At 41.4% G+C, this 55,053-nt stretch overlaps 1 protein-coding gene across 2 annotated transcripts; it reads right to left on the reverse strand.

The window, feature by feature from the left end:
* Window positions 1-2,756: 2,756 nt before the first annotated feature.
* nfatc1 (nuclear factor of activated T cells 1) lies at window positions 2,757-46,940 on the reverse strand. Of its 2 annotated transcripts, XM_051391487.1 has the most exons (11): window positions 46,505-46,940; window positions 44,036-45,083; window positions 43,594-43,753; window positions 38,264-38,466; window positions 35,657-35,829; window positions 33,421-33,561; window positions 22,134-22,189; window positions 19,126-19,258; window positions 16,181-16,792; window positions 9,519-9,635; window positions 2,757-4,534 (listed from the first exon to the last, which is right to left on the reverse strand). In XM_051391487.1, the coding sequence occupies exons 1-10, from the start codon at window positions 46,521-46,523 to the stop codon at window positions 9,520-9,522; spliced, it is 2,661 nt and encodes an 886-aa protein (XP_051247447.1). In that variant the 5' UTR covers window positions 46,524-46,940; the 3' UTR covers window positions 2,757-4,534; window position 9,519. The 2 variants fall into 2 exon arrangements, with proteins under 2 accessions (XP_051247447.1, XP_051247448.1); XM_051391488.1 differs by lacking the exon at window positions 9,519-9,635 and having other exon boundaries at window positions 46,505-46,938.
* Window positions 46,941-55,053: the final 8,113 nt, after the last annotated feature.

Here is a 55,053-nt window from a genome sequence, read left to right on the forward strand (position 1 = left end):
GTATGTCTTCAGCAGAGGATAAGACGTTGGGTGAATCACAGCAATGTATCTCTCCATGCAGATAAAAGACAGACTCATCGGGCCTCCGATTTGTGCATACACTAACAAAAACTTGAGTATTTTTATCTGGATGATTGGATACAAAAACAGGACACTTAAATGTAAAATGGATATCAAGTACTGCAAGTTGTGGAAGAGGGCCAAATTAAAATTCAGGATATCTATTGTCTTCTTTGACATGAAGGCGGCCAACAGCAGTTTCATGATCACTGGTTGTCCCAGGAGCTGAGGAAGGATATCAATCAGTGCGCGACCCACTAAATAGCCCGGTCCGAGCTCACAGGCCTCATGTTTGCTGGAGTTGACGGTGACATTGCTGAATAAAACCTCCATCTTACTGGACTGGTGTGCACAGCCGAAATCAAATCATCTGAGATAAGCTGCTGCTGGAGATTAGAAATATCAGATAAATACAAAGAGACAAACTGTAAAATTCATAAACATTGACTTCAGTCATGTCTAAAAGTGTTTGACCTTGTAATTCTGTCAGAAAACTGATTTGATCGTATGCAACTTGAGCTCATTCTCTTCTAATAAGTAATAAAAATGCACCAATGCACTAATAATTCAAACTTTTTCCAGTACAAATAAAGTTATTTAGAAAAACCCTATACACTAGGATCTTGGAACTCAAAAAACAGACCAGAAAAAATATTCTCTAAAATGCATTAATTGGTTTAAAAGAAACCTGATAACAGACATTTCTTCCAGTGAAATAATGTTTTTTTTTATTTTAAATTAAGTTCAATTAACCAACCAATGAGTTCTCTGAGCTGTCAATTAAACTTACAGTCATATATAATGTAACATCCAACCCTCGTGAAGTCAGCACTTACCAGGTGTATTCAGTTGCTGCTCGGCTGTCACCAAAGAATGACCGGCAGAATAATCGACTCACTGAGTAAAGATAAGTCCTGATTTTCCTAATGGACATGAGACAGGTGAGAGGTGGAACAAGCAAAAACAACAAACTGTGACTCCAACACATCCTGATTTCCCTATATTATAGATTACACTATAGGGTATAAAAAAATCATTCATTCATGTGTACAAACCAGCATAAATCATGCAGACCACAGGGTGTCAGTGTAACAGCTCACACTGCAGAGGAGAAGCCTTGAAAAGTAATATTACATAATAAAAATAAAGGCTTGTGAAACAGTAGATGTTAAAACTGACTGATTTATTCTCACTGGAGTGATCGATGTGTGACAGTGTTGTGAAATTAACGTTTTCTTTTAGCTTTAATTACACTAATATAGATCTGCAGAGAGAGAGAGAGAGAGAGAGAGAGTGACCTCTGTGGATGCAGGGAAGAGTAAGATGCTGTGTTTGTGATGGTTGGGGGGTTTAATGGATGTGAGATTGATTTCTGCTTTAAAGCTACGGTGGAAACAAGCTTGCATGCACAAAGCAAGTGTGAAATTCTTTGTCAGTGGAGTTTTTCTCTCCTGGTGGTATCAAATAGTAAAGTGCTGGGTCTCTTTTTGCTGTTTGGTTGCTTAGTGTATGTTACAAGCTACATTTTTAATCATAGAGATTCTCTACATGATATTACCTGCAAGGGTGGAGATCCAAAGCTCTATTTGACATCTGTATTACAGTGTGAAAAAGAACAATAATATTAAGTTGACTTAAATTAAGGATCCTTTCCAGACATGTATTAAGACAGAGATGTATAAAAATGATCTGCTTGGTACAATAATGTGTGTCTGATGTGTTTTTTCCACATTCATATCTGTAAAAAATACATTTACTCCTTCTACCTTATCTTAAATTACAGAAACTATGAACATTTTGTTCTGTTTTGATCTCTTGAAGTTTTCCTACTGGAGACAAGATGTCCCATACCTCACTGTAGAGTCCATTCTTAGGCCATGCTTACACAATCGCTTTGCTGAAATCCAAAGTTCAGCATTCATACAAACACGCTGTGAAAACGATCCTCATGCACACAGATCTGAAAAATGATTGAAGTTGTAGTATGCATGACAGACCAGTAGGTGGCGCTGTAACTTTGTTTTTTTTACTTTGTTATGCAATTAATGCGTCTCTGCTGATCACAGTAATGGTGCAGTAACTCTACACTTTGCTGGAGGAGCGTTTATAAACACAAACACAGCTCGATATTGTTATTTTTGTTCTTCTATTTGACTGAAAACGTAATAGTCATGAGCGACGCTGGGCTGTGTCTTAATTATGGCAGTTTACACAGCAACAGTAACGGTGGTGTTTGCAAAACATTGCACTGTGGGACCTGGTTTCAAACGCTTGCCCTTTTCAGGCCCCCAAAACGGCGTTGCCACAAGTTTACCATTTCATGCAAAAATCATTGTTGTGTAAAAAGGGCCTTAGTGTATGTGCTCTAGTAGCTTCAAGTTTCTACATCACACTTGTATAAGTTGCAAACTGGACCAGGTTTGACTTCCAAACTATTTGTGATGTCACAATTTACGCTCGTAGGCCCCGCCCCCTTAAAATCCGGATTCTCAATGAGCACAGAGAAACTTTCCACTTTCAGCAGGTGAATGTGAAAACATCGTTCTAGTGTCAAACCCTGCACATACATCATCCTGCACAGTGAAGATCAAACAATCAACTGTAGGAAGAAAAGTTTTATGATCTGATCTGAGTATATCAGAGAATGTATTGACTGATTTCATGTCCTGTCTACAGTAAGACACAGATCATTCAGATTAAAGAGATGAAGGCTTATTTATTGACAAATACACAAAAAAAAAAGATCACAAAGCAGAAATATGAGTTGTAGACTAACAATAACCTCCTCGGTAAACATTTCAGTATGGCTTCTTTCATGCCCTTACAAGGATTAAGACTCATAAATACATATAAAACTGGGAACAAGGGTTTAAGCCCATTCAGTTTTGCTATAAGAGCGCAAACAAATTAGTAGATTAACCACAGTATGTAGGTAAAAGCATGTAGAAGAAGCTGTATGATAAACATGAATAAACAGAGCACATGCGAAGAGAATAAATATGAAAATACAAAAACAAACATTAAAGAATTTATATATTTGTATTGCTGTTCACCGTTGTTAAGTATTCTTTGGATTAGAGACCTTCTCCGTTACAACTGTGCATGTTTACATTCTTTCAGAGACTAAACGCTACCTGCATGTTGCATAGCTTCCAGGTAAAAATAAAAGTCAAGCTTCGTCAAAACTGAGATGATTTCTTCTTTGATAAAAGTGAAAACCTGTGTTACTGTAGCCAACATTTTACTCCAAAGTTCACGTTATTTTCAAGTCAGTTATTTTTTATTTAAAAAATCGACACAAAACGACTCCTTGTTCTGTGACTCTGTGCTGTAAGAGTGCATTAAGACATTTCTAACTCTATGAGGTTTGGGTAACTTATCATCTGGACAGTTTAGCCATTGTTGCGTGACTTCAAGTGAGAGTAACTTGTCTTAATGGAACAACCACAAGTAATACCACAGGTTAAGTGGTTAAGTGCTTATTGTTGGCTGTGAATACAGAAAATGTATTCAATTTTAATTCTTCTTGATTTATTTTTGTCCAAGCAAAATGCCCATACAGACATACTAACCAAATGTGATTTAAAGTGAGACTATGCAACTTTTAAAAGAAGAAATAACACATTCTTCCTTTTACAAATTAAAAGTTTACTTTAAAAGGAAATAAAACTCCCCCCTGATCAATTCAATGTTTTGTTGTTAAAGCCTCATTTGTTCTGGTATGACCAGTAGCTTTTGGTGGCTAATGTCAGCTAACGTTTTTTAATAGATATTACTGTGTAACAGACATTTCTTTGTCAGTTTGCTGACCTTATGATCATTTTCTATTTGTGCTAAACTGTCTTTAATTATTATTTGTAACCACAGTAGCCACTATTCAGCAAATGTTACATTATCTCGCTTTTAAAGATTACTGAACCAAACCCAGGCCACATATTTCTGTTTCCAGTCAAAAAAGGCACTTCTCTTCTAAACTGTCTCTGTAAAGCCCGATATGCAAACTGAAGCACTACAGATACTGTATATACAAATTACATAACTCATAGGCACCGAATCATTTACAAACTGCAGCAAAAAAGACATATAAAACAACCTTTGGTCCTCTAAAAGCATACTTTGTTGTGGGGGGTTCGGGATGGCAGGTTTGTTGCTACATACTCAATTTACATGTCTTAAAAAAAGTCAGTCATGTGATGTACTCCTTGGATAATTTCTGTGTAAAGGCTTTTTATATGAAAAACAAGGCACACGTTGGACCCTGGTCATCTGGACAATAAATTTACATTTGTTCTCCTTGCATTTCCTTCTGCTGCTTCCTGCATGCTGTAGTCCAAGCATGAAAAGCATAGTGTCAGATTTGTGTTTGGTGTCTCCCTTTGTTTTGGTTTTCTGTGTCAGTTTTGGTGGTTGACGGGAAACTACGCGTGGCTGTGGACGGAGATGCTTGACAGGTCGTTCCTGATGATCTCGTTGACTGCAAAGGAAAAAGAGAGAAAAGGATGATCAGTATGTGAGACGCTACTTTACGAGGTCACATGGAGTAACGTCATCATGCAGACTGTGTGTGCATGTGCAGTGTAATGTTGAATGTAATATCTTTAAAGATGTAATTAGCATCACATTTTGTGCTGATGTTACATTACACACATTAGAGATTAGGGATGTGGGGATGGGAAAAAGGTGATGTCAGATATTTTCTTGCAGAGTCAGAATTTAAAAATGTTTGAATCAAAAACTGATGACTGAGTTGTTAACTTGTGGTTTCCAGGACAATCAAACCCACACACACAGTCCTGATGGAGTTTATCAGCTGAGTATTAAAGATATTACATGCAATATTTACACATTTAAAATGTCTATAAACACTATACTTTATTGAGCTGTGTACTTAAATTATCCCAAATGTTTCCAACAATGTTCAAACTCGGAGAAATCTGTCATTTTATTCAGGTAACGGTGAGTTCCACAGGTCGTCTGTCAATGGCATCACATCCCCTTTGTGCATGCGGACATTTTTATCATAGACTGTTTAGATCTGGGTTGTTTTTAACTGGATGAAGGATTTTAGTCATCAGACGTCTGGATCTTAAGTTATCAGAGGAACAAGCTGACCTAACGTTAGCAGCAGCTCAGCTCGAAGCCCCATCCAACTTTAAACCCCAAAAAATAATAAAAAAAGGCAGTTATTTTTCCAAACTTGCTTAGTTGGCTTATATTCATGAATATATGATGTACAGTTTTCAGGGCCTTTAAAAAGAGCTTAAACCTGCATAAACTGATGTTTCTGGCAGTGCAACAAACTGTAAACACAACACTGACATATCATTAAAGAGAGGCATTAAAGTCCCTCCCCTTCTGGTGTCTCCACAATGAGAACGTATGTTGGACGGTACGGTATCAGTTACGAGAGAAATAATCTTTTGATCTCATTCAAACTGTGCCATGAATTACACATATGTGTTTATAACGAGGGATGCCACAGGTAGTCTTCCTGTTTGCAGCCCTGCAAAAGGAGACTGTAAGGGCTAGCATGAGTCATTCGTGTGACTTTTGGGTTTTAACTTGACAAACATCATATGTGTAGTTCATGGCTCAATTCAGACGGGATCAAAAGATTATTTATCGTTAACTAGCACACATATTTTTTTCAGAAATAAGATCCCAAGTTTCTATCTATGTCGGGAACCATTTAGTCAGAGATTTGGCTGTAAATAGCTGCCACATGCTGCTGGAAACTACGCTGATAAAAGCGGTGAGACTGAACCAAAACAGGAAGATGGAAGACGCTCCACAGAACTGAGGGGATCTGCAGAGATAAAGGATTCTTTGTGGTTTCATCACTACAAGTGACACCTTTCACATTACACATAGTGACATTGTTAATATAAAAATAAAAATATTTATTAGTGCAGCTTTAAGGTACCTTTTTTAGCTACAATAAATACAATTCTCTGAGCTCTATAGGACCTGTTATTTCCTCTGAGCCAACCTAATAGAATCACTCTATATCTGAGATCCCCAGACCTTTTTTTTTTTTTTTTTTTTTATCAAGAGAGATGATGCAACCTCCTGCTGTCTCTAAAGGATCCAGGTGCACTTGTTTATCTGTTTTTATCAGCTGTGTTCTTTGGCTGACGGAGGGGGTGATGATCCAAGAGCAACTGAGCAGGCAGGCTGAAGCTAAACCAGGGAAATATATAGATATCAACGTACTGATAACACAGAAAATGACAAATCACTCTTTTTTTTTTATCCTAAAGGCGACTGAGACGGTTCATTTTTCATCAGCTTTCACCGTTCTTATCTGTGAACTCGTTTATAACTTTTGAAGAGATAGTCTCCACAGTTCCTCCCTCTCTAATCAGATTTTCACTTTTATAATCAGGGTCCAGGTTCAGCATCCGACCCCTTACTCAGCTCTCACAAGGATGAGAAATGTGCGGCGGGAAGGGGAACACCCCTGGAGCCAGCCCCCGAGAACCCGAGCCAGCAGACCGAGGGAGGAATTCCCTTTGACTGACTGGAAAAGCAGCCTGGAAACCTGAGATTCCCCTCCACACAATGGAATTACTTCTTTTTTTTTTAATAAATGTTTATTTTCATCGCAGGCAGCAGAGCAGCCCTTCCCTCGGTGACCCAGCACTGGCACAGCCACTTCCTACCAGAAATACCACTCACTTCCTATCACAGAGAAGATAATGGGGTGTACGTGCCTCGCAACAATTCCACGCACACACACAGAAAAACCCCAGCTGTCTGGAAGTGTGCAGGTGGCTGCCATGGTAAAAAAAAAACACAAACATATAAATGTGTGACTATCACATAAGGTAATAAAAAAAATATTCCAACTAATGTGTGTGTCCAAAACTTGGTTTCTGAACAACGAATCAGCCAAATTGACTTGAAGCTGTTTACAATTACAGAGCACAGAGCGATACGTTACACTCGTCTAGACATGAGGTTAATGTGTTTGGCTCACTGATCGACTGCTATGAATAAAGGAACAGGAAGAATCTCTTGAGAGGTTTGATAACTACAGTCACAGCAGCGAACTCACATGAGTGTGTCACAAAAACACACTGAACCTATTATGCGACTATGAGGACAGGGTGAGATTCGCAGCAATATGTCTTTGTCAAGGATTTGGCAGCGTGGAAGATTCTTGTCAAGACAGCAGTGACATTTATATTCAGGTGCTCTGAATCACTTCCTCTGGATTTAACGGAGGGCCAAAAAAGGATATACTCATCCTCCGTGTTTAAAGGATTACTCTTAAAGGGGCGCTCCGCCAGTTTTACACATAAAAAAGTCAGTTTACTCATCAGGAGGAGTAAAACTCAGCATGTGAAAAGCAACCCAGTCTTACTCCCACGTTGTCAAACACTGCCGCTCTGTCAGGGGCCCTCCGCTCCCCCAGGAAGCCGCTGTTTGTGTCCCATGTGAAACTCAAAAAGTAAACAATTTCTCTGAAGTAACAGTTACGTTTTATTCATGTACTTAAGTAATGTTTCCTAATCCTAACCAAGTAGTTTTATTGGCCTACACTGCAAAAAAGGACTCTCAAGAAAGTAAAAATGATGAGAAATTAGTCTTATTTTTTGTCTAAAAAGAAAAATAATCTTGTTAATTCATCTATAACAGCTAATACTGAGCTAGATTTAACCAGTTACCAGTTACAACAGTGGTTTGCATAATATCCCAGCAGAGGATTATTTTCCTTAATTTAAGAGTAAGACCACTCGCACAATATCTCAGTTTAAGAGAACAGTGTTGTAAAAGTAGCAGATGTTTAGTTTTTCATTGTTTTAATTTAAGACAGTCACGTTTTTTATTATGTTGTTTAAAGTAATTGTGTCTAATTAATTGTGTCTCTTATTAATCTTGGATTAACGTACAAATACTTAAATTCAGCTCAATAAAGTCAGCAAAATATTTATTATAATAAAGTCTGTCTTAAATAACTAAATTTTCATTGCTCGAATAAAAACTTCGGCCCATTACAATCTTTCAGTGGCCGGACTTTTATGCTAGATTTAGGAATTTTAGCCAAGCAAAACTGTCTTAACCCAATGGCAGATATTTTTGCTCAATACAAGAGAATTTGATTATATTAAGGAATATTTGGCTTGTTTCTCAGCTGTTGCTGTGTAAACCGAACCAAACAACAAGAAATTCATAATGTTAACACATAACAAGCTTTATTTTGAAAATGCAACCAGACGTTGCACATTTATTATTCCTAACTTGCCCAGAAGTTGCCGATATCGCACAGTAATTGTTGCTAACGTGACTGTGGGACCCTGCAGGTCCAGAAAATGGCGGACGAGGGGCAGCTACAGCATCACATTTTGAAGTGGGTCACTGACCCAGCTGCAGTATTTGACGAGCTGGGAGCGAGAATGTGTTGGTGAAAACAGTTGTATAATGTGGTCCTGGAGGGAGCTTTCTATAAGCCTGTGTTATAAACTAGGATAAGGGGTTTGAAAGACTGACAGAGAACGTCAAACAAAAATTATGCTATTGGTTGCATTGTGGGAATTGTAGGATTTTGGAGCTCGACACATACGAGGGAGTAATAAGTCAAAACATCTCGGGCTCTGCTGCTTCGATTTAGGCCATTCTTTCTCAAATCTCTTGTGAGGCCCCCAAAAACTTTACGAATGTGCAATACTAATCTGGAGTTTAAAGGACCAACCCGGTGGTTTTGCATGTCTTATCCCACTTACCACATCTTATGTATCATATACCAAGTTTCTCTGTTACTTTTCCAGGTTTCAGGCAGTTTATAGTATTTCCAATAAAGCATCAAAATCAACTTGGAGTTAGCTGCACTATGTGTGATAATGCCGCTGTGAGCAAAGACTGTATTAAAGCATAACGGTTTTGTTTTTCGGCAACTGACTCTCAAGTGAGACTGACATTTCGTGCAACAATAATGGAACTTTAATTAATGGATAAAGGGGACAAGTTGATAATTATGATGAATTAACAATCTCAAATAAGTTTCAGGTCCCTGCAAGTTGATACTGCTTGTGTACTGAGACAGAAGGTAGAAAAATCTGGAAACTTTCTATTTGTGTTTTACAGGTAATGGGCTAAAACAGGCAAAGGTTTTGACCTTTATTTTAGCTGCGTAATACATCACAGACAAATGTGTAAACTCATCTGTTTGATATTCATGTGGAGTGCATTAAGAGAATGAATTCTTCTCCTTAAATGAGGCTTGACTTGAGTGAATTAAACCTAAACTCCCGGAGACTTTAGCGTCACTTTCATCAGGATCAGTAGCACCTCTGTTATGGTAACAGTAGGATTACAATGGTCTATTTTTCTGTGTATACGGTAATGCAAGATGCTTTCTACCAGAGCTCATCATCAGCCACCAACCATGTGAATGTGAGAATATGACCAATATTACCAAAAGACATAGTTGAACCAGAAGAAATAAACACTCAAACCTCATCTCCACCCTGCTACAGCGTGTCGTTCCGCTGCCATGTGTGCTCTTCCCCGGCCCAGACTGAACTGACTGACCTCCTCTCCTCTATTTGATCTGGCTTTGACCTTCTGCGCATCTGGAGGTGGAAGGATATAATCTTTGAGTTCAGACCTCAAGGGGAAGTTATTACACCGACTTCTCAACGCGCGCATCGAGCCTGGACGTCGGCTGTAAATTTAGGACATCAAGATATTGTCAGAGCTCCACATCATGTCATCAGCTGTCTGCTAACTATCAAAATCACGGGTGAATTATGGCCTTCAGATATTTTTCCTTACGCATCATCGTGAGCCATATGTGGTGGGATAGCTTTCACATAATAATGCAAAGGTAAAAAGACAGAATTCAGTCAGATTCAGTAGTTTATTATGATATAAAACAAAGAAGGCCAGCCAGTAAAACTTTATCTTTTGTCCCACTGAGGCCACAACATTCACTGTTTGTGCGTCTGTTGCCATGGCCCACTTTTCATTGGGCTGTCACATTTGATGTGGAGGATCTAATTGAAAAAAAAAAGTCAATCCATTGATCTCTAAGTGTGTTTACAACAAAGTACTAAAATAGGCCCAGCACCAGTGTGACATCTGTGTCATGTGTTCTCTGGTCACATCGATCTGACGAGACAGTCGAGTGACAGAGACGCTTCACACCAGGAGTGGGGTAATAAACTGTTTGTCATTCAGAAATAAATAACTGGATTCAACTGCTACTAAAATTTAAGAAAAGTAAATAACTTCTTTAGGTGTCACTGTAGGGATCGCTACTTTTGTAAAAATATATGATGAGATTAAAATAATAAATCGATAATAGTAAGGAAACAATCTTAACAAGCTCTATTTAATAACTGATCTGGAGGTTTCCATCATATCACGTGATCTTAATCAGCTGATGGAGTTTACCCACGTTGTCAAAAAAACGCTTCTGATGTCTCATCCATGTTGGCTTAAAAGCTGAGGTTCAAAGTCCGTTATTGATATGATCAAAAGCTCCAGAGCAGCTACTAAAGGGGTTGTGAGGCCTTCTTGATTTTAAGGGATGAAAGAAAGAAACAAATACGATACGCCTATATCTCAGTATTTTATTAATTTGTGTGAGGAAATCTAAATGAAAATGTTATTTTTGAAGTTTAGAGAATTCTTTAAGCTATAAACATAAACTACGAGAAAGAAAGTTCACGGTGAAGACCTGAACCCACTCTCTGCTGAACAGCCTCAAAGGATCTAATAGAAAATTACAAGAAACACAATGATTTGTCGAAAAGAGGGTTTAAGTACGTATGATTGTTTAAAATAAAAGAAATACATAATACAGTTAATTATAAAGGAAATCTTATCTCTAATACAATATTCACAGGAATATGCTTTGCACACGTTCCGTGCAGTAGTTGTGTTCAGTATTTGGGTTAATTGATTGTTATGCTTTGCATATAATATGAAATATCTATAAAATATGTCACTTAGTTCTTTAACCACTAGGTTGGGAACCACTGAATGAACTTGCAGTATACTGTATTATTTGTGGTTTATTAAATCATGCATGTAATATAATGACATAAAACCCACAAACGTCTTCGAATAACGTCACTGCATTGCTGTTAATTCAACACAAGGCACTGCGATGTTGAATTAATTGGTCTCAAACTTTACAGTTGCTCAAGAACGAGGAAGGTGGGGTTTGATGTGAAGTAATCCAGGAACTGGTTTCCTGTCCCATGGAGGTCCACAGCAGCTGGAGCTGACTGATACAGCCCGGCTCTCGAACCAGGAAACCCCCGACAAACGAGGAACTCCCAAACAATTAGCAGGACAGCGCTGTTTGCCTCATCAAGGGTCTGAAACGCGTCAACATGATCCGGGCCTGCAATAACACAATACTACAGAGGAACCGATCAGCCGGCGAGATATTCAACACTCCCTCTGAACACTGGGAATAAATCAGCTGAGGGACCAGTGGGACAATGAGAGAAAAAAGGCTGGGGGGCAGAGAACACCACAAACACCCCCCCCCACCACCACCACCACCACCACCCGCCACCCCGTTTACTGCCACGTCAAGTCCAGGCCACAAGCCACGAGATGTTCTTGGCCCACATAAAGAGGCTCCTACTGGGTTACTGCAAGTCAGTCCCACAGAGCGGTTCTCTAGTTCACCGCAGATTCTGCCAATAATTCTTTTTTAACCCAGGTATTATTTAAAAATAAAATGTCTGGACAATAGCATGTTGTAGGCCTCAAGAAAATAGAATAATAGAAAGGGAGAAAGACGTCAGCAAAATATTACCACAATGTTCTTTAAACACTGAGTAACCAGAAGAAAAAGGCTCAGCACAACAAAACAATCTGTTTTTGTTGTCGACGTACAATAAATACACAAACCGACACTTGTATAAACATGATTTATCTGTGGTTTTATATTTGTTTAGTTGTTTTAATCAGAATTTTTAAGGAAGAACGAAGAAACTAAGGTGGCTTTGAAGGCCGTCTGGGCTACTGTAGAAACATGATGGTTCAACATGGATCAGTGTAACAGTGATTGTCTGCATTGTTTTAGTAAAATCTAACAAATAAGATCTATAAAATGAAACTCTATGGACATTATAGAGGCTGTGGTGTTTGTTGTTGTTGTATCAGATTGTATTAATCTGTGTTTCTGATCCTCCATATATTCAAATCAGGTGGAAAAGTTTTAATTCAGTCCACCACCATGCAGTCAACACACAAATACCTAAAGCAGGAGAGTAAAACGAAAGTAGTCTCTACAAAAACTACACTTTTAAAGTGAGGTCATTTTTAATTGCAGGGCTGTTACACTGCATTACATCATACTGGTGCTTTTTTTTCCTCTTTCTTTTCTGGCCACTGATTGTATTAAGAAATGCATCAATAACTGTAACTGACAACAAGTAATACATAACAGATGTTGGATGCTGAAGAATATGTGATAAACCGATGATGAGGTACCACGCTAAGTACAAACTAATAAAAAGAACAGCTGATAATTCATTGTGGCAATGTGTAAAGTCAGGGTGAAAATCCTTTACGCTCTGATCTTACAAACTAACGATGAACATTACTTCTTTTTGGAAGCTGTGGCTGCAAATAGTTTGAAGAAGCGAAGTAGGTTTTATTGCATATAATCAGACAGATAGAGTCAAATTTTAGTCACAAGTTCACTCTCAAATACTTTTCCTATGATCATCTAAAGTCTCTGGTCATCAATTGTGCTGTTCTGACATCTAACAAGGCCACAACACGCCATAAAAAAACATTTCGTAATGCCTTTTGGCTCAGATCTGACTTAGAAATGCACGTTTTGCTCATGTTACCTCACCGCTGACAAAAGTCCTCGGCACACTACTGTGCAGTATAACGTATGGCTTTGGCCGCCTCTTCCAGACTCTCTCTGAGCCAAAGGGAAGCATGCAAACCTCTCCAGTCAGCAAGTTTTATGGCGGCGTGGCCGGCCTCCATCTCCCTCAGCCTCAGCAGCGAGTGGAGCTCAGACCGTGCACCCTGCTGCAGTCTATAGATGCGGCTAGGGGGGGCAGACAACGCGATTCAGACTTTCCATGAGCGGACATGTTTGTGACGGTGTGAAAAAATGTGTCACAGAGAGGGATCCTGATGAATATGAGAGGGCTGAACAAACAGAGAAAAGATATCAGGTCTGATTCAAGATAAGAGGGCAACAGCAAAGTCCGGTTGGGAGATCCAAAACACCTGACTGTGTGACTTTAATTTATAACTGCAGTTACTTGACAGGATAAGTGGTTAAGTATTCACTTAAATCATTTAGGTCAAATTGTTCTGAAATTAAATTTAATCGTGCTACATTAAATAAATAAATGCCAATGAGTAACCTTGACTGCTGGCAACAACGTACAGATCATTATATACTCAATTACAGCCCAAAAACACTGAATACTGCTAATGACAGTCAGTGTCTCAGCTCCTCTAAAATTCTCAGATATCGCAGGTTTGAGTTAAAATTACAGTAACATCACACCTGAGCGAGGCCATAAAGCAAAAAGTCGTATCAAACTCTGCCAGAGGTTTTAATGAAGTGAGAAGCCACATTAAGTTTGGAATGCTTAGTAAAATTTCCTTCAATTTGCCAGTGAAAACAAGTGTAATTGGAGGCCCAGCTCCTCCATATCCATTATGGTTATGGTGGCGTACTTACAGACTTAGATTTAACTTTAACTACACCTGGTTTCAAACAAAGAAATCCTCGAGAGACACGAGCAGTTGCGGCACCAGCAAGAGCATAATTACAAAATCAAATCTTTCTTTTTTGCTCTAGCCTGCCAAATATCCCCGCAGACAGTGCTAACAAGTGTTAATGTATTTACCCAGACTGTTCAGAGGAAGTAGTACGGGAACAGTCTGAGTCCTACAGTCTGCGGCCCGACAACAGCGTCTCACTCGCCATCGCCAGGAAGCTCGGCCAGACGATTCAGCAGGGGCTCTGGTGTCAGATCAAAGCCCCGCTTCTCTGTCCGCTGATAGCTGCTGGTTAGTGTTTCTTCATCTATTTCACTTCTTTTCCTCCACAGGACTCGTGCACACAGCCAGGGACTGTTTGGTCTTGCCTCGAGGAAGATCATTTATCCAATTTATTTCAAATCACTGCAGCGCAGAGGGCACGGCCCCCGAACCTCAGCGGTGAGCGCAGAGGGCCAGAGCAGTGAGATCATAAAGTTTGTGCTCCTAAAACCCTGCTCTCTCTGAGATAAATAAAGGGGGTCACAAAAAAACTGTATTTATTATGTCAGCGAGCTTTAGGCAGGCTTGTAACATTTAGGGTTTAAAGTCGTATATATCAAATACTAGACCACCGGGTTTCTTTGATCTAATTACCTCAGAAGTTAGAAGAAAGCTGAGTGCAATGGAAAGTAGAATTTGAAAAGAGATATTGAAAAATGCTTTTGACAGCCTCTGTTCACATAAAGTCTAAAGACGTGCAACAGCAGTGGTAAACCTTTTTGGCACAGTCATCACTCCCACACCAAAATACTATAACTGACATAAACAGTGATATCATAGTTTCACAAGAAAGACACGTCACCATGTTACCCAACAGAAACACCTACTGAATAGATCTCCCTGCTGAATTCAGTTACAATAAATTAGTGTGATTAGATTTTCCATCCCTCAAAAAAACTTTTCTTCAGCCTTTATAGGTCAAATGGGTTGCAATGTTTGTTTGTCCTGCATTGAGAAATTACTTGACATAACATTTTTGAAAATATACTTTCTTACGGAGAGTTTATAGATACAAAGAAAGCATGTGTCGTTTTTATGCTTAAATTTTGTGTGGAACGAGATAATAACATGTTAATTAGTGAGCTTTCAGTGAGCCAGGTGGTTTGCTACACAGAACTATGTGGGAAGTTGTTGCTGGAAACTGCTTTTGACGAGGGCAGGAACCTTAAAAACATACTTGGCAGGTGATTGGATGAAACGTCTGCCTATCATCATCTATAACGGGCAAATTTCAACCAATCAAATCAACGAACCATATAACATAATCAAACTCTTCAGGAGAATAGTGAAAACACCTTTTCTAATCTAGGAAAAAGACCTTCAGTGCCGTTCTATGCTCTTCTTTTAATGAAGAAACACTCTATAACTGCCTATAACTGATGGTAGCAGCATCTACACTAATCTCTACGGGAGACACTGCTGTCTTCTCGGCAGCCCCACACCACAGCACCTGCCAGTAGCTCCTCCAAAGGATGCTGACTGGTCCAGTACCACTGTAGTATGGCTACAAACCAAACCCACAGAAAGAGCGCTGGACTCTGGAGCCGGTTCGACATAGTGGCCAAACCACTGTAAAACGGTGGATAATAGTTTTTTAGCATCAACGCCCTCGCGCAATGACTCGTTTAACTATCTGAATTTAATCCATTCAGTCCAACAACATTTGGAAAGTCTACAAGAGCCGCATTATTACATAGAGTAAATAGATAAAGTTAGCGTCTCGACCGGCGAAAGTCTCTTGTCCGTTTGCTCTATGAGCCGCACAATGTGGAAGCATGTGGATGGGTAATTTGCAATTTCAAACAGTTTTGGCTTCATGCGCCACTGAGCAGCTTCCAGAGGAATGAACGCAGCCCGACGCCCGATCCAGTTCGTCTTAATACATCCATGCCTTTAACGCATAAAATGAAGTCTGGCGAGATGGATTCTTCAAGTCCAGATGCCGCTCAAAGGTTACTTTAAAGGTGCTAGTAGGAGGATTTTGTTACCTTCAGACAGGGCCAGGCTCACTGTTTCCCCATTTCCAGCCTTTATGCTAAGCTAAGCTAACTATCAGTATCAGTATTCTCATCTAATTCTTGACAAGAAAACTAAATTTTCCCCAAAATGACAAAAGGTTGAGGAGATTTGCTCCAAAACAAAAGCTCCAGACTGACTTTTGAAGGCCAAAAGTTTCAGCTCCTGGAAAAGTGATCGGTGAGTCATATGATACTGATCAAATATCAGCAGCTGCAGATATAAAACCTTTTTGTTTAGTTAATTAGGAGTTTGGATGGGGTGTTCACATTATCATTGTTTCCATACTCTGGATTAGAGAGTTATAAAAGCATCATTTTGTATAATAACAAAAACTCACCATCATCAAGGTACATCTGGTCCAGCTCCTGTGGTTCTTGTTTGATGCTGACAGCGAGCGTCGGGGGGCTGCCGTCCTCCTGAAGGGAGGCCCGCCCCCTCTCTGGCACTTTGGGGTGCTGCTGAGCTCCTGGGCTGGTGCTGCCTGGTGTCATGCAGTGGGTGGGAGAGAAAGGGGCGTCAGTCGGGGTGGAGGGCTGCGAGGTCGGAGAGGAGGAGCAGCTGCTGGGAGGGTAGAGGTTGGGCGGCTGGTAGCGCCCGGGTGTCTCCTGGATGATGGAGACGTGCGAGATCGGGGACTGTTGGCCCGGGTGTTGGACTGCTGGGGCGGCAGGGAGGCACTTTGGGAAGGGCGACGGCGACAGGTCGTGCAGTTTGGGGCTGGTGCTCGGAGAGGACGAGGAGGGCAGCGAGGAGGGCTTGGTTGCCAATCTTGGCTGGCTGACAGAGTAAGCCCCGCCCACCACACACGGCCTGAGGTCGGGGGTCATCATCGGGGTCATGACTTGAGGGGGGAAGTATTGCTTTGGGTGCAAGGACAGGCCGGGACCGGGCTGGCTGCACACCAGAGGGGCGTCGTAGTCGTCATGTGGCTCCGTCTTTATTGTTGGAACTGAGAGAAGAGGAGGGAGAACAGAAGGAAAAGCTAAATGAGTAAATATTCCAACCTTCCTGCAAGTGTGAGTGAGTGAGTGGGTTTGTGGCTAGGATACCCGCTGCCAAACAAACACTCTCATCAATGAGACTCTGTGTCTGGGCCTGAGTTCTCCCACCCTGCTGAAAATATTCAAATGGTAGAAAAAAGCAGGAAAAAAAAAAAAGTGGATGACTCATCAACATGAGAAACATCCAGCTGCTTCTATAATAAAATGGCTATTTTCTTTGGATCCTGCTCTGGTGCTAATACCCACTAAATGTGCGATATGAAATATGTTTCTGTAACAGCAGCTTCATGCTCAGCAGGGTTCAGCAATTTAAAATAAATTACTGCACGCTCATTGAGTCAAAGAGGAGAAGTTTAACTGAACGTGAAAGCTGCTTTTTAACACAAGATGTAGCAGAAAAAGACAAAATGGACGCTTTCGGGGTGTTTGAGGATTGTGGTTATCGTACGAGCGAGAGTTCAAATGAGGCAGGGCTTGTTCTCAGTCGCCAGCATCCTGGCCACCCGTCCAGATTCCAGTGTAAAACATGTCTGACACCAAGTTTTAAATATGTGGGCTGTCAATCTGCCGCAGCTTCTGACACGACATCCATCTTATATAACAAGCGTTTCAGTCCAGTTACAAGCAAACGACAGCACAGCTCTGACCCCGAGCTTCATCACTGCATCACTAAACTGGATCCACTCCTTTCTTTTCTTTGCACTGAAGCTGTTTTAGATTATAATATGAAGCATGTGCTTGAAATCGAAGCTGACGCAGTGAATCATTTGACCTTATTCTACTTTCTGCAATTCTTATTCTCATATTTTACTGATACACGTTGTTCATTTAGTTTTTCATGATTCCCCTTTCTTAGGGAAACCGCTTTAAAAAGTTATTTTTAATCTGTACCGGGCTGAATGAGGAGCTAAGTTGACGAAAAAAGAGTGAAACTAGGACGCGTCATGCCTTAGTGAAGCCTTCACTGTCAACAACTGTAAAAGAGGAACTGCGATGAGATGGTTACACCAACCACAGCACCAAAATAGCACATGCACCCCTATTTTGGGCCCGTTTGGAGGAAGTGTGTCTGTCTGCCTGTGGCGGATAGGCAGATGCACAGAAAGAAGTGCAAATGTTTGTGCTACCACAAAAGAGAGTGTGCCCCCGGGTTTCCGGAGTGTGAAAATCAGCCACGTGTAATGCAGGTCCAAAAATAAATCTGTTGTTTTTGTACGAGCTGTTGCAACACCTGCTGCTTCAAAAAGAATTAAAGTGACGTGATTTAAAATACAGGAAAAACTATATATAACTATATATTATATATCTCATTATTGAACAATTTAGTCTTTAATTTTTTTCCACTCGGCCCATTTGTTTGAAACTTTTCTTGACTCTCTCCTGGTTCTTGCAGACTGGCAGATTATATTGTTCACACAGACTTTCGCCCTTTAGGAGACACTGACCAGACTAGCTGTCCCCCCCAGTCTCTCTCCCTCCCTTACGCTCTCTGCATCCCGAGGACAATGCTCCACTTTCACAGTGGGGCTCTCCGTCGCCCACGTACAGGGCTGGGCCAGTTCGCTTGAATCGCAGCTTTGAACCACCCACTGGATTTTCACTCCAAGCCCGGAGTGCAATTAGCAGCGGTTTTTACATTTCAGTTGGTGGGTCAGTGTTTATATTTAGCTTGGCAATAGGTTCTCTATTCAAATAACATGCTTTTCCCATGCCCCTTCCCCACCCTTGTGTGCCCAGTCACTGCAGCATTCATGCAGCTACAGGTATGGAAAAGAACAGATTTTATAGATTTTTTTCTCTTTTTACAATGAAGGAATAATAGCATTGCTTTGTTCCTCCCAAGCAAAACCACCAGACAAGGGGGAAAACAAACTGTTTGTTCTCGTCTTCAGATGTAAAATGCTGGCAAAAATGTTTCTAATTAGTCTGGGATATGAAAGGCAGAGAGCAAAACCGAGAGCGGTGAAGTGCTGCGGTGATGACAGGAGAGTAAAAGAAATGCAGAATAAGCAAGGATGTGCTTAGAGGTAATAAGTGGGTTATTCCTTATTTTGGTGTTACATTTGTATGAAAATGTAATGTCTGTGAAGCACTCTGGTGACAGGCTTTTCACCAAACGTCAACCCAAGACCAAACTCCAGTGAAAGAGGCTGTATATCATTAATCAGCTGCAGTGATTGGCTGGCAGCTACTGTATTGTATTGACCACAATCTGTAAGTTACCTGGTCACTCACTGTTAGTTAAGAAGTAGTAAATGTGTATGAGGAGGAGGAGCTTTACCACTGGCGGGGACGTAGGTGAAGCGCTGGTACTGGCTTCTTTTCCTCTTGCCGTTGCAGACGTAGAAGTTCACGTGGACCGGAGTGGAGAGCCTTTGGTTGCGATAGGGAGGGATCTCAACGAGGAGTGAATTCTGCAACGAAAGAAAACGTCGCAAACATGAGTGAAATGAAGTCGTGCATTCATATAGTTTGTGTAAACAAAGAGCTGATGCCTAGCTTATTGTATTGTATGAAGATTTCTAATTTGATTTATGGTCATTTCTATTTACTGTATACGTTCCTTGACTTATTTTGTATCTGCAGTTATCTTTAATGTAATCTTATCCAGTTCGAGTTTGTTTATTTTATGCTTATGTTGTTTACACTTTTTGTATCTTTATCTTTTAGCTTCTGGTGCTGCTGTAACTTTTAATTTGTCCCTTGGGAATGAATAAAGTGTTATTTAAACTTATCTTAAACATAAACAAAAAGCTGGTTGCAAATGTCAGTAACAAAATAGGTGATTTTTGCTGGTCACTTTCATACATAAAGTCAGTAAAATGTGCAAAGAAATCTCATTTAGATGAATGAATGCATTAGTTGGTGCATTATAGGAACTGCAAGAGCACAGATATGAATGCTAAATGAACCATTTTTGTGGTTTAAGATGCAGAAACATTGTCTATTTATTTGTATTATATCTTTGTCTCATTCTTGTTTTCGCTTAATCTTCCTCCCTTTGAATCCATAGCCTGAAGTTGTGTGTGTTTTTCTGGGCGGTGGATAAAATCAGAAAATCTGGTTGTAATCCCAAACGAGGGAGCCACAAAGAGACCATGAAGTGAGGTTAAAGAGAGCCGTGGTTGTTTGCACAGTGAATCACTCAGCTGATATGAATAAATTGAACTCGGGATTGTCCAGATAGTTTATTTCCCCGGCAGAGCTTCCTGCTGTCTGAGGAGAGAGAGAGAGAGAGCGAAGGCCAGGAGCGACGACCATGTTGAGTTCAGCCTGTGGCCATATTAGCTCCATATGTGTGTGTGTTTGTGAATATACATGTCTGAGTGTGTTGGAGGTGCTCCTCAGTAGCCAGGGAGGAAGTCATCTGTCTACAAAACTGTGCGTCGGAGGACGGCTGCCCCTGACAAGCACAGGTGAGAGCTGACAAACGTTATATTAAATCACTACAGTCGTAAAGTCAAGTGAAGCCAGATGAGGCCTTTTCTCTTATTCACCACCATCCATCTGTCCCTCATGGAATTAGCTGATAAAAACTCTGGAAACGGTTCAGGATTTGCACAGCGTAAACTGTGTCCAGGTTGAACCGGAATATTTGCAGCATTTCACTTGCGTTGCTGCTTGTCCAAAATGTCAATTTACAGATATTAATAAAAAACACAGGCTTAGTTTTGAAACCATAACATGCAAGAGTGAAATCATTCACTTATTTTTGAAAGTTTTATGTGCACATGTGTTGTAAAATCCCACTGAGGACCTTCAATTTGTGTAAAAAGCATGAAAATCACCAAAACTAGAACTGAGATGTTTTTACCTGACACAAGTAATTTGTCTCATGTAAAAGGGAGGAGGAAAAATGAGACAAATTGAGCATGAAGGAGCATTTTTGGACTCTACCTGCAAGACCATTTATCTGCGTTTATATGAGTAATCTGATGAATCTAATTGTAAGTAATTCTTGAAATTAAAAGTAAATCAATCCTTCATCTAACTCCCTCTTGGGGGAAGGTCAGCGTGTGCAGGTGACGGAGGCAGTGAAGTATTCTGTGTTTGTGGTTTGGTCTGTTGTGGTGGAACAGCAGAGGTTAAACCTGGCCAAGGCAGCATCAGTGTTTAAAATGGGACCAATCCAGCAGACTGGGCTGAGAGGGGAGGGAGGGAGGGAGGGAGGCCCTTTGTCTATTCAAGCAGACAGATGTGTCCCAGCAGTCACTGTCTGTGAGTGTGCGTGTGAAAGAGGGAGAGAGAGAAAGTGTGTATGTTGTGCAATAGGAAGACACTGGGAGCAGGTGCGGTGCCTCACATATAGACACCCTCTAATCCCCTCGTCTATCTCCCAGACTCCCACCACTACATCTCTCTCTCTCTCTCTCTCTCTCTCTCTCTCTCTCTCTCTCTCTCTCTCTCTCTGTGTCACAGGCCAAGACAGGACACACTGCCAAGTGCAAACTCCCACAGGTTGAAGGTTGAACTTTCGAAAACCTTTTCCACACGTTTCAAACACAACACTGCTGTTTCCCCCCGAGGGCTTCTGCCCCCGGGCTGAGGAAACCTACAGTCATATCATAGTTACTCTTCTATTTGTGTGTGTGTGTGCTCTTAATATGCTTGAGAAGACCACCTTGTTTGTAGGATTTAATGGCATCTGAAGTTGCAGACTGCAACCATTTGAACACATCTCAGCCTTCCAAGCGTGAAACTACGGCGCCCCGATCTACAGCCAGTGTTTGGTTTGTCCTACTGTAACAAACATGGCGGTTCAACATGGCAGCCTCTGTGGAAGAGGACCCCGCTCCCTCTGTAGTCATTTTAGGGTAACAAAAACACAAAGTCTAATTTTCAGGTGATTGTATTATATTGCTGAGAGTTAGATACGAAGATTGACACTAATCGACAAGCTACAGCCAGCAGCTGATTAGCCTAGCTTAGCACAAAGACGATAAAACAGGGAAACAGAAGCAGTCTAAAATATATCTATATATATGTATGTTTGGCTACTATTAGAGATCAATATACAAATAAATATGTGTTTGTTTTCGCATTTAGGGTGAACTGACCCTTTAAAGTAAAGGGTTTAATAAAAGTCCAGACGTAGTGTTGATCTAGACTCGTTATTATCAGCTCCGTTCACTCTCAGCTCACTTGATTTAGACATCAGTTTGTTTTTTACAAGTCAACGTTGAAAATGTTTTGCCACTTAGTTAAATGATTGAGAACAGCTGCTTCAGTGCTTTAATCCTGAAATGAGACCAGATTCGTCACGATAACAGCGTCACATGTATCACTTACAGACTTTGAGGCGTCTCTATCAACCTTGGCCTCAGTCTCCCAGAGGTGGTGACCATCTGAAAGAAAAAGAAAAAGAGAGTTTTTAATGACAAATCGGGAAATAATCCACCTACTTGGCTCCCAGCAGAAATGAAGAAATGGAATGAGTATTATTATCTATTATGTTATTATTATCTGTTACATCAGTGGTATATATAAAACAGCTACAGAGAGCTGAGGGTATTGCACACGTCATACTGTCTGACCTGCCACTCATGAGCTCATATCCTCAGTCTAACAATCCTGAGGCAGAAAGAGAGACGACGAGAGAGAGAGAGAGAGAGAGAGAGAGAGAGAGAGAGAGAGAGAGAGACATAGACGCAGACAGAGAGAGAGAAATCTGATGCAATCCTAAAAAAACCAGAGTCATACCAAAGAGATGAGGGACATCTTTGGTGGATGAGAGAAACCTTGACTTCATCGCTGTGTGGAATCCCAACATGCTCGAGCAGCTGGTCTGCTCGTTAATACACCAGCGACTGGAAACTGACAGCTCGCCTCGACTCTCAAAACTTTCTTATTTCTTGTGTTCTCATAGGAATATTTCTGTTATCCCCATATAATGATTGTTAAATGGTATTGGTATTTGCTCGTTTTTTTCTGGTAATGTGTTTTTTTCTCCTTAAAGTTGCCACAATAAAGAGGTTTTCCCATCAGGCAATAAAACGAGGCATCATGTGAGCTGTCGGAAAACACAGCCCTGTTAAAAAATGTTTGATTTGTCATTTTGCCCAATGAGGTGTGAGTAAAACTATATTTTTACCAATTTATTAGACACAGAAGGAAACCATTGCAATTTCTTTAGACCCCTGACTCATTAACAAGGCCTTAAAAAGACATTAATGACTGTGAAAATGACTTTACGTGGAAAGGAAACTGCAGTTTAAAGAAAAAAGGTCAGCTGTGGACAAACTTTCTTGAAGAAAATTAACTGAGATGTGTGCTGTGCTGCTCAACAGGCTGTCTGCAGTTTGATAAGTGGAGAAAGTGAATTGAGCAGACAGCACGGTGCAGATGGATGGGGTAGCACTCTGAGTTGTGAGGTGAGGTGAGGTGCAACTTGGAACTGACAACTTCTATTATGCCTGACAAGACACTGGAAACCTGTTTTGATCTCTTGTGGATTTAAGTTTTAGCTGCTCTTCAGGGCGAAGCAATATCAAAAGAGAGGAATCCCTCTATCCCCAAAGGTAAAAACTAAATTAAAAAAACAACCAGAATTATGGCCAAATCTCTGAAATGTGTGCATACAATGTACTCACCAAAGAGCAGAGATACAGTGGGCTTTTAATGCCAATAACCAAAAATAAGGGGCGGCCACTGGATGCAAGACAAATTTCCCTATGGGGACACTACAGCATATTGTGTTGTGTCGTACTGCATCGTATTATACTGTATGGTATTGTACTGTTTCGTATCGTATCATACTGAACTGGATCTTATTCAGTCCTTCCAGAAAAATACAGTTTTATAGTTTTTTTGTGATTGTTGCGGGCAAAAATCCTTGATTATGCGACATGTTTCTTAAAAAATTCTATGGAATTTGCGGGATATTTATGCAATTGTATGCGATGAAATTGCGGGAATTTGCAAAAATTGCAGGAACTTGCAAAAACTGCGGTTTGATGAAAAAGAAAAAAAAAAGTGATTCCCCCAACACCCTGTTCTCACTAGGCTACTACCTTAATGTAAAGAGTCATTTCTTATCACTTCCTATGATAAGCAAGCATACTACATCACAGAAAGTGCTGGGAATATTTAAGTTCTCATCTTGTTTTATTTCAGACCTTAATTAACACATGGCTCAAACTTACAAAACATTGATGAGTCAAACAAGTTCTGTAGCTTTACAAAAGGAATATGCTACAACATGTGTAAAAATGAATAAATAAAATATAAAAACATAAAATGTGTGCTTCCTGTTTTACAGAGGTAGCTATACAAAACAGACATCTTCTGTTAAAATAAGTGCTTCCAATGCACAAAGTGCAATCTCTTACTGTAACGTAAATTTACATACTACTAATATACTTACAACTGTAAGGTTTTCATCGCGGGGTTTGCAGCTTTTCGATGATGTTTACGTCGCGTAATTACGTCACTTTATAACGTTCCCATGGCAACAGGGGAAAATGGCTGCTCTTGAGTAAAGTAAACGCAACATTTTTAACTTTCTGCTAAGATATATGTGACTTTTTTGCAATGAAAATGCATGGATTATGAAATGCAAGCCCCTCATATTTTGCGCGGAAATTGGCAATTTATGCGGCAAAAGTGCGGCGTATTTGAAAAAATGTGGCCCCTGCATAAATATGCGGACTTTGGCTGATTATGCATTGAATTATGCGATCGCATAATCGCGTTTTTCTGGAGGGACTGCTTATTGTATCATATTGTACAGTATCATATTGTATTGTATGGTATTGTATCATATCGTTCTGTACTGTATCTTATTGTATCATACTGTACTGTATCTTATTGTATCATACTGTACTGTATCTTATTGTATCGTATTGCACTGTATCTTATCGTATTGCACTGTATTGTATTGTATCTTAATGTATTGTATCGTACTGTATCGTATTGTATCGTATTGTACTGTATCATATCATATTGTATTGTATCGTATTGTACTGTATCATATCATATTGTATTGTATCGTATTGCACTGTATTATATTGTATTGTACTGTATCGTATTGTACTGTATCATGTTGTACTGTATCTTATCATATTGTGCTGTATCATATTATATTATATTGTATCGCATCGTACTGTATTGTATCTGTAATGGACAATTGAATGAAGAGCTGTTGATTCTGGAGATGTTTTCAATCTCATGAACACTCAGTTTTGTAAATGCATAGACTTTTTTGAGTATACTATACGATCCTAATTTGGTCACTTTTCCAGTGCAGCTGTTGATAATTACACAATTATGGTCTTAGCATCCTCCATTCTTGGCCATATTTTCTTCTCTGTGTCTGAGTATGTCAAATAGCACCTGGAGACAGAGGCTTCAAAATATGATATCCGTGACCAGTTATCATTCAACACTGTTTCAAATGTTTCAAATCTGTCATTCCGCTTAAGCCTGACAGTAATTATACACAGGTTATTATCTATAACAACCTGAACAACCTGTTTTTCACTGCCAGTTATTGCAGAGCATCAAACAGAAGAGTCTGCTGCGGCTGCACAAAGCAGGAGAAAAGGTCTGCAGTTGTGTTGCAATTAGAAATGAGAAGAACTACGCACTAGGGGCCATATTGCAGATACATTGAAACAGTTTTACAGGGTGAAAACTTAAAACCTTCTGGCACTACGACGTGATTGGTTTATCTGATCAAAGACGATTTTTCTGGTGGGACTTTGGTGTTTTAACATCTTAATGCATCTTAACGGACCAGAGCAAACCAGACTTTTCCCTTTTATTATAAAGACATGGAACAATGGATTACTGGTGACAGATAACCCAAATTCTGCAGCTTCAAACCTCAGAAAAAAATGTGCTTAAACAAATACAAAGCTAGCTAAAACAAAAGCACAGTGTTTTCTGGGACAGTTGTGACTGGGGCACAGCAAGGTGCAGACATCTGGCTAGCTTGTGGTACTATGAATCAAATACAACATTTGCAGACCATGTTGCAAGGAAGCCTATGTGTAAACAATAGAAATGAAAAGGAAAACAGTCTGTCGTACAGGAAGTTGTACAGGATCTCTGCTGGCACACAGTGTCCATTTTAGTTTTATGTTGCAAAGGCATATTCTGTGTGTACCAAGTCAACTTCTCACTTCTTAAAAACCCTTTAATGTTTTATTCTATCCTATTCTGATTAAAACATCTCTCAAATTCAGAGCGAGATGTGATCAGTAAGCCAGAAAACTTCAAACCCACTGAAGTTCAGCTCAACCAATGAGATGATTTCTTCCTCCATGAAAGCAGCTCTGCCTCTAAAAAAATGTTTGTTTGACTAAAACTTCAATCTGCCAGTCTGTCTCTGTCTTTTTTATTCTCTCTCCTACTCTGTCTCTCGCTGCCTCTCTTCAATGTGGGAACCTCTCCAGAAGGGAAGCCTTTGCAGCCGATGTCAATCCACAGGAGGTAAACATGTTTTTCAGATCACCCTCTATGTCTCTCTCTGTTTCTCCTTATCTGTCTGGTTTTCTCTCTCTCTCTCTCTCTCTCTCTCTCTCTCTCTCTCTCTCTCTCTCTGTCTCTGACATCATTTTTCACATCGATGCAGAGAGATAGAAAAATTAAATTTAGCTCTTTGCTTTCTGTGCCCAGCTACCTATTGCCAGGAAACTTCTCAAAAGCTGAAAAAATAAGAGCTTTGAAAAGTTGAATGCGTGGGATGCCTTTGTTTGAAAAGAGTGTACCGGATAATTGATAACCACAGAATGTAATTGATAACCACAGAATGTTCCAGAGTTATAGGGCAACATCTGCGCAACGCCTGCACTGATCCAATGAAAAACTTCAGCAGCAGTTACTCTCCAGTTCCCCTCCTACCAAATTTCAGCGAGCACAATATGGTTTTTAACTCCCTGGCCCACTGTGCTGGATAATATCCAATATTATCTGAGTTAAACAACTCAGCCTAAAACCTCTTCTCCAAAACCACCCCGACCATAAACCCAGTACCCCTCTCCAACTCTCACAACGCCCAAGCTCCACTCGCCTTGGCTACGGCCCAACCTCACAGAAGTCTTACAATTCACATTTCGTTAGCAATGGTCTATACAAATCATTACTTTCTCAGAACAGACATAACACAGAGCAGTCAATGGCACAGCGGTGGTGTGCTGTACAGAGTAGCTGAAGGGGGGGGGATCAAACAATATACAATACAGTTATTTGTCATGTTGGGTTTATAAAGGGAATCAAACAGCTCCTTGTGCTCCTTAATTGGAGCTGGGTGGAGTGAGACTTTGGTGCCCAGAGTGAAACAGCGGGGTGGCATGTGCCCAAGCCCTCATAACGTACAGTAAATATAAACACATGCTCTACCCAGGCCCATGTGGCATTCTGAAAGAGTTCCCTTGTCCTCTGACTGATGACTGAAAGTTCTTCCTTCCTGCCGCCCTGAAAACACGTGGATTTTGGAAGTTGCATGCAAGCCGCTGCGGTGTGGAAAGGGTGGCGACTGAGCTGATACATGGCAGCAACAGAGGAGGAGGACATACTTGACATCCACTCTGCAACAGCGCTACTTACAGCTACAGTGGCGCCTGTCACTGCACAACGTCATCTGGATGCAAAGCAGCGCTTTCATCAAGAAATCAATCTCTGGAGATTCTCAAACGGGCCTGCAATTTTTATGAATCATACACTGTAATTTATGAAAACATAATCCCCGCTGTTTATGTGGCTGTAATTGATTTGTTTATGAAAACAGCCATTGTTCTCAGAAGTGTCAGAGGCAGCCAAACCACTGAACGACTTCAAGTGGAAGTCATTGTCCTATGAATGCAATGAAACCAAAGCCTGTTGACCAACCCTCCCTCAAAACAAAACCACTGCTCAAAGCCAGCAAAGCTAACTGAGCTACCACATTGTTAAAAACAGCATCATTACTGCCGTCCTGCTCACAGCTCTCATGGGCTTAAAGGAGGATGGTTATCTGTAATTTTCTACAGGTAACTCCAGACACCATCTGGCAGCACGATAATCCTCTCACAGTTTAATTTTCAGATCCTCTTACTTGCTGCTGCTGCTCTGGCCAAGAACTATTAGACATGTCAGCCACGGAAAGCTCGCCCAGGTCTCTCTACCTGCTTGACGCTCACAGAGAGACGGACAGGTGATGAAGACGGTTCAACAAAAACACAGCTACTCCAAAGCTGAGGAGTTTGATGGATCAGGGAAATGGTTATTCACAGTGATACTGACTGCAGCAGACCAGGCAGCTGTCCAGTGCAACAGGCCAGATGTGAAAGCGCTCTTTTCACTAGGGGGTTTCTCCTCGGCAGGGATTTCCTCCAGGATCTCTCACTCAAATTAAGCTATTATCAATCATGGTGGGGAAACACTGAGCAGAAAACCACATTTTATTAAAAAAAGACTGAAAGGAAGCAGAAATACATAAAGTGAAAGAAACCAATAAGAAAGAATAAAGAGATAGTAGACTATATTTTACAATAATACCCTTTATATAATGACCATGTTATAAAGGACACGCTGGACAGTGTGCATTATTTTCAGATTACTGCATCATTGCTTTTATAAACTATCACTCATATGTTGAAGGCTGCTAGTTCAGCTGTTACTCGGATCCTTATCAAAAGACAATGCATATATAAAGTATTTATTTAACCCTTTAAATCCTGTGTCTCCAATGTACAACATTATGCATTTATTGGTTTTAACCAGTGAAAAACACAATTTTGTTTTGAACTTTGAAATCTGACTTGCAACTAAGTGGACTCCAAGTGACTCCAATCACCAGGTAACAAAACAGGAAGTAAGAACGTGTGTCTCAATTTATAGATTTTAAAACATCTATATATGAAAATTAATAAAGAATACATGGTATCATTTGATTACTGGCAAGTAGCTTAGGCTGATAACTTGTATGATATATAATACTTTAGTTTAGATCCATTGATCAGCTCCATTTGTTGAATGAAGACTGTGAGATTCAGCTGAAAGTTAGTAAGTGGACCTTTAAAATAAGACCATTTTGTTACTGTTACACATGTTTCAGTTTAGTCTAGTCTTGTTTACTTCATTAAGATGTATTTTATTCACTTTTATTTTGTTTAGTGTAAACCGATCGTATCCTCTACTGAGCCAACACCAATATTTACTATATTATTCACTCTGCTATAAGATACTATAGTAGGAAACTTTACAAACATAACAAAGCATTGTCTAATGAAAAGCATGTACGTCCAAATTGGATGATTTTGACATTTAAAAACAACCCATTATATTAGCTGATGTATTGTCACAAAGCTGAAAATGAAAAATAAGGCTTTTTTTCTTTGCAAATGAAATAATGACATTTCCATGACACATGCTTTTCACAGGACAGTCATTAGTACTACTCTCACAGCCACCCCACTCTGCTCTCTTCCTACATGTGAAGTTGAATTTCGAGAGGTGAGAACCAAAAATGTGTTATATATATCAAATGAAAGCTCTTGGTGAGCTCCTTCTACTGTTTATGAAGTTTTGATGTTAAAGATTAAATCTAATAAACAAAGTGAGGACAAAGTATGGTCCTTTTCTGTGTTGGCTCTCCTGTAAAGTTGGTCAAATGTCACTTAGACCCGTCTGGTTCTCACGCCTCGATGTTTCATTTTAAAGGACCAGTGTTTAGGTATTTTTATTCATTTTGTGGTGAACTTTGAACACACACATATGAATATCATATTCCATTTCTGCCAATATATCCTCCGAAACAAAGGTCGGACTCTTTCTTTCTTCAGCTTCCACGCCGTGCTCAATCTTCTCACTCTGTCTTTCATTCCTCTTTGGATTTTGGCCCTTTAAAGCCTTTTACCAACAGACAATAAATTACATCTGAGAACTCCTCCAGCAAGCACGCTGAACCACAATAAAAAGAGGTGAATAAAGGACGGCGGGTCCTAATTTCCCAAATGGAGTGACTGTGACTTATCAGAGACAGCATCTTCAGGGCAGACCCGGGGCAAATGAAGGCAAGGTGTGATTGAGCCGGGTTTAGATTACAGGCCGATGTCTGCGGCGCTGAGGCCGTACGGTAATCTCTTATGACTGATTGGCTGTAACCAGGAGTGACAACTAAACTGATGCTATCTCAGTGTTTCTACCGAGGCGGCATCGAGACAGGAGGGGCCGGGGTCGGTTACTGTTTTCAGATGTTGTGCTCTGGCTGAGGAACAGGTGACAGAGTGCGTCTCTATGGGGGAAACAAGGGATTTCCTTCCGCTTGACTCATGGGTAGCAACAACAACCCACGCAAAAACATGAATATGAAACTGCACACAAGAACACACTTGCTGTCACTGTCTCTTCCTCTCTCTCTCTCTCTCTCTCTCTCTCTCACACACACATACACACAAACACAGGAATCTCACTTGTCAGCAGAGTGGAAACATCATTTAGACCATCGGACACTAAAACAGAAACCAAAACAAATGAAACTTTTAGTTTGTTGGCAGCATCCTAAGGCAGGGTGACCCGTTCTGCCTGTAATTAGAAGGGAAACTCTTACACACAAACATGCAAACACACAACATGTCAGTGCTCACATGCTCTGTTGCCGCAGCTCTTGTGAACGGTATTTTCTGAGTGTGCTTTATTGGAAAATTTGCAGGAAAATTGTCCATTGGTAAAAAAAATTTAATGCTTAAGCTCTTGATGGCAAAGAAATCCACCACTGTGGATTTATGAGTTTGGTCGTTAAAAACGTTTCTCAGAGCTCTGCTTTGGCATGAGTGAAATAACAATAAAAGCATATTGAGTTTCATCAGTTGCACGTGAGGATGGTGAAAGCAGAGATGAGTTGCATGGTTTTTTTATATGCAAATTAGTTGTTTTGCTTTCTTATACTGTATCTTATTATATCAATGATGCCATTTCACCCCGGAGATTAACGATGTCTCTACTTGTCTACTGAATCTATTTGCCTTTCTATTTATACAGAGAGCAGCTGTAAAGAAGACCCGGTATGATCCGTGGGGAGCCCACAGCTCGCAGAGTTAATGAACTGAGGGCTGGTGGCACAGAGGCAACTTGGATTGAGAGGTGGAAGGATGGAGGGAAGCAGAGGGAGGGCAGTGTTGTGGAAGCCTGGCTTAAGGGTGTTTCCATGGTAGGATTGCCCAGGAATCTGATGCTGGTGCCAGACGCGGGGAAACCCTCATCAAAAACAAGGGAGCACACCCATCAACACCAGTCCAGATCCTGCACATGGCCCTAAAGGGAGCCGGATTCAGAGCTCAGACCAGCGGTCTGTTGACACGTTGTATCTGGTCATTTGTTGTTGACGGTTCAATTCTTTTCCTGGAGCTTTAGTTCATTTCTTTCATGGAGGCAGAAGTAAACTCATTAGTTGGGTTAAACTTTAGGGGCCAGAGCTAAAGAGCTATTTTAAACAAACAGGGTTGGATCAGGGACATTGTTAAAAGAAAGGGAACTGCTATGAAAGGATAAACATTTATCCTTGATCTTGGAAAAATCTGTTTGGCAACAAGGAAACAACAAGCTCATTTACTTCTGGTCTTCCTCAGCAGATGGAGTATCAATTATTATTATTATGGGATTGAAATTACTATTTAGTGATCAATTGTTGAAATGAGAGTATGAAGGAATGAAGAGAGGAAAGAATGAGTGAGATTAATGCTATGGATACACTTACTTCACTAATGGAAAGACATTTAATTGGATTGTTTTTTGAATAGGAAGGAACTACTTAACTTTGCTCATGTATCCTGTAACTGAGCAGCAGAGTGATGCATCACATAAAACAGTATATTAACTTTGTACTCTATCCAGGATTCAGGATACCTTACTCAAGTAAAAGTACGTAAGTATTATCAGAAAAGTTGACTTAAAGCCCCTTTTAGGGTTCAACTATGTATATTTTACATTTTACTGCTGTAGATGTTTGAGGTTGAGCTAATTTGAACTACTTTATATACTGTTGGGTAGTTTCATCTACAGCAATGTATCATATTCTATAAGATCACCATATGTTTGTAGTGTGCTGAACCACTTATCTCTCTCTTGTTAATCCATATAATAATATTCTCACTCCATTCAGGAACACTTGAATACCTATAAGTACATTCCACCACTGCCAGCTTTACATTGTTATGAAAAATATGCAAAACTATTCTTCACTTCCAAGATCAGGTATCCTAATATAAGATCAGAGCTCATTTTGAAGGAGTTACATACAGAGTGAAGGGGACAACAAGTCTGAGTCTCCTTTCTGACTTTAAGGTCTGCTTTAATCTGTACTGACACCTGAAACAATGAATTGGTAGAAGTTACTGTATCTACACTCAAAGCTTCTTTTATTTGTTTTACTATCACTATTATTATTATATTATATTAGTTTTGTTTTTCTTTATTGTTGTTAACATTGATTTATTTTATGTTTTTGTCTTCACTGAATGTTTGTTGTATGTTGTCCACGGTTGCATTGATTATGCAGCCTGGGTGTTTACAAAAAGATGGGACAGTGATGTCTTTATAAACATGAGATATAATAACATTTGTTAAAATATCAATAAAAAAAAGGAAAAATAATTATGTATACATATATATTTTTATGTATAGAGATAGAGAGAGAGTTTAATCCAACCAGTGACATTATTTTATCTGCAGCAGCTCTGCTTTTGAGTACCGTTACATGATTCAAACACTGATCTGCCGTCCTATCAGGAAGAGATCACAGTTCATCAAAGAGGCCTACGCTCATTCAATTTCTTCTTGTTTTGATAAACATTCTCACTACTCCATTGTACGGTGCTGGAGGGGAGGGGGGAGGAGGGGAGGAGGGGAGGAGGGGAGGAGGGGCTGTCTGTGTGCCTGGCCGGCCTTGAATTCTTCCTTTCACAGGTGGAACAATGAAAAGGCTTCCCTCTTTTTTTTTTTTTTTGAATGAGTCACCGGGCTGATAGGATCACACGTGTTTACATTGCTCCAGCCTTGGCCCAAACTGTACCTCACGTTGCTTTTCTGAAGCTAATCAAGGAAATTGCTGTTTGTAAACCTCCTCGTATCAACATCTGGGAGCAGTCCCCTCTCCCTCCAAACCAAAACGGCTTAAAGTAAGAAAAAGAGAAACAAATACTGAAGCATGGCACACACAAAAATGCATGCATGCAGAGCCAGCCACCCACACACACGCACACACACACACACACACACACACACACACACACACACACACACACACACACACACACACACACACACACACACACACACACACACACACACACACAAAACACATGCTGCATTTGTGATCCATTCCTCTGCTGAACAGGCAATGGAAACTTCTGCAAATGTAAATCTGCTGGGTTAAAAATACAGCGCATTAATGTGCACCACATGTGGCACTCTGGCAGGATGGAGGATATTTTGACGGCGGGGGGAGAGAGAGGGAGAGAAGGAGAGAGGGAAGAGGGAGGCAGTTCTGGGGTTTCTCCAACAACGGAGAGGGAGACACACACACACACACACACACACACACGCACAGCTGGACTGAGACGACACCGCACCGATTCCAGAACTCCTCCTTTTTTACCTTGAGCCTTTTCCACGAACACCACCTTGGAGTCGTGCTGGAAGTTGTGTCCGTCGAGCAGCATCCTCTCCCCTCCGGGGGCGGGACACGTCTCCAGGCTTTGCTTATCCACCAGCGGCAGCTCCTGGGCCGATCTCTGGGCTGTGGGAGGGAGGAGAGAGAGAAAAAACCGACCTCATCGTTCAGCTAATACACACCCACTCCCCATGCAGACCTGAGCATCCAGACTGAATCACTACCTAGAGAGCTTTCACAGAGCTGCCGGTGAAAAGCTGTAAACCTCAACCTCTTTGTGTTAGAATTAAGCTGCTTCTTTGCCAGTAAGTAGGGAGAGGCTCCATGCTGTGTTTATTTGTGTTTTCCTCAAATTATGGTGGATGTTTTGTCTCAAATATTTGGTTTGAGAGGATCTTTCCTCTCCTCGTCTTTCTTACTCCTCTCTCTTACCTTTTGGCCGGCGCAGTCTCATTCCTCGCTCGCTTTCAGTTTTCTGGAAATGATATACTATGTGCCATGAAATATTTTGCAAGCATTATTTGTCTAAATGCAATGCTGATGTCTTGGCCAGGTCTCTCTTGTTAATTTAATTGGGATTGAACGGGATGCATAAATAGAGCTTCAATAAAACCTGAAATAGTTTTTCTCATATGAGGATCATCTTTATGTAATTCGATGCTTCTGCTTTTCTGATTTTGATAAAACTCTAATTCTTTGGAAACCATCTTTCCCACATCTCTCTATTTCTCTCCCTCTGTCTGTCTGTCTGTCTGTCTGTCGTTCTGCCTCACTCACACACAAAGTGAATTTTGGTCAAAAACAATTGCTCTGTGGCAGTCGTTCAGAAACTAACAATGGTCTATTTCAAGGGGCTGAGATCATGGTTTAACTACTGTCTTTCATTTACCTCATAAGACTTAATCTCTATGGCAGCTCTCCGTGCCAGAACCACATGAAGTGGTTGATCTGCTTGACTTTATCCCAGTCTAGAGAAAGGTCAGCTCCAGTACAGCGCTGAGAGTCAATGGAGTTTATCGAGCAAGGCCTTCACAGCCTTTACACAGACAGATACGTGCAAATTAAAATGTGCCCGTCAATCACATGCATCAGTTACAGAGCTCCACTGATTACTATCTTTATCGCTTAATCTAATGCTTATCTTTTTATTAAGTGATTAATCATTTAGTCTATAAACTTTTACAAACTAGTGACAATAATCACATTGCCCACAGTCCACAGAGATTTCTTCTAATTGTTTGTTTAGTCCTAAAAACAGCCCAAAACCCAACAATATTTCCTTTACAGTGATAAAAGAAGAGAGAAAAACGGCAAATTCTCACATTTGAGAAGCTTTACATTTTTGGATTAATCGCATGTGTCATATGCTTATGAGTGATTTTCTTCCAACAACAAACCTGCACAGGTTACTCACAAGTCTTGTTTATTTTTGCAGGGACAGCACAATAACACACAATTAAAAGTAATTGCAGCAGTTAGCTAACATCTAATTTAATCACATCAGTATTGATAGTCTAGTAAAATGTTCATGTTGTCAGTGTTTGACTCTTATATAGGATGTTTTTGGATGAAAATTGCTGCTGCATTAATGTGTATGTTGAATTTTATTGCTGTAGATGTTTAAGGTCTGAACTCATTTTAACTACTTTATATACAGTTGGGTAGTTTCATCTACAGCAATGCGTCATATTCTATAAAATCATGATATGTGTGAACTATTTGAGAATTGTGTGTTATTCTAGATGTGTAGATTAAGATATATATCCCATATATCCACTTGTTTTTACATGTGTTTATATTTGGGCCACCAAAAATGTACTTTGGCCACCAAATGTAGGTGCTTTGTGGGGCCGGGGCTTAAAAATATTAGGGTCTATCCCTGGTTAGCGTCTTGTCTTGTATTTGCAAATTAACACTAAACCCAAAGTATAGCTGAGGCTGATGGGAACCAAAGTATTGCACAAACTAAAACCAAGCATGATAAAAAAAAAGTGAAGATTAGGAGAAAAAGAAACAAATGTAGTTTTGTATCCCATTAATCATCTTGCAACCACTAGAATATATCTTCTGACTCCTTGGATGGATCCCGACCACCATGTAAGTGGTCAATAAATCGACTAATCTAACCAGTTAATCACTGTTTAAGAGGCATTCTGGGACAGAGGAGTTTATGAGTCTGATATTTTCAAGGTAAAACAAACGAACTAAAATAAGAACTCACAGCACTCAATGGGGTTAGAAGCAGCCTGCAAGGACACCGTTCTCCCCGTGGGCTGGTTGATGTGAACTCGGAAGACCATCCGCACACGTGTGTTCTTGCGTCCGATGTCGGTCTCCCCCTTCCTCAGCTCGATGTCCGAGTTACGCAGCTTCAGGATCCCTGCGCAGTCGATCCTGTGTTTGTGGAGACACATGATGAGGAGCCTGAGTCCGTCTGTGCACGAGGCAAAGATCATGTGCATTGATGACACATATACTCTCACAGTTAATCAGGCTGAGATTTATACAGCAGTGCAGCCAAATCAAAAGTGATTTTCACTTTGGGCTCCATCAACACGGTCCTGAGGGAGGCTGCAGTCATGTCAGCAGAAGATTAACACCAGCACCCCCCTAGCAGAGCTTTTACACATCAGTGCACCCACTATTGGGTAAAAGTCAACCTCAATAGAAACAAACGACTGGTAACATTCATTACGTCTTATGATCCACAAGAGATGGATCCTAAAATACTGTTCTCCTTCCACAAATCTTGCAGCCATGAATTGGCTGTAATAATTTCTTTTTACAGTGTCAGAGTCTTCATCAGACACTTAATAAAAGCCCCCCCCCTCCTCCTCTTCCACACTCCTCTCTGTCTGCGCTGCACTCATCTAACTTTTTCATACTTAAATACCTCGAGCCTCTCCAAACGGTTTCTGGCAATTCCATTGCCGTGCTACTTGATGCCGCATTCCTCAAAGCCTAGTTAATGTCAACTTTTACACACATTTGAACACTCCCTAACATTCTTCTCGCCAGACACCAGGGTCTGCTTCGCTGGCGGAGTAATCAGGTGTTGATGCTAAGGACCCCAGCTGTTCAGCTCTCCGCCTACGCAGACAAGCTGAGTGCAAAACCACATAGTGGGGCGTCCGTTCAGTGCCTGAGAAAACGATTTGGACAGAAAGCACAATACCACGTAGAGAGTATTCCTTTTAACGCGATCATTTAATTTATTAATAGTTAATTGGAGTCATACCAAGTTGACCAACGCCATTTGTGGCTTCATATTAGCTTGAAGATCTAAACTGATGGTTGATTAATGATTTAATTTAACAGATGCCCCCTAAATCATCAGAAATATAATAATGCCTTTATTCTATACCACATAATAAAACATCTACTGTATATGTCACACTGTCAAAACTAAATAAATCTTCCACAAATCCCTAGTCTACACTGTAAGTACTCTGAGACGAGTCCTCCATGAGAAAAGAGCAACTATATCCCGAGGTGAAGTCGTTGTATAACGGGAGCTTATGTGTTACATCCATTAAAACGCAGAGAAAGTGCTGATGCTAGCAGGCTGCTACTGCCTGCAGCTCAGACAGAAACCCCAGGTCCCTGTTAGCAGCCCAGAGCTTCCCCAGTAATCTGATCTCTGAGGCTTATAAAATGGGAAAGCCACCCGTCTGTGTACAGAGGGCAACACTTTCACAACCAAAACACACAAAAAGACACACACAGAATACTGTACAGGAACAAACTTCATATATCCAGGTAGCTTTTTCAGAGAAGCAGCAATCTAACATGTTTTGATAGGGTTTCATTAGACCAAAAGGAACAAAAATTCTCCCTGCAGAGGTCTGGAAGGATCCCTCAGCTGAATTAAAACTCCTTAAAGTTGAACTTTTATGTGACAACAGAGATACACATCTTTGCAGAGCAGCTGGTGTTTACTGGGTGTTGTGGGCATACTGTGAAGCATCAGATGCTCACTATATCATGGCAGGAGTTATTTTCAAAGGACCAGTGTATAGGATCTAGTTGCAGATTGCAACTCCCTTGCTTCACCCTCCCCTTCGAAGCACAAAGGTGGCTGCGTAATGTTCGAAAAACCTGAAAACCCCTATCAAGAGGAAGCGTTGTGGCCTCCATCCATCCAGATAAAAACGGCTCATTCAAAGTTTTTTTTTTAAGCTTGTTTTTTAGGTGATTATACACTAAAGAAAACATACCTTTAAACATTATATTACATTTCTGCAACTAGCTCCTGCCATTTAAAGCTAGTTTGAACAAGTCCAAGTCATTGTTAACCAAGTTATGACTGGATTAGGACTTGTTTTAAGAAACAACAACATAGCTTTGAAAGGAAGATGAAAGGTCAGTATTCACATATGAAAAACTTATTTATGGAGACTTTAGACTTAACTTTGACTTAAGGACTCGTCTTGACTTAGTTGTTTCTTGACTTGGACTTGTCTCTAATGATTTCAAACTGAAAGTGGATTCTGACTTATCTCAAATAATTTGAGACTTGACTTGGGCTTGCCTTAAAACACTGACATATATCTCTAGGTGTCAAAAAAGTTTAATTTTTCAACTGGATTTAGCAACTTTTAACCGACACAGCAATTCCAAATCTCAAGTCATGTCCATGTTGATGCTGGATTGAATCAAGACTTGACATCCAAGACAAGTCTGAAATTACTTGAGGCTTGAAGAGAAATACCTCAAAATGCAAAAAAAGTTAAATTTCCCCCTAATTCAGCCCAGTTGTAGAAGATATTTTAACCTACACGTCAGCCAAAACAAACCTCCCAGGATAGGTACGACCCCTCATACTCACATGGCCCGCATGTTGTTCTCTGGCAGCAGTGGGATCTCCAGGACCTTGGTGTTGTTGTGCAGGGCCTCGTGGCTCGGGGTGGACACTGTCTTCCCGGTGATACGGTGGACCTGGTAGAAGGCGTGGGGTCTCAGCAGCCTATCATCGGCTGTGCCAATGAACAGCTGCAGGGTCAGAGGCTCGCTCTCCATGTAGCCGTGGAGCTGAGAGCGGAGGAAGAAAGAAAAGACACAGTTGTGGTTAAGCCCTTATGTCCTTTCCAAAAAAAAAGAAAAGAAAAGCATCCATGTGCATGCTGTTGAAACAAATGTAGGTCTTTTAGAGGTCAGCCTCTCAGCATGATGGTTTTCAAACAAAGTACCCATTTAGGATCTTGTAATCACCCTTTTCATCTTCTTTAATTTACTACCAACAGCCTGTATACACTTCCTCCATCAGTACACGTCAGGCCTGCCAAGATGTTGATCCCACAGTAGCCGAATCTCAGGGGCAGCCGCTGCCAGAGAGCAGTAAAAACCACCTACAGCGAGCAGCATTGTGATTTGTGAGCGCTGCGTTTTCCTTGTGACAAGACTAAGCTAGTGTTTCAGGAAAGTCAAGGTCATGTCAATCCCACCAAGCTGCAGCCAATCAGGGTCAAGAAACGCTCTCAGTAGTGACCCTGCTCTGATTTTGATCAGTAAAACGATCCCAGCATGATGGAGATGGAGACAGCACAGAAGTGCTTCTCGCTGTAGTTGGTGGGCTCGACCAAGAGTTTCTAAAGTACTCCCAGACCTCCATAGGTGTTGCTTGAGAGGAGGCCTCCTGCCAGGATGACCTCAACCACCCAAACTGCAGAATGCAGGCATGAAGCCCAAACCCACAGGCTGTAATATGAGAACTGCAGCTACTACTGACACACTGTCTGAGAGTTATGTATGTTATCCATACAGTGTGACGGGAGAGGAATTAGAGCAGAATATTTGGCATTTTGACATCAAAACAACTGAAAGAAACACAATGTGTAGAACAAGAAATTACAAGGAGCCAGGGAATAGGAATGTACTAAATAATATAAGGCATTAAATGTATAGATCATATAGACAAACTGTTTATATCTAATGCTGTTTTAGAGGTTAAATACATATTTTTCCTCATGTGCAAACTACAGCAAAGATGGTGAAGCATTTTGTGTTGAATTTGTGAAGTAGTTTCACAGCGTTCTTGTTGGACAACAGTGAAAATGTCATTAATCACCAGGTATGTGAGCAAAAACACGTGTTTTAAGAGATGAAATGTGACTTTGCTGATATTGTCAACCAGACATAACTAACCCGATCAACATTTTCATCTTCCAACACAATAAATATGTTTTAGTGTTCCAAAACATCCCACCATGTCAGAAATTTATGTATTTCAGCTTCAAATTTCAAGTTATTGCATATTATTCCTACATTTGTCAGCCAAAACATAACAAGTGGACGTGTCTGGCAAAACAGGCTAAAATCTTTCTATCCTTTTCAATAAAATTGAGCAATTCTGCTGCACTGATTTTGCTGAAATGCTGCCAATTATCAGGTCTGAATCAGAGGAACTAACATTGTTGGCCGGTCGGGGTGAATTAATATTATTCATCCATCTATGTTAAGTTAATAATAACTTGAATACTACATGTAATCGCAAAACTTAGGGAATACATTAACCGTAACATATATAAAAATTGAAATTGAAATAATGAGACCTCAAAACTGTCATGAGTAGGCAAGAAAAATTGGCAATATGTGCACTTCACCATCCACAGACCCTGTCAAAGTGTTACGGAGGCAGATACTGAACCCCACCTAATTACACACCGCTGTGGATAAGATCGGCAGGGAAATGTTGAAATGAAGACCACAGTTTTCACTTTCACAAGAAGAACACTCGAGGCGAGGAGTGCCCACAATGAGAGTGAAAGGCTCAGACAGGGGAGGCACAACATGTGATTTGGAGGAGGATCCCTGTCAGGGTTAAGAGCCTGCAAAAGCCCTGTATATTTGTGTAAGGAAATGGGTTGCTGCCTAGCAATGCTGTTTATTTAGGCAGCAGGAAGGAGTGTGATGAAGTGAGGTAGCCCGTTCACAAGGTTACTTTCAAACTGTAATTACTAACAGATTACTGATTATCTCCTTTGAATTATTATCAGCATAAAATGCATGCAAATAGAAATAATCAAACTTGATAATTTCAGCTGAAAGATTTTACGTTTTAAAGAGTATTCCTGCGTAGAGACATTTGTGTTTATGGAAGCATTTATCATCTTTCATTTTAAAGTAGCAATCTTGAAATAAAGAAACCTTTCCTGTTCCTTTTTTTCTTTCACTCTGTGATCTGAATCATCCGTTTCATAAAGCAGCTGCAGGAGACAACAGTTATGATTTGTTGATGCAATTAAATCAGTGCGATACCACTTGGTATAAACCCTTCACTCCTCCACCCTGATAGTTTGACATTGGCAATACAGCCACCCCTCCCTAGCTCACATTATCACCCACAAGAGGAATGCCGAGACTCCGGCTGCTCAAGGCACCAAAGAGGAGGAGAAAGGGGTGAGGGCAACTGGGGCTCCCTCTCCATTCCTGTCACAGACCCTCCCAACTCTGAAAGGATGATCACAAACACACAAACATATGGACTGTTTCGTCGAGGGAGGGATAGCTCAGTGTGACCATCCTGTCACGCTTTTTTGCTTCACATGATATTTGTTAATTACACTTTGTTTGAAAATCTAAATTCAATCAACAAGGATCAAGGCCAAGAAAAAGGCACATGACTCCAAAAAGAAAAATGCACTTCATATCAGCTCTCTGGAAGTGTTTTTTAAGCCATAAGCAGATCATGAAAGCTGACTTCAGACAGGAAAAAAAAAAAGAAGACCTCACAGCCTGGAATAGGGGGTATTTCCTCTCCACCAAAGTACAGCATGAAACCCTGAGCATTAACTGCGGTGAGGACTGCACACAGCACTTCAGAGGAGCATACTTCAGTCTGCTGCTGGCGTAAGGGCGGGTGTGGTTGAGGCAGGCAGGCAGCGATGGCATTGAAAAAGAACAGAAAATAGCTGGCTTAGCTGTGCTCAGTGCTGGACGTGGAGAAAAAGTGTACCACACAGAACAGGACCGTCCAGAATAAACTCAGTGATGTCTGGGCAGAGGAGTGACGGGACGAGCCACAGAGGCTTCGTCAGCCAGCGTCCGCAGCAGAGGCTGCAGCGCTGTGTGTAACATGTAATCAGGAAGTCACAGAGATGGGGCTGCCTTTTCTGAGGCTCCTTCCAACATCTCCATCAGAGCCTGCCAGAAACGTGTGTGGTTTAAGCCGCTGCCGCCTCCGCAGGACGCAGCGCGCGATGATGTCAGCCGTACACACGGGAACTTTCCTAAACAAAGGGAAGTCTGTGTGGTTGGGGTGGTAGCTGGCGGAAAAGTAGGGGGGGAGGTTTGGGTTTAGGTTTAAAGAGAACACACACTCTCTTTTTTCAGCTCGGGTGAACCCAGACCCCTTTCATTAAATCATTAGCACCTTCCCATGGACAAATACACGCGTCCTGCACAGATGTGTGGCTGAAGTTGCTGGATGGTAAAACATGTTTTCATTTCCAAATGTCTTATTCCACTGCTGAATACAAATATAATATTTCTGTTTCCTTATTCCAAAGCTGCTTCCTCAATGAAAAATGTCTCACAACACTGTTAAATTGAACTTTAAAGCATTTTGAATAATGGCTCGTTAGAGACACAATGATCTTTCTGTGAGGCGAAAGTCGAGCAATACTTAACTATTATCATATATACTGTTTTTGCAGTTAGTATAAAAAGGATCAATATGATCATTTTTTAACCATTTTGTTGGGCCATTGTTATATATAAATATCAATATTGGTATCTGCCTCATTAATGCATAATGTCTCAGGTATTAAACTTGCATTAACACGTTTTCTTGGCCACTTGGGAAAAGTGCAACAAGCTAAAAACACACACATTATCACCTTATGGAGTTTATATACTGTACATGTACCATGTATGTCACTTATTTACACATCAGAGCACACAGAGCAACATTAGCATCATGGTGATTGTGTTTTAGTCCAATATTAATTCTCTTTTAGCTCTGTCTTTGGTCTCTACCAACTCTAACGAAATCTTTCTCTTTCGCTGCTAAATGCTCCAATATGTTCACTGCTAGTTGCAAGCTTTCTCTCTCACGTTGGGCAGGAAGTTTACTACTATACTGGTGAGTACACTTGAACACACCACTTTCTTAAAATCTGCTTAGAGTTAGTATGTAATATGGAACTGGGACACAACTTGAAGTCCTTAAAATGGCTGCTTAGCACTGTTAGCATTCCCCATTCAAACTAAAGGGCAGGATTAGCTAACTGCTCCTCTGTAGTTGTTTCACGCCAAAAAGACATTTTTATCAAAACTGAAAGGCAAACACAGAAAAACTCTGCCCTCATATGTGACGAATGTCTGGTAAACTTGTAGACGTATTGTAATGTATTAATAAAATGTCAAAAGGTATTAATTAAACTGACAGCCCCGCTCAGCACTCACTTTGCCCGACTCTTTGCTGCAAACCCTTTTATTTATTCAGAGACTGAGGTCAGCGGTGCGGAGTAATGGTTGGGGGACCAGATGGGTTTATAACCAAAACATATCTGCAGTTGTCCACATTTCTTTTTCTTCAGACTCGACCACCAGAGCTACTGTGGTTAAAGCTCATGACTAAGCTCTTACTGGCCATGCTACATCACTTTGTAACTGTCTGTGCTGCACTAAAGAACGCAATGGAAAAGTCTGAGTCACCCTTGTCTGGACAGGAACTGACTGAGTGGACTGGTCTGTCTAATAGCATACCTATGGTATTCCATTCAGAAATGTGACATTTTTGAATAACATAACAGCCGGACCACGAAACACGTCGTCCCGATCTATTTTAACAAATGAGGTTAAAAAAAAAGACGAGGGGGGGAAAGTGTTGGAGTGAAAATGAGTCTGATGCCTGCACCGTGTGTTGGTCTAATCATCACAGGAAACCAAACAGTCTAGCTCAGTGGTTCTCACCATATGGTTTTGGCCTCCCTGGTGGGTCACAAGATAAATCTGAGTGACGAACGTGAAAATTATGCTTTTTTTGGGTATTTGATTATTTTACTTCTAAAACTTCCTATGACACAGTCTAAAGGAGGGAAAATCAGTCTTTGGCTTGAGTGCTCGAAGCTTGTAGAAATATGCAACTTGTGATAAGGAGACTTTGTTTGGAGATGTCACAAGACAAGAAAGTTAAGAAGCACTGGTTTAACAGACCTGAACGATAGGGTGTCCTCCTGCCAGGGCCTTCACCGCTCCCCTGCTGCCCTCCGTCTCATAGTGAGCTCGGTGGTGGGATTTGGGCTGCACTTCGATCTGCAGGCTGTACGGCCCCGAGCTGGATGGCAGCTGCCAGTCGAGAGCTGGCAGGGATGGGCTGTCAGGGCAAAAACATGTCCAACATGTCAACTTAACAAGGAGGAAGGAGGGCTTATTTTAGACACACTTATCAAGGTAGAATGTGCAGAATGTGAACACTGTGATATGCCAGACGTTGTTATAAACCTGTTATTACAAATATGTTTAAACTTGTCAGTAAATATTGACACTAAGTGCATGTATGGATATTTCTCACTAATTGTTCAGGTTTATATTTTAATGAATCTTGTGCTCATTAAAAGCTGTTTCTAGATCACTTAAATCGTAATTCCTTCCTTACCTGACATATTGCTTTGGCTTGGACCAGGAGTACGGTTGTTGTGGCACATCCAGAAACCCACCACAGTAGCCCTCCTTCTTTAACGGAAGGCGGTTCGAGGGGTGATCGTCCAGACAGAGCTCCCCTGGACTCAGCTCCTCGCCTCCGGGCTCCACCTTCAGGCTGACTGAGGGGTTGTGCTCCTGGCTGGTTTTCCGGGCCTTCATGGGGATTCCTTCCCCGAGGTCAGCCACTCCATCTGTGGTCAAAGCGTTGATGGCTGCCAGGATGGCTGAGTTGGTGTACTGGTTGGTGTTTGGCAGCCAGGTCTCCTCGGTGACGCTGATGCGAGGGGAAATCTGCGGGGATGGTCCAGGGGAGTGGTTGGGTGAGTATGGGAAGTGCTTATGCGGTGCCCCGCTGCCGTTGAAGCTGTACTTCCTCTTCGCACCACAAGGGGAGTTGGGCCTGGAGCCACGCTGACCAATCCAGTTGTCATCTGTCAAACTTGTGCGAGGGGAGGTGGAGGGGGAGTGGCGAGGGGAGCCACCAGAAGTGCAGCCATCACCTGGCAGAGCGAGGGTGGAGCCCTTGGGGGACACAGAGGGTGACTGCCAGGGGGAGTTCTGGGGCGAGTTGTCGTAGTTGTAGGAGAAGCCTGATTCATAGGAGGAGGCCTCAGAGTGGCAGCTGCGAGATGAGATGCTGCTGGCCGGACTCAGGCAGCTGGGGTCGCGGTATCCATCTGCACTGGGGAGGGTCAGTGTCACTATGGAGTTGACTCGCTTGGCAACAGGAAGGTTGCTCTCCTCCACCTCATCCTCAGGAAACTGGCCGTAGGCTGTGATCTCAATGCGAGGGCTCTCCAGGGTCGGGGCTCCGTTCGGGCGGACGCTGGAGGATGAATAGTAGCCGGCCGCCCTCATGTCATCCTGGGTGTCATAACTGTGAGGCTCGCTGACAGAGACAGATATAGTGGGGCTGGACTGGAGGCTGTGGTACTGGGAGGGAAGACAAGGGTTGCCCAGTGGGAGGGAGAGACTGACATTTGGCGTGTAGCCATATGCATCTGGAAAGCAAACAGATTAAGTTTGTTACCATGATAATCAAACACACATTCACTGGCTCCCTTACTGAGAGGGAGACAGTTGCCAAGATGAGTCTTACGAGAGTTGTTGCCTATAATGGCAAAAGAACAGCTTGCCTACCAGATTTGGCCCTGGCTATTTCCTGATGCTGAAGGTATACAAGTTAAAACTATGCTTATGCCTCATCTGCAGGGGATCCCCAAACACACTGAGGCAGCGACACAAAACATCTCTGAATGGCTCAATTTGTACAAAGCAAAGGTGAGAAACAGGAATAAAGGAGCCAAAAATAACGGCAGACTATAAATAACCAAAGGCTAGACCAGGTGTTTTTTTCCACTTCACAGTGCCAGATTTATGCCACTTAATGCACATGCTGCAGCCCATAAACTGTAACATCATGCAAACACACACTGATGCTTTTGTTGGCCAGTTTCATGTTCCAACAGCCATCGAAAATAAACACGGGAGCAACATGATTCGTGTATTTGCATGCTGTAAAGCTGAGGGCTGTGCCCAGCCTGGGGAAGCTCATGGTCTCGTGCCAACACTCCCGCTGGGTCATATGAAACTCTGCCTGTCTGTGGGGAAGGCTGAGGTCACAACCAGGGGGCAGAGGAGGGGGAACATGGGAACCGGGAGTTGTGGTTATATGGTGCATGAAGCTGACTGAATGTGACCACAGTGGAGCGCATTGATACGGACGGAGGCGGCCACTGCAGACAGACAGATGCAGTCAGACAGCCTGCACTCACCACAGCTCCTGTCTGCTGTAAATTAAAGAGAATTAGGGGCCCCATCATAAAGACTATGACATCAGTGCAGCACCATATGACTCCTTGTAATAAAAGAAAATTGTGCTTACATTTAATGCTGCTTGCGGTGTGTGACACAGTAGCACTGAAATGTTTGTTTTCTATAATTAGACTGCAGTGAATTAGCTGACATCCTAACAGGTAGCCCGAGGCTCCGCGCCATCCAATGAATCTGCTGAATACTGGCATCTGAATCACCCACAATGTTACCCACAATGCCATGTCAGTCATTAGCGCAGGTTCAATTCTGACTATTTTGGGAGCACTTTTTAAGTCATGAGAGCCTCACAGGAGCAGAACCACGCCCACCTTGCACAAATCAGCAGGGAGGGGCGCACACTGAATATCTCCACCGCTGCTTTAATGCTGTCACTGACTGCTATCCACTGAGGCTCAATACAGCCATTCAGTTGGGAGGAAAAGCGCTGCCAAGAGCCTAATTCAATATAACATCACAGTTTACTGTATCGCATCCGAGCGTAAAGTGTCAAACACTGATGTAAAGTTGAATAAATGACACTTTAATGGCTTTACTGTATGGGGATGAGAAGGAATGCCTACTGAAATAAATAAAAGTCTAAACTTACCCTCTTCAGCAGATTTCATTTTCTTCTTGGCGCAGGGAGCAACGTCTGAGATCAAACTCTGAGTACAGCTGCAGATGGGAGCGATTCCGTATCCATATAGCGGAGTTTATATAGTCCCCAGCTGTTGCTCAGGATCCTCTCTCGCTGTGTCGCCGCGAACAAACAACGAGAATGAGAAATAACAAAAGTCAATAAAGGCTTAGTTGGAGAAAAAAAAAGCTGTTACTAAAAAAAAAAAAAAACGAGGGAAGAGTCGCATCCAAAACGAAAAAAAGAGACGAATATTAAAATATGTGGAATAAGATCATGACCGGTTCGGTCGTGTTGTCTTATAAAAGCTATTTTCGTCGCTGTGTGGAGATATCGGACTCTGTGTCGGGGGATCCTGACTCTGCTGGGTCGCTGTGACGCACTGCTCCGGCGCACAGAGGACTTCTGCGCTTTTAAAGTCGGGGATCACCTCGGCGGCGGCGCACCGCCCCTCCGCGCTCTGACGCATCCATACGTCCCACCACCAGATGGGTCCAGTGGAGATCCTCTCTCACTCTGGGGTTTCCAGAGGCATAGGAGGCCAATTAGCAAAGCTGGCAGTGAAGGCTCCGAGATGAGTCAAATAAGCCCCACCATGGGAGAGCCAAACGCAAACCTCCAGTGATTGGAAAAAAACAACTTACACAGCGCCTGCTAGAGCTAATCCAGCAGAATGTGAGCCAGGGTGAACATCCTTCTGCATACAAACAGTGGATAACTGGAGTTTAAAATGACACAGCACAGCCATAAAACACGATGATTTGTTGGGTGACAGATGTTAAATGAAACTCGTACTACGTCCCTATGATCCATGACTGACTTAATGAGCATGAACAGCATTAATCTACAGTTTCCACCCATTTTATCTACAGTATCTGTTCCCCTTGGCATCATTTACAAAGGAGTCATCAATGCGTTGCTGCAAGACACTGCACATGGAATCTCCTAAATCAAGATTTATGTGCAGACTAATCCTCACGAGCATTTTACATTAAACTGCTGCCATTTTCACCCTGAAAGAGCCATTCATCAACCGGTTACAGCAGACGGATGTTCGGTTAAAGGCTGCTGGGTTGTCAGATTGCAGCTGGAGCAGCAGCAGATAAAAGAACAGGTGAGCTGAGGCAAACATGCCAGAACGTATAGCTCAGGTGCTGCTTCATGAGACATATATATACTGTATATAACATAAAACTTCCTTCAGATGTTGTATGGGGCGTCTCATGGGGTTTTGAAGTTATTGCAAAGGCAAATAATTGCTTTTCCACTTCCTCCTGACAGACTGCACGTCTGCGGAGCACAAAACACATAATTATCCATACTTGCATAGAAGTACTATATAAAAATCAAGTCTTACCCAGTCATTTGACACGCTGAACTGAGAGTCTTCATAGAGTTTTTCATAGGCCGCTCTCTGCGGTCGGTGTATACTTATTCAGCTTCTCTCTCCTCAGTGCATCCAGTCCCATGCAGGCAGGGTTGTTGCTATCTTTGGCAGGTCTGGATCTTTCAGCAGCTGGCAGCAAACCCGTGGTTTCTGTGATGACAATAGTCACATGGTGCCTCTCTCTAAGCGTTTGTCCATCCCTGGAGGTGGGAAACTACATTACTGCACTACAGCATCTTATCAGCTGGCCCTAGTTGGAGTGATCCTCAGTGGTGTCACCGCCACTCTCAGCCAGGGAGAGTTAAGATGTGTCTTCATTTAAAGGTCATAACTCCTTGTTTTTATTATAACTTCAGTGTCCAAAAATAATGTATTTGCAGCAAAATATCTTCCCTCTTGTGTGGTCATTTTGTGGTTTGCTTCTTCACATGCTTTACATTCTCTTCTCAGTGAATTGGGAAAATAACATGGCTCAATATAGACAAGCAGATTCCTGCAGAATCAACACCTCAAAGTATCATTTTTTGTCAATGCAGACTTTTTTGTGTGTGACTTATTTGTCACCTTGCCTTACACAGCAAAACTTACTGACAGGTGCCACAGCATCGTTGCTGAAGGCACTGATTGAGGAAAACAAAGAGAAAGATACCACGACTGAGAGTCTACAGCCATGTTAGCGGCACTGTGAGGCTGCTAACATTTGCCAGCACTAAACACAAAGTACAGCTCAGGATGATAATGTCATTCGTTTTACAGGTATTTGATGAACCAAAGTATTGGACAAATTAAACAAAAGATGAAAAGTTATAAAAAATTGTCATTTGGACGACATGGATGTGTTCACCGATCAGTCTAATAGTTATTTAAACAGTTTACTTCAGACCAGAGATCTCAACTTAATGGTGGAGCTAGAGGAAAAGTCAGAAGATCATCAAAATCAGTACGTTTATCCTTTGAGGCACCGCTGATATATGTTCAAAATGTTTTTTAGATGTTTCAGTCTGGATTAAAGTAGTGAAGCGACAGACAGACGTTCCCAGAGCCAGACAACTATTGTGGCTAAAAAGCCATACATTGATATTAGGAGGACTCAAAATACATTTTATAGTTTAACCTAAAGGCAGCTTTCAGTGTCTCTCATTGGATAATACTGTGGAAATGCAACTGTAATGTAAGATGTAGATGCATCTCTTTTTTACAAAACGGACTGCAACAAATCTCTTATTCGTTACTTGTTACTGTGTCTGGATCCGGCTGCACTACTGTCTTCAAACCCTTTCCTTCCTCTGACTTGGATTTTAGTGATTGGTTGTAGAGAAGCAGTTTTAGAAATCAGCTCTTAATCCATATTTGTCTCTATTGTGAAACAACATGGCATGCGTGCCCCACATCCAAAGCAACATTCCCTCTTCACCCATTGGGATCTTATTTGGACAGAGCCCCCCCCCAACAGAGTATCTGAGGGAGTGACGGCACTTGTGAAATCCTAGCTGTCTGTTTCATCATGGGGACGTGGCTCGGTGGCTCCCCAGTCATTTGAAGAACCCCCTTTGACTTCATGGAAATCTCTCATGGGACTGAGGATCTAATTGGGGCAAAAGAGACGGGAGGTGGGGCCGGTGGGGAGGGGGGGCTTAGGTTGCTACTCCACAGTTATGTGTAACTGAAACATGTGCTGCAGTAAACACTTCCACCCGTCTGCAGTTAATAAATAGCTCTGCTGCTGATTGAATCGTGGACCCTTCTACGTCAGAGCAGCGGCTGGGGCTCGTAGTTTTTCCAGCCGGGCCTGGTGCTGGTTAGTGGACACCTTGGTAATAGGCCGCTGTAGACCGGATGGATCCAGAGCCACAACTGAAAAGAAGAGAACAATAGATAATGAGAAACGTCCCGCGTTGATAATGTAGACACGGCACAGTGAACAGGAGACTCACTTTGATATCAACAAGCTGCTTTTTCACTACTGAAACTGGAGACACTGAATGTATTTAATACCAGAGCTGTTTTTAATTCTCATTTGAACATTTTCGATTTAAAGTACTTTCCTGCTTTTTAATCTATAGGCCTAATAATTTAATATCTGCCTCTTTAAGTCCTGCTTCTCACTGTCAAAATTGGAGGCTTAAATGATTTTGGTTTAAAGTCTTAGGTCCTTATTTTTGTGACTTCAAGCTGCACAAATCAATACCGTTATATTAACAATGGATTAGATGACTGATGAGATGGTGTTATATGAAAGGGTTCACTTGTTGTGATGAACACAACAAAAGAATAATCACTCAACTCTGGAGCTGTGCTGTGTTTTTAGCATCTTTCAGCTCATTTTTTACAGCCAAAACTTTACTGTTTTGGTTCAGTCTGACTGCTGTTTTAAGCTCTGAAGGCACTGTACACGACCTGCTCACCACCAAACATCAGAACGACAAAGTTAAAGACTAAGTGGTGAGCATTTAGTGGAGCATTTACCAGCTAAAGACTCAGTGGTTGGTGCAGAGTAGTACACAATGTCCATGGGGTGTCCTGAAAAAAAGACTCCATGTGAAGGCTAATGTTGCTCCGTGTCTACTGGATGTGGAAACAGGCAAATGTTTGCAAACAAGTTCTCCATATCACCTTAAAAATTTATTTTTAACAGTCAAATTAATTGAGAAGCAGTTCCCTTCATGGTTTAAAGTTCAAAGTTTGCCTGTGTAACCACGCCCAACAGCGATGTCACAGTGTACTGACACACCCTGGAGTACAGGTCGGCATCGCTGAAGCAAAGCGAGGAAGTTCAACCATTAGAGGACGGCAAAAAGAAGATTTTCAGCTGCTGTTAAGTTGGTCTTCAATACAAAGACTGGCTTTCACATACAGTACTGGTTTAAAGGCAGTGATACAGAGGGCAATTGTTGGGCAACTTGGATGGGAGTTGGCTCAGAGTTGTCACTTTAATCCCATAGGAACATCTTGTTACCAGGAAACAAGTGAACAGACCCTGTGGCACACTTTTTTTTTTTTTGCCTGTAATTATTGCCAAAGTGCATCTATTTAACTAAAAGATTTAAGATGGTTTACATATGAAAGAGCTTTTGCCATTTGTTTACAGTGAGACCTTCACACTGTGCCAATGTGTGACCTTCGCTGTGAGCTAACAGCGCAGCTTAGTGAGGACAACACAAACACAAAACAACATACTGTACAGAGCTCCTTTATGTTGCAATCTCTTTTGACTAATGAGTGACACAATCACATTGCTAATTTAATCAGGCTGTAGATCATCTGGTGTCCAGGAAACATTTAAATACATTTTTGACCCCACGTCTCACTGGGATCCCCGGATGCCCAACTGCGTTTCCCTAAGTTTTGCCTGGTGTATCATCATTTTAAGAGTCTGGGAGGGGTAAAGCATCGGGAGGGGCGTTGGGGGTGGTCTCACCGTCACATGCCCACACATTTTTGTCGTCTGCCATCCCACATGCGGCCACTGCCAAAACTTTTTGAATTCTCAGCCCGGTATGACGTGGTTTGGCCACAACGAGGTGGAAAAGACCTCAACTCGCTTTTCTTTCCACAGCTCTAACCCTCAAAATCCAGTGCCTGGCTTTATTTGTGTCTGAACAAAAACACGACGGAACATTGGACAGTGCTGTAAGTTATTCATAAACTAAGAAACAACCGGCCCAAAAGGCTGGCTTTCCCACTGCTGAATCACCTGTTTGTTTTGGAAAAATGAATTGAAAGAAAAAAATATTACTGTACTTCTTTGTGTTTTTTAAGCCTGCTTCGCACACCCCTCTCACCATATGTGCACTCATGACTGCTATTTTATAAAGTGTTTCATGATGTCGAATAATAAAACATTATAAATAGTCTCCAAGACCACAAGTGGAGTTCAGACTGTGACCAGAAAACTGGTTTCTGGGGACATTAAGTAATCTGCTGCCTCTGTTGGCGACCAGTTAAGGATCTTTGTCACAGCTGGCTTGAAAAGAAAGGTAGTTAGAGCTGAGATCAGACAAAAATGTCTGGTGAAGACGTCACCGCGCAAAAACACAACATGAATAATGCTTTTGTGAGTCTTGAGAATGAAATGTTATGGGAGCCAGAAATCTCACCACCTGCTGACGTAATCGTTGAGTCACTGGTATTGATCAACCCAGTATTTTTTTTATAATGATATGTTTGAGCTGTTAGGGAGTAAATATCTTCTTTCATGTGTTTTTTGGTTTTTTTTTTTTTTTTTACTTGGGTGTGATATTTTGGTGTTATACAGCCTGTCAGAGGAGCGCTGACCCCTCACCACGCCACACCCCGCCACCATCCCCGCTCTTACAGTCAGACTTCCTGTCTCCCATCAATGTTCTCCTTTTTTCTCGGGCCGCTGTGACGGAATCCCCTGGTCTGTTTCCTGTTGTGAAGGCCCGTTGCCTGGTTACGGCCGAGGGAGGAGCTCTCATAGCCGAGGGAGCTTTTGCAGAAGGCAGAGAGGTTCATTTTCTCTTCCTAACGGTCCCAAAGCTGGCGCGAAGCTCGAGCACAACACTGAGCAACAGCTCCCAGAGGAACACAGCATTTTACTATCTCTCAGCTGTTGGTCATGGTTACACAGGCTCCACGTGCCCAAGGCCACTTACATAAATCAAGAATGGAGCTAGTGTAACTGCGGGGAAGTGTGGTTACCATGGACCGGCTTGTTGCTGTGGTACACACTGAGGTGGGCCTGTGAAGCAGACAAGAGGAAGTTTGTTGCTAACATGATTATGGTTTAAAAAAAACCATCCTTACAAGCATTTTCACTGACTGTAACAAGTTGTATAAAGATAGCTTTCGCAACAGATTTAACTCTTCAGTGTGTTAAGAAAACAAAGTAACACTGAGTCAAACTGACAAAAAAATGTGTCAGTGGGTCTTTAATGGGTTTAATCCAGTGGGAGGAAGGGGACAGGAACAATGATTCAAGTGTGTTTGCTTAAAAGTGACGTTAAGGTGAAGAGTGGGAGCCAAAAGCAGCTGAAATCAGTTGAAGTGTTATTACTGAAAGCATTTAAAAGTTTAAAGTAACATGAATATGAATAATGAATTACAACTGAAGTGTAATTTAAAGAGGTAATGGTATGTGTCCACAGGGGACATTTGTAGGGGCTAGTGTTTCTGAAAACATTTTAGGCAACAAATGCAGATGCAGTTGATGAATCTGTCTTCATCTTAGATCAACACCAGTTTGTTTAAATGTTAACATGATTTTTCAGAGGTGGTGAGTCACGCTGTCGGGGCCGCCCCTGATTTGCATAAAGTAGCCTCGCAAATAAAGATCCCCCAGCATAATGCCCGGTCCTCTCAAAAGACACCGTTTTGTTTTTCAATTTGGCATCAGCACAGCACTTTTATTCACCCAAAAGGGGTCGTGGTCGTTGGCAGTGACGTTTGCCTGCTCTCATGAATAGAAAGAGAAGTAAGAGGGAGAAAGATCTTCCTCAGTGAACCATCGCCAAAGAAGAATTTAAAGTCCCCCTCCGCTCAGAGATGTGTTTTTCTTCTTTCTCCAACAGTTGATTGTTTGATCTTCACTGTGCAGGATGATGTATGTGCAGAGTTTGACACTAGAAGGATGTTTTCACTTTCATCTGCTGAAAGTGGAAAGTTTCTCTGAGCTCATTCAATATCAAATTTTAAGGGGCGGGGCCTACGAGTGTAAATTGTAACATCACACAAAGTTTTCCTGGTCCAATATTCAACTTGTAAAAGTGTGATGTAGAATCTGGAAGCCAGCAGTGCATAAACACTGAGAATAGACTTAACAGTGAGGTAGGAGGCATATTATGTTTACTTTAAAACAGATATTTACATATTTATATGGCATTTTTAATGAGGTAGAAGCAGTAAATGCTTTTTAAAAAAAATTTTAATCTGGAAATTTCACTTTTTTTTGTGATCAATCAGACATACAGTATTGTTCCAAGCAGCCAATTTGTATATGTCTTAAACATCGACACATAAAAGATGTCTACGCGTGATCGGGGTTGGCGCCACAGTATCAAGGTCCCGTCATCTGTCAGTCATGACAGTGAAACCCCCTTTTTATAGCTTCAAACAACTAATCAAAACTTATCAGAAAAATGAACACTTGAACAGGATAAGAATTAAATAAAACATGGCTTTATGACCTTTACAGCAGTCAGCCACCAGATGGGTGATCGAAAGGTTTTGTCTTCACTTTTGGAGAGCCGGCTTGTCGTCCATCTTTATGTATGTTGAAGGTCTTGATACATGTGTGGCAGAGGACTTTTTAGTTGAATTTTAAGTGACAGAAAAGTATCTGAACTGCCAAGACAGCTTTATTTATACATCCCAATATCCCAAATCCCAAATTTACCTCCAGGGGCTTTACCATCTGTACAGCGTTACAGCACAACACCCTCTATCTTTAGGCCCTTGATTCAGATTTTAAGATTTTGTTGAAGTGGTAGTTAACGTGTTAGTTGAAGAGAGAAACGAGGGCTTTATTTATTCTGGGTAGTTTTCCTGAGAGCAATGTTTCAGGAACACCCTGCTCCAAACTTGCAGCCAACCCTCCCCCCTCTCCTCAAATTCATCCACATAAAACAATACAATGTTTGGTCTGGAGAATCTTCTGGTAGAGACGCAGATGCTGTTTACAATAGTGAAACTAGTAGCTGTTATTGCAACTGTAATGTATTTGTATATGTATAAATAATTGAACGTCGGACCCCTGGAATGAAGAGTAGTCTCTCTCTTCTCCACCATCAAGCCAGTCGGGGAATATCATTAGCAGTAACTTTATCTCTACTGGTTGTTGTTTCTTAATTCAAACAGGGTGCTGTGGAATTTTATAACAAGCTCAGTCAGATGGAATATGGCTACAGAAGCCACTTAGCTGCTTAGTAACAAGATAGCATAATGGCATAATGGCAGGTCTCTCTCCAGCATATAAAAAAGCAGCAAAAATGTGAAGAAAAAATATACTAATTTGACAAATGTTCCATGCATCTGAAATTTCTTGCTGCGTAAGTGTTTTGTATCCCACTTACGGGTCGGATAAAATCTACTTTAGACAAGAAGTGTTTTTGAAAAATGCCTCGTCCTGGAGGGCAACAAATTAAGTTATGGAGTCTTTTTTTTTTTTTTTTTG

This window comes from Dicentrarchus labrax, unplaced genomic scaffold (genome assembly GCF_905237075.1).
Source record: "Dicentrarchus labrax unplaced genomic scaffold, dlabrax2021, whole genome shotgun sequence".
Lineage (NCBI taxonomy): Eukaryota > Metazoa > Chordata > Actinopteri > Moronidae > Dicentrarchus > Dicentrarchus labrax.

Bases quoted from the DNA above. Each gene is read 5' to 3' on its own strand.
- nfatc1 (XM_051391487.1), bottom strand. The intron at 38,467-43,593 runs GTCTGTTAAACC...CTCCGCTCTCAG, and splicing joins GAGGACACCCTATCGTTCAG to CTCCACGGCTACATGGAGAG. The intron at 22,190-33,420 runs GTAAAAAAGGAG...TTTTTCTTTCAG, and splicing joins GTTCGTGGAAAAGGCTCAAG to ATGGTCACCACCTCTGGGAG.